Source organism: Phyllobates terribilis, unplaced genomic scaffold (assembly GCF_046119375.1).
Source record: "Phyllobates terribilis strain yellow unplaced genomic scaffold, ASM4611937v1 Scaffold_12__6_contigs__length_324123572, whole genome shotgun sequence".
Taxonomy (NCBI): Eukaryota; Metazoa; Chordata; class Amphibia; order Anura; family Dendrobatidae; genus Phyllobates; species Phyllobates terribilis.
Window position 1 is genome coordinate 79,231,142 of NW_027362772.1, and position 72,089 is coordinate 79,303,230.

At 47.0% G+C, this 72,089-nt stretch overlaps 2 protein-coding genes across 2 annotated transcripts; both read left to right on the plus strand.

The window, feature by feature from the left end:
• Positions 1–17,781: 17,781 nt before the first annotated feature.
• LOC141172147 (ferritin heavy chain B-like) lies at positions 17,782–19,871 on the plus strand. Its single transcript, XM_073656017.1, has 4 exons — positions 17,782–18,052; positions 18,663–18,809; positions 18,986–19,111; positions 19,539–19,871. Exons 1-4 carry the CDS (start codon positions 17,951–17,953, stop codon positions 19,692–19,694), a joined length of 531 nt encoding a protein of 176 aa, XP_073512118.1. The 5' UTR covers positions 17,782–17,950; the 3' UTR covers positions 19,695–19,871.
• A 14,061-nt stretch (positions 19,872–33,932) lies between these two features.
• On the plus strand, positions 33,933–35,871 carry LOC141172148 (ferritin heavy chain B). The gene is made up of 4 exons (XM_073656018.1): positions 33,933–34,215; positions 34,788–34,934; positions 35,317–35,442; positions 35,530–35,871. The coding sequence occupies exons 1-4, from the start codon at positions 34,114–34,116 to the stop codon at positions 35,683–35,685; spliced, it is 531 nt and encodes a 176-aa protein (XP_073512119.1). The 5' UTR covers positions 33,933–34,113; the 3' UTR covers positions 35,686–35,871.
• The last annotated feature ends 36,218 nt before the right edge of the window (positions 35,872–72,089 follow it).

Genomic DNA, 72,089 nt, shown 5'->3' on the forward strand with positions numbered 1-72,089 from the left:
TGGTTTCTGCTTCAATTGTTTTGCATGAGGACAGAATACCCTCCCAGAGCTGTTGCTTAGATGTGAACTGCCTCCCGCCATCATAGACACTCCTTTTAATGATGCTCCAAAGGTTCTGAATGGGGTAGAGGTCAGGGGAGCATGGGGGTCACACCATAAGTTTGTCCCCTTTTATGTGACGCGCCCCCTGGGCCAGTGCTGTAGTGCGGCGCGTGCGCGCGAGGGATACCCGGAGCCGGATCCGATGGGGGTAGTAGTCTTCGTGTGGCGGTGACCCGGTCCGTGCCCAGGGTGGTCAAACTAAGTGGCAGTTATTAGTATGATGGTATTTAGTGTCCGACTACGCCACCCGTTGAATGCGGCTATTAAGCCGCCGCTGCAAAACAGTCCGCTGAGGCCGATGGTATATATGTGCAGCTATGGTGGTATAACCCCCAACGGGAGAGGTATAGCCTCAGGGCAGCTGGTGCGGGTGAAGGGAGTGATAGTAAGAGCGTCCCGGTACCTATGGTGCTGGTGGTGCGATGGAACACAGAGACTGATTGCAGTTTTCAATGCTTTACTCACAGTTGTTATTAACGTCAGTCCTGCAGGTGATGACGACCCGAGCCATGCTGCGTCCACCAGGTACGGGGCTCGACCAACCCCCAGGCAATTCCAGAGTGTGACCTTGAACTCCTTTCCCCGTTCCTTTCTCTGGCCGTCCCCACTAGGGACCCACCCATGTCCAGCTTCCTCGGGCCTTCTGGTGGCGAAACATTTCTCCGGTCTCCCTGACCCTATGTGGCATGCCTTCGTGGTGAGTGTAGTGAGTGGTCGCGCCAAGACGTGGCCACGTCCTCCGGTTCCTGGCTGAGGATAAGTGGCCTCCACCAGTTTGGGATCCGGTACCCTGATCTGCCAACCCTTCACCCGCTGACTCCTAGCGTGTTCGGGTTCCTTCTTGCTTCATGTCTCTGGGCCATTTCTTATGTTTCATTCTTTCCTTGCTTCTTGTTCCTTTCTTCTTCACTCGTGCTCCCTCCAGGGGCAGCACCCAGACAGGGCTGCTGCTCCCTGTCACTCCTCTTCTCACTCTTCTTCTGTCTGACTGAACTGAACTCACTCCTAAGATGGTGCCCACCTTTTATACTCCCTCTGACACCCGAGCCCAGGTGATTAGCAACCAATGGGCTCCTTCCTATGCCCAGAAACCCGCCCCTATCTGCTCCTACACCACTGGGTTTTCCTCCCCCTCCCCACTCCAGCCAGGAACAGAAGCTGTCGTACCTGCACATCTTTCTAGTGGGAGTACCGTCGGTCTGTTCCTCGGAAATGGGGCGTGTGTGGTGCATGCAGTTAACTGAGTTCTAGTCCACACTCCATCCTTACCCGGGAGTGGAATACCACACCTCTGGATCGAGGTGCAATACCCCTGTAGCAGCCGAGCCCTCGGGGTGCTACATTCCCCCCTGGTAAATCACAGCACGTCCTCGGGCTGAAACAGAGCAAAACAATTACAAACTTACAAAAAATTTTAAAGTGTACACTCATAAATAAGACATTAACTTTCATATAAAACATTTTCAACATTCTTGACTCCTTGGGATCTGGCCGCTGTCAGTCCTCAGCCAGGTAGAGGGAAAGGATGACCGCTCTCAGTCCTCGGTCAGGTTAGGGATTAGGGCAAAACAGGTAACAGTTCTCTTTCTGTCCCAACGGGGACCACACTCTTTGTGGAAACAGTCTCACAACAGTCCTTATACCCGATCGGGTAACTATTTACATCTCCTCTTTTACTGTTTACGATTTACGGTGTCCTCCACACGCTCCTTCCTCTTCCTCAGGTTCAGACCCGTCCGGGCCCTCTTTCTTCTCCTCCTGGTACGATAACTCCTCCTCCTCCTTGACCCGGTGGACATGAAGGGCGTACCACCTCTTCACTCCCTTATGCCTGGTATAGGTGACGGTATCTCCAGGCACCAGGTCCCGTCCACTGTGCCCCTCCGGTAGGTGGGACTCTACGTCGCTCCTGTTTACAAACACCTGGCTCATGGTCTTCGGGTCTTAGATGATGCCCCAGCCACATGCCATGTGAAACTTAACAAGAGTCCCGGTGACTCGGGGACCGTGAGCTGTACGGGGGGGTCCTGGCGGGCCCTTGTCTTCTGCTCCACGTTTTTAATGTGGAGCCACTCCTCCTTCACTTTCCTCTCTCTCCGCTCCCGCTCAGCCGTTGCCCGTTGTTGGCGGCAGGTCCCATAGCGCCGGGCGGCGCCCGCCCGGGTCTCCTGAGTGAACCCCATCAGGTCTTCTCCAGTGGGGTCCCCCTCGAATTGAGCGTCTTCCAGCGGGGGTGAAGAGAGGTCCACGGGCCCCAGCTGGGGTGCAGCGCCCGCGGGCACTCGGCCTTTCAACCAGGCCGGTGACTTTCTGATCGTGCCCGATGTTGGGGAGCACGGTCCTGGGCGAGGCTCCGCTGCAGAGCTTGCTGCTGGAGGGCTAACTGCTGGTGATGGAGGCACGGCGGGCGGTACGGCACCCAGAGCTTCGGGTTCCGCGGCGGGAGGTAGGGGCAGGTCCGCGGCCTCAGGGCCCGGAGTAACGGCGTTCCCCTTACTTGTCGTTGCGGCCTCCCCCGCGGCGTCGTCCTCGGCCTCCGATCCGCTTCTGCTGCCTCTCGGGATGGATGCGGTGCTGGATGGTGGCTGCGGTAGTGAAGCTCTCCTCCGTATCCGACATCCTCCTCCCCCCTAGTGGACCGCGGCCTACCTCGCGATGATCCTCTTCCGTAGGCCGCGGCTCCGCAGTGGATCGTCAGGGTTGAGGACCTTCCGTCGCGCTCCTGTGACGTCGGCGTCTGCTGGGCTCCTTCCAGGACCTTACGCAACGTCCGGACGTGAGGCGGGGCTTCAGTTCTCGCGGGCTTTCGGAGTCCACGCCCCTCTTCTTCCCGCGCGGCGTCCTCAAGATGGCGTCCAATGGCGGGAAAACTCCACGGATGGCGGGAAGAAGGCAGAAGATGGCGTCGGATGGCGGGAATCGGCTCCAGATGGCGGGAAACGACTCCGGACGGCGGAAAACTTCACCACAGGTAAGTATAAAAGTCTTTTTTTTTCAGGCACGCAGTACCCGGTGGTTGCGGGCACGTAATCCTGCCGACTACGCCAAAGTTGACGCGCCCCCTGGGCCAGTGCTGTAGTGCGGCGCGCGTGCGCGCGAGGGATACCCGGAGCCGGATCCGATGGGGGTAGTAGTCTTCGTGTGGCGGTGACCCGGTCCGTGCCCAGGGTGGTCAAACTAAGTGGCAGTTATTAGTATGATGGTATTTAGTGTCCGACTACGCCACCCGTTGAATGCGGCTATTAAGCCGCCGCTGCAAAACAGTCCGCTGAGGCCGATGGTATATATGTGCAGATATGGTGGTATAACCCCCAACGGGAGAGGTATAGCTTCAGGGCAGCTGGTGCGGGTGAAGGGAGTGACAGTAAGAGCGTCCCGGTACCTATGGTGCTGGTGGTGCGATGGAACACAGAGACTGATTGCAGTTTTCAATGCTTTACTCACAGTTGTTATTAACGTCAGTCCTGCAGGTGATGACGACCCGAGCCATGCTGCGTCCACCAGGTACGGGGCTCGACCAACCCCCAGGCAATTCCAGAGTGTGACCTTGAACTCCTTTCCCCGTTCCTTTCTCTGGCCGTCCCCACTAGGGACCCACCCATGTCCAGCTTCCTCGGGCCTTCTGGTGGCGAAACCTTTCTCCGGTCTCCCTGACCCTATGTGGCATGCCTTCGTGGTGAGTGTAGTGAGTGGTCGCGCCAAGACATGGCCACGTCCTCCGGTTCCTGGCTGAGGATAAGTGGCCTCCACCAGTTTGGGATCCGGTACCCTGATCTGCCAACCCTTCACCCGCTGACTCCTAGCGTGTTCGGGTTCCTTCTTGCTTCATGTCTCTGGGCCTTTTCTTATGTTTCATTCTTTCCTTGCTTCTTGTTCCTTTCTTCTTCACTCTTGCTCCCTCCAGGGGCAGCACCCAGACAGGGCTGCTGCTCCCTGTCACTCCTCTTCTCACTCTTCTTCTGTCTGACTGAACTGAACTCACTCCTAAGATGGTGCCCACCTTTTATACTCCCTCTGACACCCGAGCCCAGGTGATTAGCAACCAATGGGCTCCTTCCTATGCCCAGAAACCCGCCCCTATCTGCTCCTACACCACTGGGTTTTCCTCCCCCTCCCCACTCCAGCCAGGAACAGAAGCTGTCGTACCTGCACATCTTTCTAGTGGGAGTACCGTCGGTCTGTTCCTCGGAAATGGGGCGTGTGTGGTGCATGCAGCTAACTGAGTTCTAGTCCACACTCCATCCTTACCCGGGAGTGGAATACCACACCTCTGGATCGAGGTGCAATACCCCTGTAGCAGCCGAGCCCTCGGGGTGCTACATATGCCCATATCAGCCAGAGATGCAGATGTTTTATGTGCAGCATGAGATGGTGCATTATCATGCAAAAAAATGATCTTGCTGTGAAATACACGGTTCTTCTTCTTGAACCATGGCAGGAAGTGCTGTTTGAGAAAATCCACATACATTATGGAGTTCATCTTTAGCGCCTTCAGGGATCCTAAAGGGGCCGACAATCTCTCTCCCCATGATTCCAGCCCAAAACATTACTCCACCTCCTCCTTGTTGGCGCTGTAGCCGTGTTTGCGTGGGGTGTCCATCAACCAGCCATCCTCCACTCCATCCATCTGGACCATCGAGCGCTGCACGGCACTCATCCGTGAACAAAACAGTTTTGAAATCAGTCTTCATGTAATGTTTGGCCCACTGGAGCCGTTTCTGCTTGTGTGAAGTGGATAGAGGAGGTCGACAGGATGGCGTATGCACAGCTGCAAACCTCTGAAGGACCCTGCATCTTGTTGTTCGGGGGGACGATGGAGGCACCAGCAGCTTCAAAAACTTGTCTGCTGCTATGACAAGGCTTTTTTGCCGCTGCTCTTTCAACCTGACGTAATTGCCTGTAGGAAAGAGTCCTCAATTTGCCCTTATCAGCACGCACACGTGTGTACTGTGAATCAGCTACATACTTCTTGATTGCCAAGACACTTCATCCTGATCATCGCACAATGTTGATTGTAGTCATGCCTTGACCTAAACACTCCACAATTTGTTGCTTCTCAGCAGCCGACACATCCTTTTTCTTTCCTATTTTGGCAGAAAATGTAGGCTGCTTAATAATGTGAGACAGTCTTCTTAAGTAGTCTTGCCTTTCATTGGACACATCTGCCAAACTAATTAGCACAGGTGTCTGCAATTGCTTACAGTGATATAAAGAGCCCTGACACACATCACCATCAATGAGTTTAACTGACAAACAAACAAATTCTTCCCTTATCACTCCTAAACACTTTTTGCATAATAATTTGGAACACAGTGTACATGTGCTTTTCCACAAAACACCAGTGGTTCACGTAGTGAATCTTACAGTTCTAACTTGCCAACCGTGGTCTGTATGGAGTTGTTCAATAAAGGGCCCAAAATTAAGATAACATAGATGGGAGAGGTCTCTATGAATAGGAATTCCTAAGTATTTGATACCCTGTGAGGGCCAGGCAAAGGGAAAGTTGGACTGGATGGAATCCTATATGGATTTGGGGAGGGAGACATCGAGGGCCTCAGACTTCGCTGCATTGATTTTAAAATTTGACCATGTAACAAAGTGATCTATTTCAGCCATAACAGCATGGATGGATATATGTGATTGAGTGATATATACTAGGACATCATCAGCAAATAGAGAGCACTTGTACTCGGTGCCTCCCACCTCAATCCACCTAATATTGGGGTTATGGCGAATTGATGAGAGCAGGTGCTCCGTCACTAGGATGTATAAGAGAGGGGACAGAGAACATCCCTGCCTTGTCCCATTGGTGATTGTGAAAGGTGATGAAAATGTTCTGATGCGCCCCCTGGGCCTTGGGACACCCGGAGCCGGACCCTTTTTGGTGGATGCTGGTGGTTGTAGTCTCCGTGGCGGCGACCCGGTTCCGTGGCTCAGGGCGGTCAAACCAGTGGCGGAACTATTTATGTGGTTTTGATGTTTAAATGTCCGACTACGCCACCCGTGGATTGCGGTCAGAGTGAACCGCCGCTCCAGGGCAGACCGCTGAGGCTGGTGTTGTGGGTGCAGCAGAGCGTAGCATAACTCCCCACGGGAGGAGTATAGCCTCAGGGCAGTGTATGCGGAGGATGGGGGTGATGGTGCAGGGCAGCAGCAGTAACGACACGGAGTCAGTGATGCAGTCCAGGGCCTTTACTCACAGTTCTTATTATCCAGACCACGTCTGCAGGTAACGGCTGCCCACGTCGTACTGTGCTCACCAGGTGAGGGGCTCAGACAACTCCCAGATAACTTTGGAGCGCTTCACAGGACCCCCTTTGTGTGTCCTTTGTCTGGCCTTTCTTACCAACCCTTCTGTCCGGCTGCCTCGGGCCTCCTCTTGGTAAACTTGGCGCCAGTTTCCCTGACCCTATGTGGTGCCTTCCTAGCGGGTGTAGCGAGGGGCTGCGCCACATAAAATGTCACAGCCTCCTGTTTCTAGCTGAGGGTCGTTTCCTGCCTCCACTAGTTTTGGGGACCGGTCTCCCCCTTTGGCCTGACCCCTCCACGCAGGTGGATTCGGGCGTGCGGTGGCGACTCGCCCGTCCGCACCCCTGGGATCCCTTCGTTCCTCGTTCCTGGAGCCTTCTCCGCTCCTCTTCCTTCCTTCTCCCTCTTCCAGGCCTGGGCCTCTGTTACTAGGCCCGCCTCCGGAGCAGAGCTCATGCAGAGCCCCTGCTCCCTGCCACTTCTGCTCAGACTTCTCTGCACTGAACTAAGATGGTGCCCACCTTTTATACTCCCTTCTCAATGCACCCAGGAACTGCTTCCTCCCTGCTCCTGCACTACAGGGTTCCCCTTCCTCAGTGTTCCCTCCCCCCACTCCAGCCAGGGACAGGGACTGTCGTGCCCATCTCAGGGGCATATTGGTCGCCCTGCCCCACGGCAATGTGGTGTAATGCATGCAGGTGTCGGGTCCTGATCCACACTACATCCTTACCTGAGAGTGAGATATCACACCTCTGGGTGAGGTGCAATACCTCTGTAGCAACCGAGCCCTCAGGGTGCTACAGTTCCATTTATCTTCAGCCTAGGTGACGTATTGCGATACAGGGCCGTGATTTTGGCTATAAAAGGGTCCCCTAGACCCCTACCCCAAGCTTTTTAAGAGAATCATATATGGCGTGCCAGGAGACTCTATGGAATGCTTTCTCAGCATCCAACGAGAGTATCTAATTACAAATTTTTAACTGCATCTAGCCCAGGAAATACTTTGTGCCTAGTAGCAGTGTCTGCTAGTCAGCGGATTATCCCGGCTGTTAAGCAAGCTACACCACCTGTAGTTTGGACACTTAATTTTTTCAAAGGAAATGCTTCGGGACCACGGGATACTCAGTGAAGAGCATCAGGAGGCACCCCAAGGCATAGGGGCTGGGACTGGCAGTAGGATGCCTTGCGGTGGACAGCCGAGCTCGATCCTTATAAAAGCTTTTTAACTGCAGCAGCTTTAGTGGACGCTACTGGAGCTGGAATTACGCGGCTGCTGGCATGAGACTTGCCCTCCAATAGATCCTTGTAAATGGATTTAAAGTGTATTCATTCAAATTAGAGAGACAATTTAAATTAAAAAGCTTAGAGCTGCCTCCACCACAGGGGGGCTCGCTCGACCCACCAGCGGACAGGCACCAGTATTGGGAGAGGGGGGCTGGCCGTCAGGGTTCACCGCGGCTCTGGCACAAACCCGGCGACGCGGAGGTGGCACAGGCAGGAGCGGACTGAACGTGTCGGCTTCTCACTTTTTGGATTTTAGAAGGGCATGACATGCCTATATCTGTGTCTCCCCCTCCTTTTACTCCTCCACCTCTTTTCTTTTCGCATGACTATATGTACTTGTCACTTTTCCATGTGTTAGTTGTGTCTTCTGAGCAGTTTGTCAGCTTTTGGACACCTTTGAAGGTGTTTTCTATGTGTTTCTATGTGTTTTTGTTTGCCTGCCATTGGTTTTAACGGTGTTCGAAGGTGTTCGACGAACAGTTCGGCGAACACACGGGTGTTCGACGAACCGAACCGAACTCGAACACTACGGGGGTGGCTCAACACTAATCACTAGTCCCATTATTTACTTGCACTAGTCTGGTTCTTATAGAGTAGCAGTCTTTTTTTTTTTTTTTATTTCAAACATCAATAATACTCATTTAAATAAGCAAATGTGTAATATATGTTATCAGAGAAATCTGCTTCTTTCTCCTCCTGGACTGATCAGTCATTCTCAATTCAGGGATAAGAGATGTAAAATCTGTATTCAGTGAAGACAAATTTTCCCATTACTGATATAGGAGATGAAGGTGGTTTTAAAATTCTATAGAGGAGATATTATGCTGCAAGTTCTACTGAAACAACACTTACAGTTTTCCATAGAACTTTATGAGCACCAACTGTCACCTCCTATCTCAGTAATGGGAAAATCCGTATCCACTGAAGATACATTTTACCCAACAACTGACAATTTTGAGAATGAAAGATCGGTCCAGGAGGAGAAAGAAGCAGATTACTACAGTAAGATATATTACAAAGTTTCTTATTTTGATGTGTACTATTGATTTATGGGGAAAAATTATTAAAACAACAGTTCCCCTTTAAATCAGGCAAGATTCGATTTTTTCTGTACACGGACTTGAGGTGCATGTGGATAATAGCCCATGTGCACTAGCACGTTGGTCCATGTGCTGTCTACGTCCAGTCTTTTGCATTGAGGCAGTGAGAGGGCTCATATGCGAGGGACGATATGTGTCTCCTAGGATGTGCATAGAGGCATATTTAACCCGCTGGAGTGCATTGCTATCACAGGCACAGCTGTGATTGCGGGGAAGAATAAAAGTAAAGTTTGAACTTGGTCAAGCTATTTGGCTCAGTTGGATTTAAGAAAACCTGGCATGGGCTTTTATTCTTGGAGTGGACTACAGGATGGCAGTGGGGCGGTTCACTCCCTCCAGCCTGGGTCTTACAAGTGGCTCATGGCCACAGATTCCTTCTAAAAACCTGCAGCAAAGGTTTGGGAGTGTCAGTGTTGGAATTGCTAGCAGCAAAGCAGGAAAGCTCTGCAAGCTTGTGTGAGGCTGAACACAGGCCGGTGAAGGCAACGTATCTGATGCACCCTAAGTAACACGGCGCGGCCGTCTCCCAGGGCAGCAGGTTTACACAAACTGTGTGTATATCCCGGCTGCAATCCAGTGAACAACTTTATGTGCATTTGAGTTGTGCGTTTTTGGCAAATAAAACCTTTTAAGTTGGACTTCCCTTGGGTCACTGCCTCATTACCGCACAGTGTGAACACCGCCGCACTACAGCATATACACAGCAAAAATATACTGGTGTGAACTTAGCCTTAAGGTTTTTCAGTTTTCTGCAAAACCCATTTTTGTAACAAAATTCTTCAAAACTTGTCATCAATGTGCCCTAATGAAGAAATATAAAATATTCAAGATAAACACCTTGAAAAAATATGCAAAAAAAGAGAGAACATTCAGAAAAAGTCTTGATCTTGTGAAATTCCACACGATATTTCGCCAACTCAACAATGAAAACTTTGGCGCTATTTACAGAGGCTCCATATGGTGGCATACGGCGTTTTATTAGGTAGTTGGGTATAGGGGTTATTATCAGGGGCGGATTAAGAGTAGCTAGGGCCCCGGGCAGTCTCCCCCACTTCCCTCCCCGGTACTCGATGTATCACGTCACGTGACATGTCACATGATCCCCTTTGATAGATCATATGATAGGTCATAAGAGTAACACGCAGGTGCTCTGGTGCACATCTGTAGATGCATAGGGGCCACATGCAAGACCGTGACTGTTTAGGAGGCCAAACCAATAGGTTGAAATTAATATTGAGAAGAATTAAGTATGCTGACATCCCCCTATATACAATATGACCCACCACATAGCCCCCTACATACAATATGAGCCCCCACATAGTCTCCTACATACAATATGAGCCCCCACATAGTCCCCTACATACAATATGAGCCCCCACATAGCTCCCTCAATCAACAACCAAAGCGATCAACCAATGGGTCCCTTATACATGTAAACCATAACAAAAGAAATCCTTATCAAATTCTCTATTTATTTAGTTTAAAAGCCAAATACATAAAGACATAACTGCACACACATTTGCACAGAAAAACAGTGATTTAAAAAATAACAGCAGGGAGTTGGGGACTAGTTTCGACCTTCACAATTCCCTTCCTGACAGCAGAGGTCGGCACCCTAAGTTGAAACGGTATGGCGCCCCTGCTCCTCGTCGACTGCCCCTTTATAGCCAGACCACTACTCTAACTGACCAGGCATCCTCTATAGGTGTTACGGGTGTGTCAGATGTGACACACAGTCGCCCTGCAGTTGGTTGCAGAAGATCTCGTCGTTTGGCATTACAGACACCTTCTTAGCTGTTTCACTCTAGGACCCAGCGGCTACCTCCCTTCTGCTCTTATTGATACCCTTGCCTGGGTGTTTAAATAGTTTCACTTTGCTGCAGGGTGATGCCGGTGATAGTCACATGTTTCCTTGTGAAAGCTTGGAGCGAGTGCAGTATGTTTACTTCCTCTCTGGTGCTAAGAGGACATGTGTGTTATCTTTCTAAAGTCGGCTCAAGCTAAGATATCTTTCTCCCATGTCTCTCTACCTTGTCTTTAGTTGTTACTGGGGATCGACTAGTGCTCACCCCCCCTTCCCTATCCAGGGCCAAGTGCTAGGGAAATACAGGAGTAGGTTCCTGTGCGGAGATTGGTGAAGAGCCAATATAGGGATGGTAGGGGAGACAGGGTGATATCAGATCAGCCTAGGAGGTCTCCACTGCCCCCTTTCCCTAAAGTCTGGGTACCTCCCCCTCTTCCCTTTGTGTTGTCTTTCCACACCTTGCGTGACAATAGGTGATCAGATAATATGTAATGATCATATATAATTATATACAATATAGATACTAGTAGGCTGAGGGGTACATATATACTGTATAGCATCAATATTGTTCAACAATGTGACCAGAAAAAAAAACCTAACAAAGTCCAAAAGTCCAAGAAGAAACATATATGATGTCCTTGTCAAACAAAGAAAATCCCTTCAGATCATAAATGGCCGGCCAAGTGGCAGTGCAAATAACACTACAACACATCCATATACCTCATAGTCATGTTTCTATGGACATGGACTATCCTATATATACAGTGCGGAAAATAAGTATTTGATCCACTGCCGATTTTGCAAGTTTTCTCACCTACAAAGAATGGAGAGATCTATAATTTTTATAGTAGGTACACTTCACCTGTGAGAGACAGAATCTATCAATAAAATCCAGAAAATCACATGGTATGATTTTTACATACCCTAATTAAATTGCATTTTATTGCATGAAATAAGTATTTTATCACCTACCAACCAGGAAGAATTCTGCCTCTCACAGGCCTGTTAGTTTTTCTTTAATAAGCCCTCCTACTCTGCACTCATTACCTGTATTAATTGCACCTGTTTGAACTCGTTATCTGTATAAAAGATACCTGTCCACACAATCAATTAATCACACTCCAACCTCTCCACCATGGCCAAGACCAAAGAGCGGTCTAAGCACACCAGGGACAAAATTGTAGACCTGCACACGGCTGGGATAGGATACAGGACAAGCAAGCAGCTTGGTGAGGAGGCAACAACTGTTGGCACAATTATTAGAAAATGGAAGAAGCATAAGATGACTGTCAATCTTTCTTGGTCTGAGGCTCCATGCAAGATCTCGCCTCGTGGGGTAAGGATGATTATGAGAAAGGTCAGGAATCAGCCCAGAACTACATGGGAGGACCTGGTCAATGACCTGAAGAGAGCTGGGACCACAGTCTCAAACATTACCGTTAGTAACACACTATGCCGTCATGGATTAAAATCCTGCAGGGCACGCAAGATCCCCTTGCTCACGCCAGCACATGTCCAGGCCCGTTTGAAGTGTGCCAATGACTATCTTAATGATCCAGAGGAGGCACGGGAGAAGGTCATGTGGTCAGATAAGACCAAAATATAACTTTTTGTACAAACTCCACTTGATGTGTTTGGAGGAAGAAGAAGGATGAGTACAACCCCAAGAACACCGTCCCAACCGTGAAGCATGGTGGGGTAAACATCATACTTTGGGGTGTTTTTCTGCAAAGGGGAGAGGACGACAGCATCTCAGTAAGAGCATTAAAGATCGGTCGTGGCTGGGTCTTCCAGCATGACAATGACCTGAAACACACAGCCAGGGCAACGATGATTTTTATGGTGGCAAAAATAAACCGATCATTAAAGAGTATTTTTTCTTAATGCCCTTTCATCTATACAATTAGACCTGTTGCATATTTTGTATATAAAAAAATGCTACAATTCTTGTTTGGGTAAAACTTATGACAGGTCTAGAGAATCTGTTGCATAATCTATAGTTTCCTCCTCAATCACCAGGCCATCCAGCGCACGTCACTGTCCCTCCCCACTTCCCCTATTGTGTTCTCCATTTCTGCCTAGTCATCCTGGCAGAGCGCCCCGCACACCACTGTTCTCCTCCTGTGCACTCCCTGCTGAGTCATGTTTACCTGATACCTCCAAGAGTGAAGAACGTCTCATAATTGTACCACAAGTTTAGCTTTCTGTGCGAAGAATCCAATTTTTTAATGCCAAGAGTGTGCAAAGCAGTCATCAAAGCAAAAGGTGGCTACTTTGAAGAACCTAGAATATAAGACATATTTTCAGTTGTTTCACACTTTTTTGTTAAGTATATAGTTCCACATGTGTTAATTCATAGTTTTGATGCATTCAGTGTGAATGTACAATTTTCATAGTCAAGAAAATACAAAAAAAATCTTTAAATGAGAAGGTGTGTCCAAACTTTTGGTCTGTACTGTATACACTGCTCAAAAAACTAAAGGGAACACTTAAACAACAGAATATAACTCCAAGAAAACCAAACTTCTGTGAAATCAAACTGTCCACTTAGGAAGCAACACTGATTGACAATCAATTTCACATGCTGTTGTGCAAATGGAATAGACAATAGATGGAAATTATTGGCAATTATCAAGACACCCTCAATAAAGGAGTGGTTCTGCAGGTGGGGACCACAGACCACATCTCAGTACCAATGCTTTCTGGCTGATGTTTTGGTCACTTTTGAATTTTGGTTGTGCTTTCACACTCGTGGTAGCATGGGACGGACTCTACAACCCACAGAAGTTGCTCAGGTAGTGCAGATCATCCAGGATGGCACATCAATGCGAGCTGTGGCAAGAAGGTTTGATGTGTCTGTCAGCGTAGTGTCCAGAGGCTGGAGGCGCTACCAGGAGACAGGCCAGTACACCAGGAGACGTGGAGGGGGCCTTAGAAGGACAACAACCCAGCAGCAGGACCGCTACCTCCGCCTTTGTGCAAGGAGGAACAGGAGGAGCACTACCAGGGCCCTGCAAAATGACTTCCAGCAGGCCACAAATGTGGGTGGTATGAGGGACCGACGTCCACAGATGGGGGTTGTGCTAACAGCCCAACAATGTGCAGGACGCTTGGCATTTGCCACAGAACACCAGGATTGGCAAAGTCGCCACTGGCACCCTGTGCTCTTCACAGATGAAAGCAGGTTCACACTGAGCACATGTGACATACGTGACAGAGTCTGGAGACTCCGTGGAGAGCGATCTGCTGCCTGCAACATCCTTCAGCATGACCGGTTTGGCAGTGGGTCAGTAATGGTGTGGGGTGGCATTTCTTTGGAGGGGCACACAGCCCTCCATGTGCTCGCCAGAGGTAGCCTGACTGCCATTAGGTACCAAGATGAGATACTCAGACCCCTTGTGAGACCATATGCTGGTGCGGTTGGCCCTGGGTTCCTCCTAATGCAGGACAATGCCAGACCTCATGTGGCTGGAGTGTGTCAGCAGTTCCTGCAAGATGAAGGCATTGAAGCTATGGACTGACCCGCCCGTTCCCCAGACCTGAATCCGATTGAGCACATCTGGGACATCATGTCTCGCTCCATCCACCAACGTTTCACCACAGACTGTCCAGGAGTTGGCGGATGCTTTAGTCCAGATCTGGGAGGAGATCCCACAGGAGACCATCCGCAACCTCATCAGGAGCATGCCCAGGGGTTGTAGGGAGGTCATACAGGCACGTGGAGGCCACACACAATACTGAGCCTCATTTTGACTTGCTTTAAGGACATTACATCAAAGTTGAATCAGCCTGTAGTGTGTTTTTCCACTTTAATTTTGGGGGTGATTCCAAATCCAGGCCTCCATTGGTTAATAAATTTGATTTCCATTGATGATTTTTGTGTGATTTTGTTGTCAGCACATTCAACTTTGTACAGAACAAAGTATTCAATGAGAATATTTCATTCATTCAGATCTAGGATGTGTTATTTGAGTGTTCCCTTTATTTTTTTGAGCAGTGTATATATATATATATATATATATATATATATATATATATATATATATATACATATTATTCTATATAAAAGGATAGAGATACGTTGATTCCTGCTTACATGTCAAATATAATAAACTCATTGCGTAGGTGGCTAAAAGTAACCATAATGATTTTGCTAAGTGGTGACTTTGGCCGCAACACAAGTCATGAAGGGAAAAGTCATTACGTGCCACTGCTACACGGCAGTGTAATGCAAATGAATGGGGTCACATTGCAATCCACAAGATGCCACGACAGCGATAAGCAAGTTGCAAAAAATCGCAATCAGTTGGATTCTTTGTAACTTGCTTACTGCGGCTGTGATAACTTGCTGGCGGCAATGCAACCCCCATTGATATGCATTATGTTGTGATGTAGCAGCGGCATACAGCAATGTTTGGCAGCACGACCTGCACCACAGCCAAAATCGCTGTGTAGCCCCAGTCTCAGGAGGGAAAGTGGCCTAAAAGAAGAAGGGCAGAAGTAGTTTTGGCTGTTGGCTATAGGATTGGGCAGAGTAAGATGATAATAGTAGAAATGCTGGGGTGCACATTGATGATGCACTCATAAAGAAAGGATGGTATTAGGTCCCCCAAACTGTTAAAGAAAACATTACATACTTTTAGACTGGGCACATTGCCTCCTGTGCAGAATGGGGGGTCAACTAAGAGTCGCCCATGGGTATTAACAGTCATCAACCAGGATACATATAGTAAATATGAATCGGGTTATTAAAAATCTTTTTTTTCAGTATGCTGGATCCGATTTTTTTGGTGGGGTGTCTGTGTGTCAGTTTTTATAATCTGTACGTCATAACTAGGATGACACACGGATGGCTTCTGATTGCTATACATTTTTTTTCAAGGACCCATAGTTTGATCCGCAAATAGGATAAAAGACAAACATTACTATTTTTTTTTTTTTTGCAGACAATTGGACAACATGAATGTCTTCTATCTAGCCTAGCCTTCCTGCATATGATTTATCCATGTCCAGGACGCCGTGTTTTGGTATCTGTCACTAATGGGCAGGACACAGACAGTTTGGACCCCCTGTGTGGCTGATCATATTGAAACTATTGATATCCTTTTACTGTATGGTTATTTGTCCGGTACTGTTTTAGGTCATGATATCCTCCCTAAAAGCAATGCAATACCTGTAAGGTTTCATGCAGACGTCCGTACAAATCGGTTTGAGCATGGGCCACTAAGGGCTCTTTCACACATCCGGATATTTCCGGTACTGGAAAAAACACTACCGGAGATATCCGTATCCATGTGTATGATACGTGTGGCATACGTTTGGCAATCGTGTACCGCCCGTGTGCCGCATCAGTATCACACATTTCGGCGCCTGGGAATCAACAGGACAGTTACCGCTGTTCCCAAGCGCCGGGTGTTGAATGCTGCCCTCATCATTGTCCCCTGCTGTCAGCGATCACTGTCTCCTAGTGTAAAAACAAGAATACAATAAAAAAAAACTTATACTCACCTGTCTGAAGATTAAATAAGTGTCCCGCGCTGTAATCCATCTGACCACACATGCTGAAGAGCAGAGGAGAATGACTCGCTCCAGCGAGCGGGCCCCTGACCTGTGCTGAGCTCACCGAGCGGTGTACCGCCACTCAGTGAGCTCAGCGCAGGTCAGGGGCCTGCTCGCAGCGAGTCATTCTCCTCTGTTCCTCAGCGAGTGCGGTCGCCTCAAGCCACCGCAGACACTGATGCAGAATTGTCAGTCAGACGGATTACAGGGTGGGTGAGTATGTCGGACAGGTGAGTATTATGGTTGGTTATTATTTTATTTTTATTTCAGGGGACAATGGCTTCAGGGAATTAGGTGTAAAGGTGAGTATAATGTTTTTTATTTTATTCTTATTTTACACTTACTGGACACAGCAGGGGCAGAATGCAACTCTCAACATTGTCCCCTTCTCACGCTGATCTCAGCACCAGCAGGGTGACAGATGCCTGCAGCACCCAGCACTTGGGAACAGCGCGAACTGTACCACTGATTCCCAGGTGCCAGTACGTGTCACACGATGACGCACGGATTTTATCCGTATGTCATCAGTGTGCGGGACGTTTTGCGGCCCATACTGCGGGTAAAAAATCGGTCCATGAAAACACACTGACATGTGCACAGACTCATTAATTTGAATGGTTCTTCGTGTGTCAGTGTGGTCAGTACTTGTGGAAACGGACACCACACTTACTTGAAACACGGACGTGTGAAAGACCCCTAATGTACGGGCTGGCTGGGGCTCTCTAACCTGACCATGAAAGCCTCATAGTAATATATGAAGCTGTCACGCTCGGGTCGGGAGAGCAGCTGCTGGTCCGTGCTCGGACCGATTTCCACAGACATCTGCCCTATACTAAATCCGGTAGACCATGCCATGATTTGTTTCTGTTGGATTCATGTGAAATAGCAATGTAAAGTCAAAAAATCTATGAAAACAGAGACACACAGATGTCCAGTATAGTCCATTAAAAGTGCAAGGATTCCATATTATGACTTCCGAATTGGCTTTTGTTGCTCTTTTTTTATAAATCCGTAAAATGTCAATTTCTGTTGCAAAAACGCAGGGGGGGGGGGTTCGCGGCAAATTTTTCCACTTTAATTTAAATGGGGAACTAGGTAAAACCTTTGTTTTGTTGAGTCTCCATGACAAAAAAAAACAAAAAACTGATTAAATGTGGCACATAAGTGGATTTTAGATGCAGAAATGCTTCAGATTTCAGCTTGGAAGATTAATATTTATTATTATAGCGCCATTTATTCCATGGCGCTTTACATGTGAAAGGGATATACATAGCAAAAACAATTACAGAACGTATAATACTTGAAATTTCTCCTCCTCCAAATATGAATGTTTAGCAATGAAAAAAAAAAAGTTTTGTCAACTGATCTGAAATCCCAGCAATTGCTCACAAATATTATAAGGACTAATAATAGGAATGCAATAAAGAGAATAATAATTATAGATTAGGGGATTGCTATTCATGCAATTTCCAGTAATTTTATAAAGTGGAAAAAAAACCTTGAATTTCAGTAATGTGACACTAGAAATGTTCCACTGGATGGCTGGGTGTGACATCAGCTGGCAGTGGAGGGAGTGTGCACGCCGCCTGCAGAAGCTCCGCCCGATCTCTGGCTGTGACGGCTGCAGCAGGTCCAGGCAGGATTGGCTGCAGACAGATGACGTCAGCTCCACTCCCCAGACTCCTGCCTATAAATCCCGAGCTCCATTGTGCAGAGATCAGACGATCCTGACTCTGAGCAGAGTTCTTGCTTCAACAGTGCTTGAACGGAACCGTCTCCGAGTCCCCGGCTCCTTCCTCCTCAATACCTGAAGACTTCTTTTTTGCGCCACTCAAACCACCAAAAAGCCGCAATGGAATCCCAGGTGCGCCAGAACTACAACCGCGACTGCGAGGCTGCCATCAACCGCATGGTGAACCTGGAGCTCTATGCCTCCTACACCTACCTCTCCATGGTGAGTGCTCTACATTGTCTCCTATGTGTCCATAGCATATAAGTGGCCATTACTTGCCTTGAGCTGAGCTTCTCCTTCCTCGAGGCTCTTGTGATCTCCACTTCTTCCTCTGTACTTGTCTTGCAGCCATTGCTAGCAAGGCTCCATTGTGCTTCTAGTCCTCTCCCCCCTCCCAGAGTGATCAGCTCACTGCAGAGATCTCTGTACACTCCCTGGTGGTCTGCACAGCTGCCCATGAACCCTGGGATAGGACACTTCTCTACACAATGACTTCATGGACTCTCATCACTCACACCTTTATGTACAGGTCACACAGGAAAGGAAGTAACTGTTTTGTAAACACTGTTACTTCATTAGTTGTCTTTGGTGCTTGTACTACTTCTACTATTGTGGGGTCTGTTGGGTTTTGATGTAAAGTAAGACCAGCACCCCACTAGTCAATTGCACACTATAATCCTTACAATAAATTGATACAATATTTCCTTCTATACACCTGCTAGATAACTCACATGAACTTGTCCTCTTCTCACAGTGAGAATGATGCAATTGATACATTTCCTTTACAGAGAGAATGTTGCTTCACACTAAGTCTTCTCTCCTTATTTTTCAGTCCTTCTACTTTGACCGTGATGATGTAGCCCTTCACCACGTGGCTAAATTCTTCAAGGAGCAGAGCCATGAAGAGAGGGAGCATGCCGAGAAGTTTCTGAAGTACCAGAACAAGCGCGGGGGTCGTGTTGTCCTGCAGGATGTTAAGGTATTAATTTAAGTGTTCACCTATCCTCCTGCAGAAAGTAGACTTGCCTACACTAATAGGTATTAATGTTTTTTTTTTCATGAATCGAACCTCAGTCTTGGGTTCTCGAGATACAAGGGAGCTTAAGTGATTGTGAGGACCACTTTAAAGATTCATTTTGTCTTTTTCTTTCTTAGAAACCTGAACGTGATGAGTGGGCCAACACCCTGGAGGCCATGCAGGCTGCTCTGGAGCTGGAGAAGACTGTGAACCAGGCTCTTCTGGATCTTCACAAATTGGCCACTGACAAGGTTGACCCTCATGTAAGTGCCCCTGACAATCTCGCTCTTTTATGGAACTTTACCTGCCCTTTCCTAACCTCTAACATATTTTGTGGGCTTTTTCCATTGTGTAACTCTTGGGGTATGCCGTACATACGCTGACATGTCTATTCAGCACATTAATACTTGCTATTACATGCTTATGGCTGAAGCTTCCTATTTCTATACTTGCTTCATCTTGTAGTAAAACCTCCTTGTATGTCTTAAAGGGGTAGTACAGCACTTGACAAGCATAGCTGGTTAATTCCTAATTTGGTGTTGCACTAATTTAATATTGTAGCCAAGACAAGGTCATCTGTGGACAGATTTGGCTTTTCTTCTTGACAGCAGACAGCCATGTTGAGTTTAACTTTTCCCATAATTTGGTTAGTAATTCTTGCATAGCAATAACCGCCCTCTTCTCCTCCAGCTCTGTGACTTCTTGGAATCTGAATACCTGGAGGAACAGGTGAAGGCTATGAAGCAGCTTGGAGACTACATCACCAACCTGAAGCGCCTTGGGGTACCCCAGAACGGCATGGGCGAGTACCTGTTTGACAAGCACACCCTGGGAGAGAGCAGCTAAGAGGTCTCGTTCCTGGATACCACCAGTCTCGTCTGCATTCCTTGTCCATCTGGAATAATTGTAATGCCCCCTGAGATGTGTTGGGCTTCTCTAAACCTTGTGTGATCTTTCTGTTACCTGATCAGACGTGACTGTGCTTGTCAACAAGATTTCCAATAAAGTCTTTCTATATTTCAATATGTGTCTAATCTAAAGATTATGGGTTTCTGCAGATGTAGCCTTCAAATGTGTGATATTAAACCTTGGAGGAAGGGGGTAGGAAGCAATAATTGATCAGTGGTATGACTGAAGCCTAAAGTCCATTCACAATCACCGATAGGTTGGTACAGGTCAGGTTTTCATGATACACTTCATTGTCAAACTAAGCAAGGTGCAGATTTAGGGCTGCGGATACCACCACTGAATTGCCTGTACCACAAATTCCTAATGAAATCTGGGCCCATTACACACCTTCATACTGTATAATGGGACCCTCTAGTTCAAATATCCAACATCTCTTGTATACAAAAGCAAAATGTGCAGATTCTGCACTACAATCCAAAGTAGGGGTATGTGCACACGGCATCTCTCATGTGTATCCTGCTACAGTAAAGCACTAAATGCTTAAATAGAGAGGGAGTTAGATATTGTATCATACATTTTATTTCCTGCTTTCTAGTGTCTTTTTAACCACTTCAGGTTTCCAAAGATACCAAATTGGTCAGATCACTCCTTTTAACATTCTTCAGGTGTGTTCCGCTCCGGAAGACTTTTTATAACGTACAATGGGAAGGCCCCTAAAAACACTCCAAAGGGGGGTGGGGTTGTCTCTAAACAAAACACCCTGCTGATTGTAAGAGAACAGATGTAATGTTAATGACAACATGTATGGGTCGTGTGTGTAAATTATATATAGTTAGCAATGAAAATCTGGCCTTTTTCATACACTTGTCTGGATTTTGGCTTTACGATCAATTTTTAGCTATGTAGTTTATAGCCATAAAAAAACTCTCTGCGCATACCCCGAGGCTAATTTCACATGAGTGTATTTAAAAAAAAAAATAAAATAAAATTTTTTTTTTTTTTTAATACATCAGCAGTTCTCAATTTTACAAGACCTGATGCAGTTTCATATATTATAGAATTGTAATGGTAAAAAAAATGGATGCTATACAGCTGATTTGTGTGGGATCAGATTTTTTTTATTTTTTTTGCACGCCCATAGACTTGAATGGGTGAGACTTATCTGACAAAAGGAAGGAGCTAGTGCATGCTGCAGTTTATTTTTTTTCAATGCAGATTCGGTCCATGAAAAAAAACAAAACGCTCATTTGGACAGCCCTATAGAATAACCTTTATTTTACTCATTTATATAGCGCTATTAATTCCACAGCACTTTACAGACATAATCACTGTCCCCCATTGGGGCTCACAATCTAAATTCCCTATCAGTATGTCTTTGGAGTGTGGGAGGAAACCGGAGAACCCGGAGGAAACCCACGCAAACATTGGGAGAACATACAAACTCCTTGCAGATGTTGTCCTTGGTGGGATTTGAACCCAGGACCCCAGCACTGCAAGGCGCATTAGTCCTAGTACGGGTCTGTCTGAGGTCAGTTTTTTTTGCATGGACAGCACTCAGACTGAAAATACGGTAGTGTGAACTTGGCCTTAATGTCACCGAACGTTACAAGTTCAATTCCAAAATTGATTTTTGCTTTGCACAGTGGCTGCAGGCTTATTATTCCCAAGCTCACATTTTAACCCCCCATACATATTAGACTATCACCAGTCATCGATGGGTTTGGGTGACAGTCTAATGTGTACGGGACCCTGGACAGATGATTCAGAGGAGTAAAGGATCTGGCATGTCTGATTTCGGATTGCCAAAACTTTTATTTTCCTGAAGATAGCCTGATGTCTGAACGCAACTCTTATAGAATACACAGGAGCACTCAGCAGAGCAAACACTCCTGTATTTGGAAGAGCTAGGTGAGATAGCTACTGACTGCCATCTATGGGGGGCTAGCCTCTCTCAGACCAGCAGACACAAAGCACACTGCTCTCTGGTAGCTTGCTTTTTATCAATATTTTCAGCCACGACCTGAAGCTTCTGAGCAGGAAGATAGTGTTGGAATGAAGTATAAGGATGACCTACCCACCAAGGCTCTCCAGTCATTCCAAAAATCCACACCCAAATGCCAGTTAAGTAAAGTAAAGCCTGCCATACCCATTAGATGTCTGTCGGCACACCAATGCTTTTCTGTGTTCTATATGAGAAAGCTGCCCACTGGCACTTTGGCAGGTGACTTATCTCATGTGCAATCGACATCTCTCCCGACCATCAGTCGGTTGGCCGAACCTGTCGAAATTGGCCTAAAGTGTATGGACATAGCATCCCTGTTGATAGTATTCTTCAAGGACTTACATCACCGAGACAAGAAGTCTCAGTGATACGTATCTGTCATCCACCACTTTACCGTATACATACATCATGATCTCATGGCACACGGAGGCTGTACTGTAGTCTTTGTAATTTGCTATAATGCCTCACTGAACGTGGCTTGACATTGTGCACGAGAGCCATGCCAACACTCTGATTTGCTCAGGAGATGACACCATGTTCTGATATCAGATATCTACAATATGACTTTTGGAAAGGTATACACAGGCTGGAAAGTTGGATTACCGCAAGAAAGAACTTTCCTAAACCACAGTTCCCTAAATTTCTGAAGAGTACAGAACTAGTAATGAGCGAGCACTAAAATGCTCGAGTACTCGTTGCTCGGGTTGAGCAAATTGGAATACTCAGGTGCTCGACCCGAGCAACGAGCCCAATGTAATTACGTCTATGGGAAACTCGAGCATTTTTCAGGCCGCTCCCCCCGGCGGTCTGCAGAGGGCCTAAAAATTGCCCAAATCGATGGGAACTGTGCTCAAATAACATGGGAACAGCATGGCGAAGACCCCTGGAAGCATCTCTGACTCCCAGATCACTGCTGTCATCAACGTTGTCAGAGGTATTACGCCACTTTTACGGACTCACAATAAAACATACAAAAACGAAACCAAAATGGATTTTCCTGGGAAATATATTAAGGAAACAACCTTTCCATGGTAATGACTTGTATATAAGGCAAAATAAATAACCAAAACCAAAAATACTCCTCCACACCTTGGGCTATGTTCACACATAGCGTTTTTGATGCGTTTTTGCACTGCTTTCAACCAAGACAAATGCATTCACCAGAAAATGTAATTTTAATATTTTACAACCTTATCTGGCCATGTGGCGTGTGACACATCATCAGACACATGCATACAGTGCTGAAAAGACATGAGAACAGCATGGGGAAGACCTCTGGAAGCATCTCTGACTCCCAGGTCACTGCCTAAAAGTGTGTTCATCATAAGTGATTCTTGGCGCATGCGAAAATGCCTCTCGCCATGAACCTGTCGTTGCAGACTTGCGACAATCACTGTCCACGTCCTTGTCCCAGTGCAGCGTTCAGTTGTCCCTACCCCATTCCTTGGAATGCAAGCGCAAGTATGCAGGCAGCCACCCACCCACAGGCTGCAATACTATACTGCCAAATTTTTGACAGCTGCTTGCACTTGAAATGTGGCCTTTTAGGCTCGTGGAGGCGGAAGCTTTTCATAACCTCATGCCGGCGGTGGCCGAGTGTCCATACTCGGTCCCCAGCCGTCACTATTTCTCCCGGTATCGCCTCCGCCTTCCACAAGCATGGGTCCCACAACATTACCCGTGCCCTCCCCAGTGCACTTACTGGGAAGGACCACCTAACCACAAACACGTGGACAGGTGAATGTGGCCAGGGACGGTATGGAGCCAGTCCACAACTTTTTTTGCTAAGAGTTGTATTTAGCTCAGTGAAAAGACTGGCATAGAGGGAAACCCTATCTACCCTGAGTGTCATTTCTCCCAGGAAGTCCTCTAAAGCTGCTTGCACTTGAAATATGGCCTGAACATTACTGCTGGTACTTTTCTGTGGGAATTTGCTTGCCTCCTACCAGCCTGGAATATTTCCTGGAAACTATGGTACGACGCCATGGCATTAGCACTGCCCCCAGTACCAGTAGCGAAGCCATCCCCAATTTCCTTCTCAGGAATTTTATTTGGTAGACTGAGTGGCTGCCCAAATACATTTTCTCACAAAGGAGCTGAAGATAGAGTGGCGGTAGGTGCAAGTTTCTCCAGCCTGTTAGATATTAGAGGGTGAACAGCAGCACATTGGATCAGTGGTTAGCACTGAAGCCTTGCAGCGCTGAGATCCTGGGTTCAAATCCCAGCAAGGACAACATCTGCAAGGACTTTGTATGTTCTCCCTGTGTTTGCGTGTGTTTCCTCCTCAGTAAAAAAGCAGCCATAGAGTGTCCGGGAACCTTCCCACACAGTTTTCTTAGCCAGGACTGCTTCTCAGCAGGGTTGGATGGTCCCACCAGAGAATCCTCTGGTGTGCCTTGGCTTCTACCTCAGGAGAGTTCATGATAGCGCTAAGTTTGCAGCTGCTATGGGGCTCTTGAGCAGGGGAGAAAGGTGAGCCCTCAGAATCAAATCCTCTGGTTCCCATTAGAAAGGAGTGGGCCTCCTATACTTGTAATGCCCATGCGCTAAGTGCATGGGCTGACAAACATTTACCCCTGGGGGGTATACATGAACATACTGTATAAAAAATTTTTACGGGCATCATAAACACCCTTTAAAAAAATTATGTGGGTGTTGCATCACGGACCACGGTCACCCTGGTGATATGGTGGTGGAGGATGAGGAGAAGGAGGAGGACAAGAGCAAATAGACAAAATCAGGAAGTGTATACCCATGTGTGGGTGTGAAAAGGTGCATGGGAATACACCTCCCAAGAAAAGACACTGGATTTGAGTTTATGTTACGCTGCTATCATTCGGTGGTGTTGAGAAGTCTGGCCCAATCCAGCCCTTGTTCATTTTTATAAGAGTCAGCCTGTCAGCATTTTCAGTTGACAGGCGGATGCGTTTATCAGTTATAATTCCACCAGCGGCACTAAAAACCCGCTCTGATAAAACGCTGGTCGCAGGGCAGGCCAGGACCTCCAAGGCATAGAGAGCCAGTTCATTCCACATATCCAGCTTGAATACCCAATAATTATAAGGCACAGCGGAATCACGGAGGACGTTAGTACGGCTGGCAAGGTACTCCCTCAGCATCTTCTCAAACTTTGCACTCCTTGTGAGAGTACCCCGCGCCTCAGGGCCTGTGCGATGGGAGGGTCCACCTCTTGTGACACTTTCCCACCGTCGCCTTTGTGTGACCGTGGCTGCTCAAATGTTTGGGCATTGCTACATGCGATCTCCTCTTGCTCCTCTTCAAGTGGACCAGGCGAGATGCCCGAATCTATAAATGGAAAAGTGAACAGCTCTTCAGAGTGTCCAAGTGTGGGATCAGTTGTCTCTGGGTACTCGGCATGGTGGGAGGAAGGAGGATCAGGGTGAGGAATATGCGGTCCAGACTCACGGCTACTGAGACTTGACCGTGTGGAAGACAGGGTGGTGGTGGTGGTGGCTAAGTGACTGGAAGCATTATCCGTTATCCAACCAACAACCTTTTGACACTGCTCTGGGTTCAGTAGTGGTGTGCTGCAGTCCCCTAGGAATTGGGACAGGAAGGTCAGGCGATAAGATGTGGGTGTTTCTTGTGGCACAATTTCGGCTTGCCCACGGCCTTGTCCTCGGCCTCTGCATGCACCATTACCATCACGTCCAGTTCCCCATCCCTTGCCACGTGCCTTGCCCATTTTAAATGGAGGAAAGTATCTTCCACGCTCACTACAAATGACCGAGTTTGGAGCGAACTTATATGTGATCCGTGTGATGGAGAAAACAGAGTTTTAAATACCTGGCCTGTAGGTAAGTAGTTTGAACAGCAAACTGCTGTGAATTGCTTCAATGACACACTAAAGGAAATTTTTAATGCAGGCCAGAAATGGCAGTATTTTCAGACAACGTATATGTGATCCGTTTGACGGAGAAAACACAGTTTTAAATAGCTGAATTTCTAGCGCTGTAATATGGAAAGGACCTGGCTGTATTCTGCAGTGCCAACAAGCAAATGGCGCAGAAAAACGGTGTTCTCTGGATTGCTTTTTAAGCAAATAATGAGGATTAAGATCCTAAGAAAAGTATTCCTGGCCCCTGAGACCTGGGCCTTTGTATAGAAATATCTAACAGCAGCAGAAGGCAGAATTGGAATGGAGCCTCTTGTGCTATATGCACTGCAGTCTACTATATACACTGCCTGCCTATATACACTGCCTGCCTGATATCTCTGCAGATGGATTAGTCCTCAGAAGGACTGTTTGTTAAGATGGATATGTGTAATGTACGGGTTTTCTCCCTACACTACCTAATACATGATCAAATCTCTTCCTGACACGGCAGCAGCTCTCCCTACACTGTCTGATCCAGAGTGACTGTGACGAGCACAGCGGCGGCAGGTCTGATATAGACCTGATGACGCTGTGCGGCCAGCCAAATCACTGTAATGCCCACAACCAACATGGCTACGGCATTACAGTGCATGGCAGGCAATCCCTGCATGTTCATTGGCTATCTAAAGAGTGCCAAACATGCAGGGAGGAGACCCGAGTTCCCGCCCGAGCAACCCGGAAATACTCGGCAAGCGCCGAGCATCTCGAGCAGTAGCGAGCATGCTCGCTCATCACTATACAGAACCTATTTTCTCTACCTCCTCAGTTGATGGTTGGTGCAGCAGGAACCCTGAATCATTAGTAGTTGATCTTTGGTAAAAATGGTTTTAAACCTGTCACATTGTGGCAGTTAACATAAAAGGTGACTCAAAAACAAAGAGAAATTTCTTATCTACAGGTCTGATCGCTACTGGGACCTTTAGAACAGGAATCACAAAGTCCTTACATATAAGACCATCACTGTTCCATTCACTGTCTTTAAAAGTGTCAGGGAAAATATATATCTTTGTACCATGTTAGCCATTGGATAGAAAAATACACTGCTCAAAAAAATAAAGGGAACACTCAAATAACACATCCTAGATCTGAATGAATGAAATATTCTCATTGAATACTTTGTTCTGTACAAAGTTGAATGTGCTGACAACAAAATCACACAAAAATCATCAATGGAAATCAAATTTATTAACCAATGGAGGCCTGGATTTGGAGTCACTCCCAAAATTAAAGTGGAAAACACACTACAGGCTGATCCAACTTTGATATAATGTCCTTAAAACAAGTCAAAATGAGGCTCAGTATTGTGTGTGGCCTCCACGTGCCTGTATGACCTCCCTACAACGCCTGGGCATGCTCCTGATGAGGTTGCGGATGGTCTCCTGTGGGATCTCCTCCCAGACCTGGACTAAAGCATCCGCCAACTCCTGGACAGTCTGTGGTGCAACGTCACGATGGTGGATGCAACGAGACATGATGTCCCAGATGTGCTCAGGTCTGGGGAACGGGCGGGCCAGTCCATAGCTTCAATGCCTTCATCTTGCAGGAACTGCTGACACACTCCAGCCACATGAGGTCTGGCATTGTCCTGCATTAGGAGGAACCCAGGGCCAACCGCACAAGCATATGGTCTCCCAAAGGGTCTGAGGATCTCATCTCGGTACCTAATAGCAGTCAGGCTACCTCTGGCGAGCACATGGAGGGCTGTGCGGCCCTCCAAAGAAATACCACCCCACACCATTACTGACCCACTGCCAAACCGGTCATGCTGAAGGATGTTTCAGGCAGCAGATCGCTCTCCATGGCGTCTCTAGACTCTGTCACGTCTGTCACATGTGCTCAGTGTGAACCTGCTTTTATCTGTGAAGAAGAGACCTGAGTAGTCTCGAAAGCTTACAATTTGTTACAATCTTTTCAGTTAGCCATTAAAAGGTATCAACCACTGAGGCCTCTCAAATCTAAATATTTTAAGTGTCATTCACACGGAATTTTGGAACCTCGGTACCCCTAGCAATCGTACATTTATTATCTAACCTGTGAATAATTGATGAATGGTTTATGGAACAAGCCCTTGAAATCCTGACGGTGTTAGTTAGGGATTTAAGTTTTCCATGTCCCCAAGGTCAATGGTAAAATGTCACCATTTTCCCACTATTATCGGTGACCTAAAAACATCAATTTATACTCGAGGTGTTGGTGGCCGGAAAGCTGATATTGGTGATTGGTTACCTAATTCCATCCTGACTCTTGTTATTTGGACATGACAATTACAATTATGGAAATGACATACTGAGCTGTGGGGTAACATTTCCTCTTGACACCTCCCAACCAGGATGGTGTGTTGTCATGATAAGGGTAGAGTATAAGTTACACTTGGTTAAATATTCAGTCCATTATTGTGTTACCCTGATTACTTGAATTTGCAGATTTGCCTGCCTTCCTTCCTTAGAATAATGCTGATACAAATATCCCGTGACTTCATGCCATTACCACTGGTCATATGACATCCCCACAACTTTAGCTGATATATTACACAATTTAAAGAGGCTCTACCACCGTTTTTTTTGCTACCTCATCTGACACAGCAATGTGTCACTAAGCTTCTGTTCACATGTCCAGTTTTCAATGGATTCAGTATTTATGGATCCGTCACACACTTATCCATTTTTAGTAGAGGTGTCTCTGCTCTTTTTGGGCATGCACAGCGCTAAAAACCGGATCTGATACTTTTAGATGACCATCCATTATGATCAGTTTCCCAATGTCTAACGGAAACGGATGAAATGGTCATGCACTACACGTTAAATGCTTCATCCATTTATGCTTTCAGCTGCCATCTTTGTATCAGGAGAGGAAGATCCACCAATAAATCTGGAGCATTTACCATTCCTCTTTTTCATTTTTTTCTTACTAGTCCAGTGCCAGAAAACTTGTTGCGTCAATCAATACTGCAAAAAAGGTAATGGTGTGAAATTGCAACCTGTGACAAAACATTGCAAATATTTCCAAATGTGTTGGATTTTCTGTTGCAAGTTGCACTTGACTCACTCGCCATCAACTTCAACACAAGGGCTCATTCAGACGACCGATTTTCACGTACGAGTGCTATCTATGATTTTCACGGATAGCACTCGTACCTGTGATAATCTATGGAGACATTCACAAGTCCGTGATTTTTCATGGACAAAGAGGTCAGCAGAAAATCGCGGAGACATGTCCGATTTTGATCCGAGGGTCAGATCAAAATTGGCAATGCAAGTCTATGGGTTCATGAAAAAATTGGACCGTGCTCGTATGACAACTCTGTATGGTCCGATTTTCACGGACAGAATGGAGAAGGTGGAGACATTTTTTTTTTATTATTTCTCAACACACGAGAAAAACTGATGACACTCGGACCACACGCTGATCAAACTCTTCTCTTATGTGGAAACATCGGACATGTGAATAAGCCTTAAGGCTAAGTGCCCACGATGCAGAAATGCTCCGGATTTTTCCTGAGGGTTTCTGCATCTCCCTGGCAGAAAAAACGCATGTGGATTGTACATGTGGATTGTACATGCGGATTGTACATGCGGATTGTACATGCGTTTTCCTGCCAGGGACAAGCGGAAGTGAAGCGTTTTGCACATGCGATTTCGCATGCGGGTTGTCAAGCGCTTTCCAAGCGATTTTACCATCACTTGGAAAGTGCTTGACAACTTGGTCACACGATATAAATCCATGCAACCGGCATGGATTTATATAGTGTGACCGTAAAAGAATGGTAAAAAATAAAAAATAAATATTATACTTACCTTCTGATGGCCCCCCTTCTCCTTCTCCGGTGCGTCCGGTCTTCACGATGTCTCACGGTCGTGTAAAAGGACCTTCTATGACGTAATTTAGTCATGTGACGGGTCACGTGACCGCCGATGTCAGCGGTCATGTGACCCATCACATGACTAAATGACGTCATGGCAGGTCCTTTAGACCATCGCGAGCTGCCGGGAAGCCAGGACGCATCACTATGGAGACCGTGGGTCATCAGAAGGTGAGTACAATGTATATTTTTTATTTTAATTCTTTTTTTTACAGGTACTATGGTACCCGGGTCTGGATGAGAGTCTCCTGTCCTCCAGACCCGGGTACTATCCGCACATTGAATCGCTTAATATCCGCATGTGCACATGTAGCCATGCGGATATTAAGAGATTCAATGCAAGTCAATGGCGGCGAAAACACAGCAATTCCACAAAATAATTGGTAGTGCTGCGGACTTTTTCGCAATGATAATCCGCAGCGGAAATTTCTTCAGCATGTGCACAGAACATGCGGAGTATCATTGGGGAACATGGCAGGCCTTCTACCATGCGTTTTTTAAGCGTTTCTGCAGCGGAATTGCCGCTGCGGAAACGCATAAAAAAACGCATCGTGGGCTCACAGTCTAAGAGAGAGATTTTGACTTGTGACTTTTCCCGGGTAAAAAATTGGTTTGAAAGAAGCAGGGCCGGGGCCCTGGACAAACGGGGGACCCACTGCCATCAGGGACACCGGCACTTGATGTGTGGGTCCTTTGAGTCGGAGGGGGGGCAAAATATGGGGCCCATTATACTGTTTGGAGCACTATGTGGTGGCCTTGATACTGTATGAAGGGCTATGTGGGGCCTATTATACTGTATGGATGATTATGTGGGGTCCATTATACTGTATGGAGGACTATGTGGAGCCCATTATTCTGTATGGAGGACTATGTGGGGCTCATTATTCTGTATGGAGGACTATGTGAGGCCATTATTCTGTATGAAGGACTATGTGGGGCCCATTATACTGTATGGAGGACTATGTGGGGCCCATTATACTGTATGGAGGACTATGTGGTGCCCATAATACTGTATGGAGGACTATGTGGGACTCATTATTCTGTATGGAGGACTATGTGGGGCCCATTATACTGTATAGAGGACTATGTGGGGCCCATTATACTGTATGGCGGACTATGTGGGGCCCATTATACTGCATGGAGAACTATGTGGTGCCCATAATACTGTATGGAGGACTATGTGGTGCCCTTAATACTGTATGAAGGACTATGTGCTGCCCATAATTCAGGAAGACAACTAACATGGCCGCCATTTCATTTTTCACCGAAACTATATTTTCTCCTAAACCCTGAAAACATATATGCCAGGTGTCCCAAATTTGCTGGGATTGTCTAAGAGGTGTCCCAAACATAGTTGCCATGTTGGCAACTATGTAAAAAGAAAACTTTCTTAGTTTTATAGACAGTGGCGTAACTTGAAGCTCGTGCAAAATCTCCCATAGGACACCAACTATCACTGGACTTTAATAGCATTGGTCTTCTTTTATTGGCCAAAGGGGCCTTTTGGACCCCCCTAGGCTCCAGGGCCCTGCACCCACTTTAGTTACGCATGTAGGAACACCAGTTTGCTGTTTAGGACACTGGGTGACAAGCAGTGTGGGAGCTGTCATGGAGGACAGAACTTGACAGAAGATGGTGACTCATGGACTTTAATTTACAGAATTTTTTATTTCTAAATTCCCATTATCTTGTACTTGTTGTATTTTTGGTGAATAGAAAAATGCTGCAATTCACGTTTGGTAAAACTCATGACAGGCCCGGAGCAGCTGCTAGGCCTCAGCTGCACAGTTTCCTCCTCAGTCACCATGACAACCAGCTCCCGTCACTGTCCCTCCACACTTCCCTTATTATGTTCTCCGGTTTTGCGTAGTCATACTGGCAGAGCGCTCCGCACACCACACACTGCTCTCAGCTGAGCTCTGCGCTGCGTCTGTTGAGTCATGTTTACATTGATTGTTATGGAGTCCACTTGTCACTAATCAGACCCCCTTATAATCAGTGCAGACCCCTCATAATCAGTGATTCCCCTCTGCCTCCATTTATAGCGGGTCATTCTGTTTGTCTGCAACTAAAACGGAACAGACAAAACGGCATGACCAAACTGACATGTGAACAGGACCTAACAGAAAGCATGACATATTTTAAGGTCCTGCGCAGGATGGAGGCTTTACTAAGAGTGGTCTCAGACCCTCCATTTCAAAAGTAATCAACCAATATATTATTAAAGGCGTATTCCCAACTCCAAGATCCTATCCCAATATATAGTGGGTGTAATAATAATAATATTAGAAATGTAGTATAGTTCTTCAGATTCGCTATGTTACTTACCCCATGTGCAGGGCATTGCAGTAGCTTAGGTATCCATGATTATGACCACTCATATAGTGACAGTTAGTTAGGTAGACAACTCTTAGTGGTCGTAACCAAGGATACCTAAGCTACTGCAATGTCCTGAACATATGGTAAGCGGCACAGTGAATCAGAAGAACTATACTACATTTGTAATTGGAGGTATTTGCTAATATTATTATTATTACATCTTCAATATATTGGGATAGGATATGGGAATACCCCTTTAAAACACAATTGGAGTCATTAAGATGAATTTGAGTTTGCTATCACTTTTAGGTTTCATGCATGTGGCAGATCCATGTGCAGGGGGCCACATGGAGTTCCCTGACAGTACAGAGGTATGGAGCCCCTGCCCCTGTATGGTGCTCTGCCCGAGCCTGTATCCGGTTATCCTCACCTAAAAGCTACGCAATAGCTCTGCAATACTATGTCCCGTACAACAAGTTACGCTTTACTTTTCTTGGGCTCGTATAGTGGCGTAGTGTGGGGTTGGGGGGAACCACACTGGCAGCAGTCCCAATATCAAATTCTATGGGGGAGCAAAAGTTTGCCCACACCCACTGCCGATTCTTCTTGGCACAGTGAGTGCCTGGCGGCGACCTTGATGAGTAAAACAGAGTATGGCAGTCATGATGAGTTTATCATTGGCTGCTGCACTCTGCATAGGGAGCGAATGAGACCACAAAGCTCTCATTATCATAAAGTGAGCTTTGTCATCTCCGTCCATGCCTATGCAGAGCGTGACAGCCTATGTCAAACTCACCTTGACTGATGCACTCTGCATAGGCAGCGAACGAGATGATGAAGTGAGCCTTGCCATTCCGCTTCCTGATAATGCGGGGCACAACCATCGTTGACCAACACATTTCATACTGCTGCGCTCTGCATAGGTAGCAACTGAGATGACAAAGGCTGTATCTTACTCTCCCACAGCTCCTCGCCTCTCTTCTCACTAGTAATTTTGTGGGAAGAGAGACAGAGACCTGTTAGGAGAGCTGTCCCAAATTCTAACAGTAAGGCCACGTCCCCACTATCAGTATTTGGGCAGTATTTTTTCTCAGGAGTGGGAGTCAAAACCAGGAGTGGGTGATAAATGCAGAATTGATGACTTGTTTGCATTACTCCTTTTCTCTGATTGTTCCTCACCTGGTTTTGGCTTCCACTCCTGAGAAAAAATACTGACCGAATACTGACCAAATACTGATAGTGGGGCCGTGGCCTTAGGCTTTGAGTCTGCAGTCACTCTGCATGCTGTGAGGATTCTCCAGTAGTGGTGCTGGGAGTGGTGGGCGTGCTACTGCAAATATGTCATTTTCATACATGTGGTCACATGCTGACTAGCAGGTGCACTGAGGGAGGCTGGACACCTCTAGTCGGAATGTTGCCAGAAGTATGCAAATTGTGGTCACATGACCAGATTCTGGCAAAAGGGAATCTTCACATTGGGTAGAGTGACTGCAGACTTGTAGCCTAAGGCCGGATTACCCCTGTAACTACTCTGCTAATCAATTATCTAAGGCCAGACAACCCCTTTAAGGGTCCAGAAAGTCTGATTTCAGACTGCTGATCCTTGTGTTCTCTCTGGAGATAAACAGCCGTCAGAGATCTCTGGCAAGATAGCAGCCTGTTGAACCATGGTTTGTCTACTATCTAATGTGTATTGTCGGCTTTACTCTGTACCTGCTGTATTTCTGCAACATAGCTCTGTACAATTTGCTGCAAAAATATATGGAAAATGCCAGAATAATGCAACATTTATTAATATACACTTCTCTCAATTGCTCCCATGGCACATAGGCAACCTGTGCAATAACAATAGATTAGGGGATTGCTATTCATACATCATTTTATAATTTTATAATGTGTTTGGGAAAAAAAATCTTGAATTTCAGTAATGTGACACTAGAAATGTTCCACTGGATGGCTGGGTGTGACATCAGCTGGCAGTGGAGGGAGTGTGCACGCCGCCTGCAGAAGCTCCGCCCGATCTCTGGCTGTGACGGCTGCAGCAGGTCCAGGCAGGATTGGCTGCAGACAGATGACGTCAGCTCCACTCCCCAGACTCCTGCCTATAAATCCCGAGCTCCATTGTGCAGAGATCAGACGATCCTGACTCTGAGCAGAGTTCTTGCTTCAACAGTGCTTGAACGGAACCCTCTCCGAGTCCCCGGCTCCTTCCTCCTCAATACCTGAAGACTTCTTTTTTGCAACCTTTTTGCGCCACTCAAACCACCAAAAAGCCGCAATGGAATCCCAGGTGCGCCAGAACTACAACCGCGACTGCGAGGCTGCCATCAACCGCATGGTGAACCTGGAGCTCTATGCCTCCTACACCTACCTCTCCATGGTGAGTGCTCTACATTGTCTTATTCAGTTGTAGAACTATAGGTCCCATCCTGCCCAAATGTCTCAATGCATGTTCATTGTTCTACCATGTCTTTGCATTCCCAGATGCAACAAAGTGACTTATAGCAGCTATATGGCCATAAGATGGTCTTTCCTTGAGGCTGTGCTGGCCTCCATTGTGGCTGCAGCCCTGCCCTTTCCAGGAGCTATCAGCTCCTTGCAGAGCTCTCTAGCACCACACCCTGATGTGGCCAGCACAGCTTATCTCTGGACCCTGGGGTACAAATGTGTTTTGTACATAATGATTGCACATGTACATTTTTGTTTATCTTTCACACTTGAAAGAATGTAACTGTTTAATAAACAATGTTGCAGAATGTTCTAGTGCAGGGTTTCTCAGTTCCTGGCCTATTGCATAAATGGTAGTAAAGTCTCCACCCAAAAAAAAAGTGTAAAAATATATAATTGAAAAAGTTGTTCTCTTCCCACAGTGATAACGATGCAATTATGTTACACTTCCTTATCTTTACAAGCAAGTTTACTTGCCTCAAACTTTTCTCTTTATTTTTTCAGTCCTTCTACTTTGACCGTGATGATGTAGCCCTTCACCACGTGGCTAAATTCTTCAAGGAGCAGAGCCATGAAGAGAGGGAGCATGCCGAGAAGTTTCTGAAGTACCAGAACAAGCGCGGGGGTCGTGTTGTCCTGCAGGATGTTAAGGTGAGATTTTAGTTTATGGCCAGGTTTGGATGCACGCTGACTGATCAGTAATTGTTCAATGACCTAAAATGTCATCTACTCTTGCAGTATGTAGATGTTAACATTTGCCATAGATTGAACTTCAATCTTGAGGTTTCTTAGGGTATTTGGCACAGAAATTTGGTGCAGATTTTTCCCTGCTCGTTGGTATGAGTAAAATCTGCAGCAAAAAACACAGAATTGATATGCTGCAGATTTAAGTCTGCAAGTTAAAAATAAGTAACGTGCATGAGACTTCAGAAAACCCTTCAGGTTTTGTGACAAATCTGCAATATGTGCACAAGCCCTTTAGACTCTCATATATTTTGCATGATTCTGAAGATCATTTTGTTTTTTTGCTTAGAAACCTGAACGTGATGAGTGGGCCAACACCCTGGAGGCCATGCAGGCTGCTCTACAGTTGGAGAAAACTGTGAACCAGGCCCTTCTGGATCTTCACAAATTGGCTTCTGACAAGGTTGACCCTCATGTAAGTATCCCTGGAAGCCTTGAATTTAATTTTCTGTAATGAGGCTAGTAATTCTTGCATAGCAATAACCGCCCTCTTCTCCTCCAGCTCTGTGACTTCTTGGAATCTGAATACCTGGAGGAACAGGTGAAGGCTATGAAGCAGCTTGGAGACTACATCACCAACCTGAAGCGCCTTGGGGTACCCCAGAATGGCATGGGCGAGTACCTGTTTGACAAGCACACCCTGGGAGAGAGCAGCTAAGAGGTCTCGTTCCTGGATACCACCAGTCTCGTCTGCATTCCTTGTCCATCTGGAATAATTGTAATGCCCCCTGAGATGTGTTGGGCTTCTCTAAACCTTGTGTGATCTTTCTGTTACCTGATCAGATGTGACTGTGCTTGTCAACAAGATTTCCAATAAAGTCTCTGTATTTCAACGTGCACTTAATTTGTTTTTGAATCTCAAGTTTCTTTTTACAGAAGTAAGCTACAAAGGGGGAGGCCTGTCACAAAACAACTGTTCAAACAAAGCACAGACACTAGGTTCACCAATGGCCTGGCCAAATAATTCAGTGCAACTTTCCTCCTACTTGTCTTCCTTTTCTGCTCTCCTCTTCCTTGCTTCACAGCTCCAGCAATTAACAGGAACCAGAGGAGAATGTATCAAGTAGGTGGGAAGGTGCATTGAACTGCTCAACTGTGCTTGGCTTGAACAGTCATGTTGTGTAGGTAACCAGTTTTAAACATTAAAGGACAAGCGGCAAAAAAAAAAAAAAAGAAAAAAAAAAAGTGCAGCACTTTGAGTTTTTATTTTGTGAAATGACTACAAAACTAGGTTGGTACAAGTCACACCTTCATGAGGCACATTGCTATTGACCTAATCTTGGTGTTACAGATCAGAATAAACTTGGTCACGGTCCCTGTCTGAGAATTTATAGCATCATAAATTGTTGCAGTTTTTAGCGCTCAAACACTATGAAGGGGGTGGACATACAGCAACTGTCCTCATTGCAGGAAGGAGAAACGGAAGCAGAGAAGTTGCACTAACTATAAAAATGCAACAACACTGTCATCTATCAAGATGGTTCTTTCACATCACAATCCTACTGTAACCTCCGACTTCTTGAGGTTCTAAGTCTGTGGTCAGACTGGGAGTCGCTGCTGTAATACAGCTTTAAAGGCATCTGTCAGTACAGAATGACTGCTCAAATCAGTAGTTTGGTCCATCGTGACGTGGCCAAATATTTAAGTGCTCCTTTCCCACCTACTTGTTTTCAGGCTATCTCCACCCTTCCCTGCTTCTATGAAGCCAGAGCTGTCAATCAAAGAGGGGAGGATGTACATTGGGAGAGGAGGTGAAATCAGGTTGGAAGGTGTATTTAAAGGTTTGGTCACACCATGAAGCAGAGTGCCTGTGCTTGGTTTGAACAGTCATTCTGTACTGAAACTTTCTACTTCATCTGCTTGTTTTCTCTTTACACCCCCTTCCCCCACCCTTTTAACTTTGACAGCTGACGTTTTATAGAGCCAAAGATTTAAAAAAAAAAAAAAAAAAAAAAAAAAAGTGAGAAGGTCCACCCCCACCCCCCCTCAAATTACTGGGAGTCTCAGTGGCAGGGGTCCAGTAATGGTAATTTTATGGAGTAGACTAGCCTTCAGCCACTACAGAAGAGATGGTGCCAGGCTCTCTTTGGCAATACCTGGCTCATCTAAAACTTTTAAAAAAAGGGCGGGGTGTGTGTAATTAAAATATATATATATTTTTTTTTTTTATTCCACAAGGTTTCCCCCTAGACCACATTTCGTCAAATTCCTGAAGGGTACAGTTGTCTTTAGCGTATTCTCTTTATGTTTAGAATGTTTAGCGCAGCAGGAACCTTGAACCACCAGTAGTGACAATGGTTTTCAACTTTACTCCATGGCAGTAAAGATAAGTTGTACCAACAAATCACCTACCTTAGGTCTGATCTGTAAGGGGAGCGCTGCTGGGACCCCTACCAATCACAAGAATAGTGGTCACAAAGTCTTGCATAAATCAGATTAATTGACCTTTAAGGTCACATGATAGTAAGTAGTCAAAATTAAGACCATAAACTCTGTTCAACGTCTCAAGTGACAGTTCATATAGACAAAGATGACGTAAACGAACATATTCTATTCAAAAAGCTGTTAGATTTATTAGTACATATTAGTAAAAAGACAAGATATTCATTAAGAAAGTAGCACAAATACATAAATAATGAGCCATAACAAGGATGCCAGCGCTGACACAACTACACAATAAATATATAAAGCAGATATATATATATTTATGTCACAAACCCCAACCCACCCATACAATACAATCGCAAAGCTAGAGCTATAGATGTAAAAGTGCACATCCAAATAGAGAATATAATGAGAGTAGGTGTAGGTGTAAATATATAACTCACATGTCCCCATCCCAACTACGAGTGTATATATATACCAAGGCATCAAACTTTCCAACTACCAGTAGAAAAACAAAAGGCTTTAAACTAAGCCCTAAGATACATGAAGACCGCTCAAAGAGGTCAGGTTTGCTAGACACCTAAAGTCCTACGTAATGGCTAAGTGGGGATAGAGCATTACTCACTCATTGTAGTGTTATGTCAGCGCAGGCGTCCTCAACACTACGCGCGTTTCGGCACAGAAGGCACAGCGCCGAAACGCGCGTAGTGTTGAGGACGCCTGCGCTGACATAACACTACAATGAGTGAGTAATGCTCTATCCCCACTTAGCTATTACGTAGGACCTTAGGTGTCTCGCAAACCTGACCTCTTTGAGCGGTCTTCATGTATCTTAGGGCTTAGTTTAAAGCCTTTTGTTTTTCTACTGGTAGTTGGAAAGTTTGATGCCTTGGTATATATATACACTCGTAGTTGGGATGGGGACATGTGAGTTATATATTTACACCTACACCTACTCTCATTATATTCTCTGTTTGGATGTGCACTTTTACATCTATAGCTCTAGCTTTGCGATTGTATTGTATGGGTGGGTTGGGGTTTGTGACATATATATATATCTGCTTTATATATTTATTTATTGTGTAGTTGTGTCAGCGCTGGCATCCTTGTTATGGCTCATTATTTATGTATTTGTGCTACTTTCTTAATGAATATCTTGTGTTTTTACTAATATGTACTAATAAATCTAACAGCTTTTTGAATAGAATATGTTCGTTTACGTCAACAAAGTCTTACATGTCTGATCACCTCTCCAATGTCTTTAGGAGAGGTGGACACAGCTCCGTACACCCAGTAATCGTACATTTATAGATATTGTTTATGGGACAAGCCCTTGAAACCATTAGTCCATCTTTTGCACAGCTTGGTACCGGATTGTAGTTAGGGCATAGAAAACAATCTAAACCCCTAAGGTTGGCCATAAAATATTCCCAGGAATATTGGTAAGCAAAAATAGTATCACTTTATATTCAAGCTGTTGGTGTCGGGAAAGTTGGTTACCCGATTCTGTCCTGACTTACAATCATGGTAATGACATAATGAGCTGCGGGGTAACATTTCCTCTTCACACCTCCCAACCAGGACGGCACGTTGTCACAATTAGGAGGGAGGATGAATTACACTTGGTTAAATATTCAATACATTCGTCCTTATTGTGTTGCCCTGAATCAGAGGCGTAGCTAGAGGTTCAGCCCAGGGGGGGACGAAACATCTCAGTGAACCCCTAACCGATAACCCTGATTACAACTACAGTGGCACGTCCTAATTTGTGGGTATAGGGGAACCTGAGCAGATGACCATGTAGTTACTGAAAAATCTGTATACAAAGACCAAGACTGATATTACTACCATATAGTGTTAGATACCAGTCCTGCAGAACATATAAGTGATCACAGTACAGTTATTGATGGTAACTTACAGATGTTCTTTCTTATGGAGTCATTTATTTTCCCATCTTTTCCATCTGGCCCAGACCGACATGATGACTTCTCCAGCCAGGACTCGTCTGCAGAGATTACAGCAAAGACATATGACTTCTCACATTACCAGCCCCGTCCCCATCTATTCCCAACCTGCACAAACGCCTCATCCTGCTGATACCCCAATACTGAGCCGCTGCTGCTGTATGTGTCCCTATTACTGAACCTGCTGTTTGGCACAATAACAGGGTCCTCTTACTGCCCCACATAATAATGCCCACTTCTGTGCTTCTTACATGATAATAATGCCTCCTTTGTGCCCTCTAGATGGTAAAATTGCCCCCTAGAAAATATTAAAGCCATGTGCAGATGCCCAAAATAGTGTCCACATTTTGCCTCAAGAAAGTAATTACCTTTTGACAGTTATAATACTCTGAGTGCCCCTATAACAATAATGTCTCTTAAGTGCCCACTTAACATTTAATAATGTTCCATGAGTCCTCTCATGTACAGCTTCCCTATACACAGTACCATGGGCCCACAGCTCCCCTATACACAGTTTCATGGGTCCACAGTTCTCCTATACACAGTACCATGGGCCCACAGCTCCCCTATATGCAGTACCATGGGCCCACAGTTTCCCTATACACAGTATAATGAACCCCACAGTAATCCCACACTGTATGAGGTCATCTTACAGTAGCCCTCAAACTGAATTGAGGTCCCCCACAGTAGCCCCCACACTGTATAATGCCCCCCCCAGTAGCCACCACACTGTATAAGGTTTCCCCACAGTAGCCCCACTCTGTATGAGATCACCTCATAGTAGCCCTCAAACTGAATTGAGGGCCCCCACACTGTATAAGGTCCCCCCACACTAGCCCCCACACTGTATGAGATCACCCTACAATAGCCCTCAAACTGAATTGAAGTCCCCCACACTGTATAAAGTCCTCCCACAGTAGCCCCCACTCTGTATGAGGTCCCCCCACACTGTGGGGCACCATAGACAGAAACATTAGGTAAGATGTACTGAAACATGTACAAGAAAGCCATACAGGAAAGAATGGATGTCTAAATAACATAATAAGGATAAGTCTTATGTACTGCATCAAGTGGCGATCCAAAGAAGATGTGGAACAAGTATGGCCCTTTCCCTTGATAAAGCGACAAAACCACCACGCGAAACGCGCGTTGGGGACTCATTCCTTTGCCTGCTTGGGCTTCAGCCAGCACCTGGGTACGATTGGCCATACTTGTTTGTCCATTTGTCCTGCTCTAAATTGTTTTAATTACATGCTTTGTTCAGTGTATATATTTAATAAAATTACCTCTGATTATTTATACCAATATTCTCCAATTCTCCTCTTTTCAAAGTAGTCCTTACAATGTATAAAGGGCTGTCATGCTTTATGATGCCCTCACATTGCCCCCATATTTTATGATGCCTCTACGCTTTATGATGCCCCCATACGTTATGATGCCACCACACGTTTTAATTAAGATAATAAACATTACATGCACACCTAATCCAGGATCCTGACGAGTCCTCCTGCAACGTGCCGGAGCGCACACTGGACATCGGAGTCCTGGCACAGCATGATTATTTATTTCTTAGGTGACTGCCTCCCTTTAATGGCAGTGCCCTCTGTCAGTAGGATAATGCCCTCGCCACACATTGTAAAACTGTTCAGTAATGGAGGACTATGAGAATGAGATCAGGGGTGATCTCCAAATTTCCCAGATCGAAATCTGATTTAGCTCCTGTGGGATCTGCTGGAAGCAAAGTCCGATCCATGGAGGTCGCAGCGAGCAATGCGTGCGCGGGATCTGCTGCGGGCGTGTCAGTGCAGACATCACAGGACAATTCAGAGATCCTATAGGGTCTGTGCCTTGATCTAGTGTGAGGGCCACCTACACAACATTAGGAAGCCCCGCCACGTTGGGAATAACGCATTACACAGTGCACCATGTAATGTGGGGTCTGTACTGTATGTCTAAAAGATGAGAGTCCTGATCATGAGACCCCCCTTATTAACACAGATTAGGGTCTTCTCTAACATTAGGGCTGTCAGGCAGCACAAACATCATCCAACACCGCAGATGCCTCCCCTCCCCGGTAGAGACGCTACTGCCCTGAACACTTGAATTTGCAGATCTGTCCTCCTTCCTCATAGTATTACTCATCGAAATATCTTGTGACTTCTTGTCACCATCGCTTGTCATAAGACGTTCCCACAACCTCAGCTGGTAGCTTAAAGGATTAAAGGGGCGCTCCAGGAAACCTTACACACAGGTATGAGGACTTGGTGCACATCTCACCAAGGAACAAAAAGTCATGCATAACGTTCATTTAAATGTTTATTATTACTTCATGTACCCAAGGAGCAGTCCTACATAAACCCTATTTATTTATGGATGGGGATAAAATTTGGGACTATGAGGCTTCGCTGCTACCTCCATCCATTTGCTCTTTTAAAAGTGTTTTCTAGGCTGAAAAAAAACATTGAGAAAAGTGCAGGAGAATCTACTGTAGTTGGCACATGACCACTAGTAAGAAAATTGTGGCCACATGACCGGCTTCTTATGCTGGGAATACAGGGGAATCTTGACAGTGTGTGCTCTTCGCACACTGTCATGATTCGGAAATTTGCAGACTTTTCTTTACAACCCAGAAAACTGCATTATAATAAAAGCTATGAAGCCCTTATACATTAGGTAAATTTCCTTCAATTTTGGCGAGCTTGGCTGACCATCTTGTGCGTATAGAGGACAGCAGACCCTCTCCTTATGTCTGTGATAAGAAGGATCGGACATGTTGGATGTCAACATGCCCAATAATTTGTTGAAATGGCATCAGGCAGCAGGTTCTCCCCATTTGCCCATTGTATCCTTCTTCAAGAGACTAGGTGGACTGTATCAATATTTTACATATATTGTATACCTTTAATGTTTTTTTTTCTGCTTGCCTTTGATGTGTTTGGGGTTCAAGTCTGCAGTCACTCTATGTGGTCCCCCCTTGAGGTACAAGTCTGCTGTCACTCTATGTGGTCCCCCCTTGGGGTACAAGTCTGCAGTCACTCTATGTGGTCCCCCCTTGGGGTACAAGTCTGCAGTCACTCTATGTGGTCCCCCCTTGGGGTACCAGTCTGCAGTCACTCTATGTGGTCCCCCTTTGGGGTACAATTCTGCAGTCACTCTATGTGGTCCCCCCTTGGGGTACAAGTCTGCAGTCACTCTATGTAGTCCCCCCTTGGGGTACAAGTCTGCAGTCACCCTATGTGGTCCGGCCTTGGGGTACAAGTCTGCAGTCACTCTATGTGGTCTGGCCTTGGGGTACAAGTCTGCAGTCACTCTATGTGGTCCGGCCTTGGGGTACAAGTCTGCAGTCACTCTATGTGGTCCGGGCTTGGGGTACAAGTCTGCAGTCACTCTATGAGGTCCCCCCTTGGGGTACGAGTCTGCAGTCACTCTATGTGGTCCAGCCTTGGGGAACAAATCTGCAGTCACTCTATGTGGTCCGGCCTTGGGGTACAAGTCTGCAGTCACTCTATGAGGTCCCCCCTTGGGGTACGAGTCTGCAGTCACTCTATGTGGTCCCCCCTTGAGGTAAAAGTCTGCAGTCACTCTATGTGGTCCGGCCTCAGGGTGCAAGTCTGCAATCACTCTATGTGATCCCCCCTTGAGGTACAAGTCTGCAGTCACTCTATGTGGTCTGGCCTCGGGGTACAAGTCTGCAATCACTCTATGTGGTCCCCCCTTGGTACAAGTCTGCAGTCACTCTATGTGATCCCCCCTTGAGGTACAAGTCTGCAGTCACTCTATGTGGTCCAGCCTTGGGGAACAAGTCTGCAGTCACTCTATGTGGTCCGGCCTTGGGGTACAAGTCTGCAGTCACTCTATGTGGTCCCCCCTTGAGGTACAAGTCTGCTGTCACTCTATGTGGTCCCCCTTTGGGGTACAATTCTGCAGTCACTCTATGTGGTCCCCCCTTGGGGTACAAGTCTGCAGTCACTCTATGTGGTCCCCCCTTGGGGTACAAGTCTGCAGTCACTCTATGTGGTCCGGCCTTGGGGTACAAGTCTGCAGTCACTCTATGTGGTCCGGCCTTGGGGTACAAGTCTGCAGTCACTCTATGTGGTCCGGCCTTGGGGTACAAGTCTGCAGTCACTCTATGTGGTCCGGCCTCAGGGTGCAAGTCTGCAATCACTCTATGTGATCCCCCCTTGAGGTACAAGTCTGCAGTCACTCTATGTGGTCTGGCCTCGGGGTACAAGTCTGCAATCACTCTATGTGGTCCCCACTTGAGGTACAAGTCTGCAGTCACTCTATGTGGGTCCGGCTTTGGGGTACGTAGGAGTCTGCAGTCACTCTGTGGTCCAGCCTTGGGGTACAAGTCTGCAGTCACTCTATGTGGTCCGGCCTTGGGGTACGAGTCTGCAGTCACTCTATATGGTCCCCCCTCGGGGTACAAGTCTGCAGTCACTCTATGTGGTCCGGCCTTGGGGAACAAGTCTGAAGTCTCTCTATGTGGTCCGGCCTTGGGGTACAAGTCTGCAGTCACTCTATGTGGTCCCCCCTTGGGGTACAAGTCTGCAGTCACTCTATGTGGTCCGGCCTTGGGGTACAAGTCTGCAGTCACTCTATGTGGTCCGGCCTTGGGGTACAAGTCTGCAGTCACTCTATGTGGTCCGGCCTTGGGGTACAAGTCTGCAGTCACTCTATGTGGTCCGGCCTTGGGGTACAAGTCGGCAGTCACTCTATGTGGTCCGGCCTTGGGGTACATGGGAGGCTGCAGTCACTCTGTGGTCCAGCCTTGGGGTACAAGTCTGCACTCACTCTATGTGGTCCCCCCTCGGGGTACAAGTCTGCAGTCACTCTATGTGGTCCGGCCTTGGGGTACAAGTCTGCAGTCTCTCTATGATGTCCGGCCATGGGGTTCAAGTCTGCAGTCACTCTATGTGGTCCGGCCTTGAGGTACAAGTCTGCAGTAACTCTATGTGGTCCCCCCTTGGGGTACAAGTCTGCAGTCACTCTATGTGGTCCAGCCTTGGGGTACGTACAAATCTGCAGTCACTCTGTGGTCCAGGCTTGGGGTACAAGTCTGCAGTCACTCTTTGTGGTCCGGCCTTGGGGTACAAGTCTGCAGTCACTCTATGTGGTCCGGCCTTGGGGTACAAGTCTGCAGTCACTCTATGTGGTCCGGCCTTGGGGTACAAGTCTGCAGTCACTCTATGTGGTCCGGCCTTGGGGTACAAGTCTGCAGTCACTCTATGTGGTCCGGCCTTGGGGTACAAGTCGGCAGTCACTCTATGTGGTCCGGCCTTGGGGTACATGGGAGGCTGCAGTCACTCTGTGGTCCAGCCTTGGGGTACAAGTCTGCACTCACTCTATGTGGTCCCCCCTCGGGGTACAAGTCTGCAGTCACTCTATGTGGTCCGGCCTTGGGGTACAAGTCTGCAGTCTCTCTATGATGTCCGGCCATGGGGTTCAAGTCTGCAGTCACTCTATGTGGTCCGGCCTTGAGGTACAAGTCTGCAGTAACTCTATGTGGTCCCCCCTTGGGGTACAAGTCTGCAGTCACTCTATGTGGTCCAGCCTTGGGGTACGTACAAATCTGCAGTCACTCTGTGGTCCAGGCTTGGGGTACAAGTCTGCAGTCACTCTTTGTGGTCCGGCCTTGGGGTACAAGTCTGCAGTCACTCTATGTGGTCCGGCCTTGGGGTACAAGTCTGCAGTCATTCTATGTGGTCCGGCCTTGGGGTACAAGTTGGCAGTCACTCTATGTGGTCCGGCCTTGGGGTACATGGGAGGCTGCAGTCACTCTGTGGTCCAGCCTTGGGGTACAAGTCTGCACTCACTCTATGTGATCCCCCCTCGGTGTACAAGTCTGCAGTCACTCTATGTGGTCCGGCCTTGGGGTACAAGTCTGCAGTCTCTCTATGATGTCCGGCCATGGGGTACAAGTCTGCAGTCACTCTATGTGGTCCGGCCTTGAGGTACAAGTCTGCAATCACTCTATGTGGTCGCCCCTTGGGGTACAAGTCTGCAGTCACTCTATGTGGTCCAGCCTTGGGGTACGTACAAATCTGCAGTCACTCTGTGGTCCGGGCTTGGGGTACAAGTCTGCAGTCACTCTTTGTGGTCCGGCCTTGGGGTACAAGTCTGCAGTCACTCTATGTGGTCTGGCCTTGGGGTACAAGTCTGCAGTCACTCTATGTGGTCCGACCTTGGGGTACAAGTCTGCAGTCACTCTATACGACTGCAGGCTTGTTAATGCCCATATCTCTCTTGTGCCGGCACGGGGAGTAGGCAGACATGTGACTGCAAATATGCTATTCGCTTACTTCTGGCCACATTCCAACTAGTTGTATCTGGCTTCGCTCAGTTTATTTGTATTAAGCAAGGTTGCCCACGTCTAGTCAGCACGTGACCGTGTGTATACAAATCACATACTCGTGCACTGGAGAATCCAGTGATTACAATTCCCCGTTCTGCTGATCGGTGCAGGGGCAAGCTCTTGTCCCCACCCCATTAATCAGTAAGGTATCACCAATCCTATGTATACGTGATAACTTATTTTAACTGGGCAACCCCTTGAGGGAGCGCGCCAACCCATGGCAAGGGGAAACGCAACGTTATCTCAGTGCCTTCTTTGAACTTGCATTCACTTTCATATCTTGCAATGTGGCCTGGCATTGTGATCATACGTTGTATGGCCACTAGTCACTGTGTAGCCCTAGCCCTACCGCTCAACCCCATCTAAGTAAATGAGGCTGGACGGCAATACTGCGCTTAAAGGGTGGGTGATGTTTTGTAACATTATATATAACATTACACTCTGATATTCTGCAGTAGGTAACACAACAATGTAACGCAGCAACGTGACAAGTGGTATCACATTGCTTGATAGTATTTCTGCTTCTGTGTTACCAGATGACTCAAGAATTTAGAAATCAATAATTCATGGAACAGAAACAAGATCATGAATAAATGAATTCATGAATGAAGATAACACAATGGCTGATGACTTCATGTGTGTTAAAATAAATTTGTTCCTGTATGTCCTGTTCATCTCCCACCTAGACTACTGCAACAATCTTCTCAGTGGCCTCTCATCTAACGCTGCCACAGTACAACACACCTTTATCTTTGCTTCCCGGTGAATCCACTTCTCTCCTCCTTTTCCCTCTGACGTTTTCCTCTGCCAATGACTTCACTGGCAACACTAGAGATGGAAAAATCGATTCTGGGGTCTCCAGTCCATCAGCCAGGTCAGTAATCTGTGACTGCTCAACGGGAAGCCTACAAGTCTCCTTATCTAATGCCATTCCCGGCTCTTCTTTTAATTAGCTGGGCTCGCTCAACGTCATGACGGTTAATCAAAAGAAGAGTCGGGAATGGCGGAAGGTAAGGAGACTTGCAGGCCTTCCATCCAGCAGTCACAGATTGCTGACCTGGCTGGGGAACCGGAATCCTGAGAATCGATTCTCCCATATCTACTGACTACCCATCGCAATTAGAAATATTACCAAAAACTAAAAAGTCCATCGACAACCTGTCCCCTCCATACATCCTTGACCTAATTTCCCAATACCTCCCTAAATGTAACCTCTGTTCCTCAAAAGATCTTCCACTTTGCTTTCCTCTTGCCTTGTCCTCTTACAACCATCTCCAAGATTTCTCCCCGTGCTTTCCCCATACTGTGGAACGTTTTACCCCAAGTTTTCAACCTTCTCGACCACCGTTGAACCATTCAAAAACAAATGCAAAACCCATCTTTTCAGGAAAGCTTACAGCCTGCAATAAAACTTCTACAACTACACATAAAGAAGACCTTTCATTGGATTTGTTAATTTAAATGGAATACCTCCTACAATTGATTCTGCTCCACCACTCAAACAGTTTTCCTTTTTTTCTGTTCCAATTATGCCACCGGAAATAAAAATGGAAATTTTGTCTTCAACTAACTGAGTTGAATACCACAGAAGTTTTCTGTCTGTGTGTTGGTGTTTTGATTGGTTAGTGTCTCAGGACAAAAAGTAAACGCCCACAGAGAAGGTCTGTAGTATATGCCCAGTTGGTTAAAGGGAACATTTTCATTTTTATTACTGGGGGGGTGAAAATTTGGAATGGAGGAGATTGATTTTATACATCTGCTAGAGGCCACCAGGGCCAGGAAAAGGTATTTTGGTGCTTTAGGCAGATGAACTTAATGGTGGTCCTCCTCCCCATCCAGGAATGGGTCAGAAAGTAAAGTAATTGGAACCCTATTGCAACCCCTCAAATGAGTTCTCAAATCCCCCACACTACCCCCTATCCATCCTGTGCCCCCTCTCCATATTATGCTCCCTCAAACGGTCCCCTTTCATTCTGTGCTGCCCTGCTCCATCTCCATAGTGTGCTTCCTTCTCACATTGCCCCCTCATGCTGGCCCCTCGTCATACTGTGCCCCCTCTCCATATTGTGATCCCTCACACTGTTCCCTTTCTATTCTGTGCTCCCCCCATGCTTTTCCCTCTCCATACTGTGCCCCCTCTCCATACTGTGCTCCCTCAAACTGTCTTTTCCCCATTTGTGCTCCCCCATGCTGCTTATTCTCCATAGTGTGCTTCCTCCGCACATTGCCCCCTCACGCTAGCTCCTCTTCATTCTGTGCCCTCTCTCCATATTGTGATCCTCACACTGTTCCCTCTCTGTTCTGTGCTCCCCCATGCTGTTCCCTCTCCACACTGTGCCCCCTCTCCATATTGTGCTCTCTCAAACTATCCCTTCTCCATTTGTGCTCCCCCATGCTGCTTATTCTCCATAGTGTGCTTCCTCCTCACATTTCCCCCTCACGCTGGCTCCTCTTCATACTGTGCTCCCCCCATAGTAAAAGTTCCTTGAATCTTCGGCTCCAGTATGGAGCACTTACCTTCTCTGCTGTCTTCACTGCCTCTGACATCAGCAGCATAATGAGATTCCTCATCATGCCTCTGCACGACAGGGAGCTGACTATCTCTCCTCTTCCCTTTAATGCCGGCACTCATATCTTCAATTGTATTCACATCTTAAATACACAAATACAATTGAATTCAGGGAATCGCTCACTGACACTGCTTACCGGTGTGCCTGCACTCCTGCCATCATGATGCTGAACACATATTAATTTTTGTTTTCCAGTTGTACCCCCCACCCCAGGGAGGTATGAGGTAGTGCCCAAAGAAGTCGCCTACTTCTGCCTACCCTACACTGCAGATTAGCTCCTATTCAAGTGAAGAGGAGAAGAGGTGCAGTTACCCCTGAGCGGCCACTATACAATGTATGTACCACCTTTTCTAATATTGGCATTGTCCTGGAGAACTCCTTTAAAATGTTATAATAAAAAAAAAATGAAGGGTACATTTACACTGGTCGATTATCCTTCCAGAACGAGCCATCCCAGGAATGTTGGTTTCCCGATAATCGACCAGAAACAGTCTGTTGATCATCCGATAAATGAGCGTTTCGCTTAAAAATCATGTTTCTCGGCAGCACTTAGTTTTGTGTTAACAGGACCGGAGCTGCCAAGAGCAATGATATTCGATCCACGCAGAACGATCTATTACTGATTGATCTGTGCCCACAGATCGACTTTTATGTAGACGTTCAGTGGATTCTTGGTCGACCCTAACTCATTTTGGAAATGAGGGGTTAATGCATGCTTCTTTTTAATATTTGTATTTAGTATCCAAAGACATCACTGTCATAACTTTTTTTATTTTAAGATAAACTTCGCTAAATGAGGTCTTGTTTTTTGCGAGACGAGTGCTAGTTTTTTTTCTGTGCCATATTACCATCCATATCCATATAAAAGTTACATTAATAAACTTTGTCCTTTATCACAAAGGAATATGAGCAGAACAGATTCCTTGATATTTAGATGGAGATCATCCACAGATATTATAATGACAAAATTACCTCTTTTACTGCATGCTTCCTTATATGAGGGTGTAGAAGCACCCTGGTTGCGAAAAAAAGTGAAAAAAAGACAGTGACCCATTAAAATAAATGATAGGTTGATAGTCTAGACAGAACCTGGGAAGAGGAGAGGCAGGTTTAGTACTTTCTTATTTCAAGGAGCGCATCAGAATCAGTTACTATAACTTCTAAGATCAGACTTTATCAGTCGCAATCGCTGTAGTTTAATGGTAATTTATTTAAATACGTAAATGAAATACGAGACAATATTTTATGTCAACGCGTTTCAGGGTATCACACATTTCCCTCCTCGTCGGAGATAATAAAACATAGAACATCAAATCTTTTCACATCTGTGAACAACTAAATATTTACGTCTAAGTTTATTCCCTAAGAAGAGTGGAAGTGTGTGACACCCCCAAAATGCGTTGAATACAAAACCTAGATAAGTATCTCCTTTTTAAAAATAATTCATTAAAATGAACTCTGCTGATGGCCAAATTCTAATCTTAGTCATTACATTAATCTTGTAGTGTAATCATGTCTATTAATATAGTTAAATAACACTAATATCATCAACCATGGACGAAGCTGTTCTTGTGAAATGCGCGTCGGGTGCGGCGGGACATCACCCTTTTACCATGGTACTATATTTTTGCAGCCATGTGGGTATGTAACAGATCTTTGTGTTATATAGTCTTACTTGGATCTCTTGATTATATGGGGGCTTTACTACAACTATTATATTTACTTACCTTACTCTTATATATACTTCATGTCTATATACCTGTTTATACTATATAGCAAACTAATTGCGTCAAATATACCCCTGTGGCCATATTTACTTTTCATCTACCAAGCTTTCCATTATGGTCTTATTATTTTTTCTATGGTGATATCCCCCAGTTGTTTCATTACCTTTGTATTCCATTCTTTATTTATTAAGTCTTGTATTTATGTGTTTGTTTTTATATACCAATAATAAAGATTATATTGATTTTATTGGCTTGCATTTTTTTTTCGATATTGGTGTTCTTTGTACTCCCAGGCATTAGAACCTTAACTATATGGACTTTGTATATAGATGTTCATTAATATAGTTAAAGTGTAATTATCGTTTCAGGAGAACTCTGCCTTTAGTGCCTCTCTCCATAGAACGTCACGAGCACCAGCTGCATTCTCCTGTTTGAATAATTGGAAAAATTGGAAAAATCTGTATAATCTGCATTCACTGAAGACAGATTTTTCCTGTGAATTAACAATATTGAGAGTGAAAGATCAGTCCAGGAGGAGAAAAAAAGTAGATTTCTCTGATACGATATATTGCAAAGTTTCTTATTATCCTTTGTACTATTGATTTATGAAATAAAAATAAAAAAGACAGATACACTTTAACTGTTGAAATGGATGAAGTGCAGCTGAGCATGTCATATAATTGTGTGCAAAGTTACAATTCAGTATTACTATCCGATCTGTAGCCTAAGAAATACTGAATGTAACACCTATAGTATTACATGACGTCAGGATATCCATGATCAATAATTCATGGACCACATATCAGGTCATGAATAACTGATTAGTGTATGGTTTACAGGGCGTCGCTCTGTATTTTATTAATAAGTACAACTCTAGGAAACTCTTTGCTATTCAGTTACGGACATCTAACACATAGAGACGCGCAGTCACAATGTCATCTACCAATATCCAGGACTGTTTGCTTAAATTTAATTGAAGCCCTGGAGATTGCGGAGCACTGCACTCGCCTGATCTGCTCCCCAATAAGAAAGAATGGAGCCGCAGGATGCATGGTCGACCTCTGCTCCATTCACCCAGGACTCTTCCCAGCCCTGGTTCTTGAGATCGCTGAGACCTCTAGTCTGCATGTGGTTGCATGCATGGAAATTGCATACTTGTGCTCCCGGCGCTGCCACCGGAGAATCCTGACAGCACGCACTGAGGATTCACAAGTCTGCAGTCACATAAGGTGACTACAGATTTGAACCCCATCAAACCCGCATCTGACACATTGCCTCTTGAGAAAGCCATAAATAACAAGGCGATACGCGCGTTGAGGCGTCCTCTTCATGGGTCACTGTATTTAGCACTGTTAGCTCTTTGTTCCATCCTCTGGTAAGGTTCTTTATATTTATATACTGACCATGGGCAATGTAATAATTGTGGACTTCAGTTCGAGGAATGCTGAGTGTGATTGACCCATGGTCACTGTGTAGTTACTGTTACTTACCTTGCCTGTAGCTTCCCCACCCCGCAATTTACATTTTATGGGATGGATGTGGGGGGGCTTATTTGAGCCACTTAGTGCTGCTATCCCCTGACCCTATGTATCCTCACTGTTCTATGCTGTTATCTGAGTATGTTTTTATTATATTCCTCCTCCAAACCCCACTTCTCCACAATTACAGAAGGTCAAGTCTCCTCTTTACTCTCCAAATCACACCTCACCACCTGCGAACTTGACCCAATCCCATCCCACCTCATCCCTAACCTTACCACAGTCTTCATCCCAACCCTAACCCACCTCTTCAACCTGTCACTAACAACTGGTGTCTTCCCCTCATGTTTCAAACATGCCGCAATCACACCCATCCTCAAAAAGCCCTCCCTTGACCCATCCTCTCTGACTAGCTACCGCCCCATATCACTTCTCCCCTTTGCCTCAAAACTACTAGAACAACATGTCCACCTTGAACTGTCCTCCCACCTCTCCTCCTGTTCCCTCTTCGACCGCCTGCAATCTGGCTTCCGACCGCATCACTCGACTGAAACTGCCCTGACCAAAGTCACCAACGACCTACTAACTGCCAAATCCAAGCGACACTACTCCATCCTCCTCCTTCTGGACCTGTCATCTGCCTTCGACACAGTGGACCATTCTCTCTTACTACAGATTCTCTCATCTCTTGGCATTGCGGACTTGGCCCTATCTTGGATCTCCTCATACTTAACAGACAGGACATTCAGCGTCTCCCACTCACGCACCACCTCCTCATCTCGCCCCCTATCTGTCGGTGTCCCCCAAGGTTCAGTTCTAGGACCTCTGCTCTTCTCCATCTACACCTTTGGCCTGGGACAGCTCATAGAGTCTCACGGCTTTGAGTATCACCTCTATGCTGATGACGCACAGATCTACCTCTCTGGACCCGATATCTCCTCCCTACTAACCAAAATCCCACAATGTCTGTCCGCCATCTCATCCTTCTTCTCTGCCAGATTTCTAAAACTCAACATGGATAAAACAGAGTTCATCATCTTTCCACCCTCTCATTCATATCCCCTATCTGACGTCAATGGCTGTTCACTCTCCCCAGTCCCACAAGCTCGCTGCCTTGGGGTAACCCTGGACTCTGATCTCTCCTTCAAACCACATATCCAAGCCCTTTCCACTTCCTGCCGACTCCAACTCAAAAATATCTCCCGGATCCGTGCATTCCTCAGCAAAGACTCTGCAAAAACACTAGTGCATGCCCTCATCATCTCCCGCCTCGACTACTGCAACCTCCTGCTCTGTGGCCTCCCTTCCAAAACTCTTGCGCCCCTCCAATCTATCCTAAACTCTGCTGCTCGACTAATCCACCTGTCCCCCCATTATTCCCCAGCCTCCCCCCTCTGTCAATCCCTTCACTGGCTCCCCATTGCCCAGAGAATCCAGTTCAAAACCCTAAGCACGGCATACAAAGCCATTCACAACCTGTCTCCTCCATACATCTGTGACCTAGTCTCCCGGTACTTACCTGCACGCAACCTCCGATCCTCACAAGATCTCCTTCTCTACTCCCCTCTTATCTCCTCTTTCCACAATCGCATACAAGATTTCTCCCGTGCATCGCCCCTACTCTGGAACTCTACCCCAACATATCAGACTCTCGCCTACCATGGAAGCCTTCAAAAGGAGCCTGAAGACCTACCTCTTCCGACAAGCCTAAAACCTGCAGTAACCACCGCTCCACCACATTACTGCATGACCTCCTCTAGCCTCACCTACTGTATCCTCACTCATCCCTTGTAGACTGTGAGCCCTCGCAGGCAGGGTCCTCGCTCCTCCTGTACCAGTCGCTGACTTGTTTTGTTAAGATTATGTAAATATTTTTGCTATGTATATCCCTATCACATGTAATAAATGGCGCTATAATAATAAATAATAATAATAATATTTATGTATTTAATAAAGATTGACTCCTATTAATTTACTCCATGATTTCTCCTATGTTTTGAATATGTTTTTGGAGTGGAGCTCACGCTGCTTCTGACTTTGCCAGTTGTTCAGCGATGTTTGCTCTGTTGCATGTATTTAAGGCTGCCTTTTGTATGCAGATTTGAACCCCAAGCCTGGACAACCCCTTTAAGAATTTGGACAGCTGTTAGAGATGCAGTTTTTTCTTGATTTCTCCAATATGAGATGTTTCTGGGAGCATCTGAGATGTGACCAGAGTATGTATACTGTACGCTCCGTGACTCAGCAGAAACCTTGTAAAAGTGACTCAGCAGAAAGTCCTATAATAAAAATAATCCTTTATCACAGAGGAGAAAGAACGAGCAGATTCCTTGTTGTTATCTCCATGACCATCATCCCTGTGTAGTATAATCACTAAATTACTTATTGTACTGCGTGCCTACGTATAAAGGTGTAAAAGCACCATGGCTATTTGAAAGAATTGAAAAAGGACCCATTATAGAAAATTATAGGGTAATAGTCTAGATGTTGGGACGGGGACAGGTAGGTTTATTATTCCACCATTTCAAGCAGCTCATAAGTATCACTATATTGTCTAATTTCATCCCGATCTCAGAGATTATCAGTCACAATCGCAGTAGATTAATGGTCATTTATTTAAAGACATAAATCAAATATTACACAATATTCTGTACTAACACGTTTCGGGGAATCATACAATTCCCTCACTGTCAATGTTAATGAATATAGAAGACATACAATGTTTTCACGTCAATGTACAACTAAGTACCGTATTTATGTTTTATGTAAGTTATTTCCGAGGAAGGGCGGAAATGTGTGATACTGCGAAATGCGTTGAGTACAAAACATAGAAAAGAATCTCTTTGAAAAAAAAAAATAGGGATCGACCTGGTTTCTGTGCTGTGCATTTTGTCTTTTTTTAGTACAAATGATAAAATGTCCTATGTGAACCTAGCCTAGAACATAAGGTTATAGGTTATTCCCTGCAGTATAGATCTTATGTTCCCATAACTGAAGAATTTGGACAGAGAACTAAGATCCAGTTTTCTCCTGATTTGTCTGACGAGAGATGGTGTCGGGAGCATCTGAGATGCGGACCAGTGTTCTCATCACCTTTGTATGCTGTACGCTTTGTTACTCAACAGAAAGTCCTCCAATAATCCTTTCTCGCAGAGACAACCACCATCATCTATTTGTATAATTATTAAGTTACCTAGGATGGACATGTGTATAGGGCTCACCTATCATAAATGAGTGGTGCACGAAAACCAAAAACGAAAAAATATTCATGGTTCTCTGTTGGGTGGTGTTTATGCTACATGTGTCTGTGTGTGAATCCATCACATTTGTATTTTGAAAAATAGGAGTCTGTAAAGGGACCGACTGTGGGGACATTATGGGATAGAGGTCTAAGCAATCCCGAGAACCGGCACTCCAAAGAGCCCCATGTCATTGGAGCGATAGTCGATCTTATGCACTGCCACTCCATTCATTCTTAATGGAACCACTGGAGATTGCGGAGCGCTGCATTTGGCTGATCTTCTGCTCTCCCATAAAAATGAATGGAGCCGCAGGGTGCATGATCGACCTCTCCTCCATTCACACATGACTTTTCAGAGCCCTGGTTCTTGAGATCGCTCAGACCCCTGGAAATCAGAAAGTCATCCTCTATTCCTGTAGCAAAAATGTTTGCGATACTTAAAGGGGCTATCCAGACATGGAGCTGAAGTCTGCAGTCACTCTACGTGACTGCAGACTTGTAAATCCGGAGTGCGCAATGTCAGGATTCTCCAGTGCCGGTGCCGGGATTGTAACCGCAATTTGCATACTTCCGGCCACATTCCGACTTGACGTATCCAGCCTAGCTCAATTCACTGGTATTGAGCCAAGCCATGCATGTCTAGTCTGCACGTGGCCGCATGCATGTCTGTGACGCCTCGGTCTCCCGCTCGCTGGCGCTACCCTGAGAGATGGGGTTACTCGGAACCGAGCCTCTTGGTGGAGGGTGGATGCAGTAGCGGCCTAGGCCCGGCCCGTGCCCAGGGTCATCACAGTAAAAATAAGGGGCTAGGAGAGACGGTGGTAATCAAGTGAATGTAATGACTACGCCACCTGTGGGCACCATCTTAGTTCTGGGTCAGTTCAAGCAGGAGGAGAAGAGAGAGAAGGAGTTCGGCCAGAGAGGGCTGACAGGGAGCTGTGGCTCAGTCTGGGCCCAGCTCCATGAGGCAGGCCTGAGGAGAGGGCCAGGAACAGAAAGGAACAGAAACAGAAAGGAACAGCAAATAAAGAGAGGAAGAAACAGAAGGGCTCAGGAACAAGAAGGAAGAAGGGACCCTAAGAACCCACGAGAATACAGGATGAAGGGTCAGGCAGATTAAGGGTGCCGGATCCCAAGTTGGTGGAGGAGAAACTACCCTCGGCCAAAGACCGGACGTCGTGATCATTTATTGGTGCGACACCTCATCAAACCTGCTAGGAAGGCACCATATAGGACAGCGGGGAACGGGGCCCACGTTTACCCGCACAAGTCCGCGGCAGCTGGACAAAAGTGGGTCAATGGTGAGGCAGGCCAGAGAAAGGAAAGAAGGGGGTCCTGTGCCATATTCCTGAGCTGCCTGGGAGTTGACCGAGCCCCTCACCTGGTGGACGCAGCACGGCTCGGGCAGTCATTGCCAGCTGAAGTGACTTGGATATTAACCGTGAGTAAAGACCCTGGACTGCAGTACATTGTCTGTGTGCTTTTTCGCTCCTCCGGCACTACCGGTCCTGGGACTCTCACCACCATCACTCCCACCATCCACTACACTGCCCTGGGGCCGTACTCTTCCCGTGGGGAGTCATACCATCCCAGCTGCACACATCATCGGCCCCAGCGGTCTGCCCTGCAGCGGCGGTTCCTAATAACCGCAATCCACGGGTGGCGTAGTCGGACATTATTTCAAACATCTAAAAGACTGCCATGGGTCTGACCACCCTGAGCCACGGGACCGGGTCGCCACTACTACCCTCATCGTCTCCCTATTGCCCGGTTCCGAGTACCCCACGGCCCAGGGGGCGAGTCAGTACTACTCCCCACAGGCGGAGCAGGTCCTCAGGGCAGAGAAGACGGAATCAGGGGAGTAGTAGTGGGTGGTGTGGTGAGGTGTGGTGCCGCGCTGAAATAAGGAACCGGAGGCAATGGATGCAGTCTTCCAAACTTTACTCACGTTGTTAGGTGTCAGCTGCAAGGCTTCTCCTTGCTCCTCACGGCGCGCTGCAGCCACCAGGAAGGGGTTCTGCACACTCCGGGTAGTTCAGGTGCATCAATCAGGACCCCCACACCAGAGTGTTCCTAGAATTTCCCACTAGGTCCTCTCCTGTCCGTATGTGGTGCGTGTTACTGACGCGCCCCCTGGGCCGTGTGTGGGGGAATACCCGGAGCCGGGTATCTGTGTAATGCTGGGGGTTTGTTTTCTCCGTGGCGGCGACCCGGTCCCGTGGCTCAGGGTGGTCAAACCAGTGGCGGATCTGTTTACTTGGTTTTTAATGTTGGAACGTCCGACTACACCACCCGTGGATTGCGATCACTGAGAACCGCCTCTGCGGGGCAGACCGCTGAGGCTGATGTTGGGTGCGCAGCAGAGGGTAATATAACTCCCCACGGGAGGAGTATAGCCTCAGGGCAGCGTGTGTAGATGGTGAGGGTTGTGGTGCATGGGCGCAGCAGAAATGACTCAGAGTTCGTGCAGTGCAGTTCAGGGTCTTTACTGTTGGTAATGAAGAAGGCCCTGCCGGGAGTACTGGCTAACATTAGAGGCCTGGTCAGTCTGTGAGCGAACAAGAGTCCCCATGGCCTGGTGGAGGTGTAGGCCTTTCCGTCTGACTGCACTCTTCCTGGCTACCCTGCTGTAGTCGTGTAGTAGCCCACGTCCCTGAGTGTACCGTGTGGTGCTCACCCGTATGGCAGGTGACTTGGGGCCTTTGGTACCTTCCGCTCCTCGATGGCAGTGCCGGTCCCTTGCGTGTGACTGAGCCTCCAGGCTTTCTATGGCCAGAGGACCTGAAATCCCCTGCCAGGTGGTTTCTGCTGCTGGATGTGAATATCCTCACAGCCTCAGACTCCGGTGTCCGGTTCTCTGCGTCTTCTGCCAGGACGAGCTCTCTGCTCCAGTCCCTGGCCTTCAGCTCCTGGCTCCTACAGAGCTCCTTGCTGCTGCTCTGTCCCTTCCTCTGGAACTAGACTGTCTAACCCCGCCCCAGATCCAGTTTATAAAGGGCAGGTTCCTCCCCTCCCTGGACTGGGTCAGAAGGCGTTGCATGCAAATGTGCTCCTGACCAGGAAAACTCATGCTCGCTCTCAGACATGGTATTTCTACCACTGTGGCAACCAGACCCCTGGGGTGCCACATTCCCCCCTGGTAAATTTTAGTACTCCGGGACTAAACACATTTTATGAAAACCATATATAACAGGGTATAAGCAATAACACATCAACATATGCACAAAGAGTTCAGTCTTTATAGGTCACGGCGCTTCCATAACCAGGTGTCCATGTCACCCAAGATGCATTTTGAGGGACCCGTCCCAAACCCTCAACGTAGGCCCTGGGGTGGCTACAGGGCATAGATGATCTGGCGTTGGACCACGTCTTCAGCCACCTCCACGGGTTTTTGTTCTGTGGTCTGGCACAAAAGGAGCACTTAACAGGTGCAACTATTTACAAGGTACAGTTCCGATTATTCATTGTCCATAACCTGTCAGTCCATAAACCCTGTCGGGGAACTTGAGAAACATAATTAGTATTAGTATGCAACAAACATAAAACATTTTAACATTTTCTATATACAGGTACATATCACATTTAAATTCTCCAGCGGGCTGGTATTTGACCCCTAGTGCTCCTGGTGGACCTACGTAACACACTATCTGGTGGTGTTCTTTCTGGGTCCCCTGTTTCCACCCCTTGTATAGTGGGCTCGCTAGTATCTGCACTACAGGAGTTTGGAGATGTTACGGGTAGGTCGGGCAGCTTACTGCGTACTCTTTGGCTTACTACGGGCACGGCAGACTCACTACTAGCAGAGGGTTGATTCTCCTGGGCTGCTGGTATGGAATCTTCTGCCTCCGGGGCCGGTTGCTCTTCCAACACTACTTGCTCTTCTGTAGGCCCTTGAGGGGCTGGCTGGAGAAAGGTAAGGACGGGTACCACAATAGCGTTGTTAATTTGTGTCCAGGACCTGGGAAATTCTCCGAGTACTGTACTGACCATTTCTTCCCTTTCCTCTGCGGGTTGAGGGCTATCTTGGTCTTCAGCAGTGCTTTGCAGCTGCTCGGGACACTTCTTCAGGTGGTCTCCGGAGACAGTGGCTGTGGTCTCTCCTCCATCCTTACTGATAATGCATACTTTCGGATTTTCATGACTTGAGGGCAGTACTGTGTACGGGTCTTTCTCCCACTGGTCATCCAACTTATGGAGCTGCCTCTTCCTCTTCAAGACCTGCTCTCCAGGTGCCAGGGGAACAGCGGGAGCATGCTGGTTGTAAATCCTCTCTTGCCTTTCTCTTGCTTGAGACAGACTTCTCTCAACACTCTCCTGCACTTTCCGGTACTGCTGCTGCCGTTCTGTATCCCAGTCTGCCTCTGGTGAGGTGTCCTCGGGTGTCAGGACTCCCATATCCAGGTCAATAGGCAGCTTACCAGGTCTTGCTCTCATTAGGTAAGCCGGGGTGCAGTTGGTGGAATTTACTGGGAAGAGGTTATACAAGTCCACCAGATCAGGCAGTTTTTCAGGCCACAGACTGCGTTCTTCCAGGGGCAACGTTTTCAGCAAGTCTATAACCACCTGGTTCATCTTCTCGCACAATCCATTGGTTTGGGGGTGATAGGGTGTTGTCCTTATCTTCTTGCAGCCTTACAGGTTGCAGAACTCCTGGAAGACCTCCGCTTCGAAGGCTGGACCTTGGTCAGTCAACACTTGCTCCGGATACCCGTGTGGACGGCAGAAGTGCTGCTGGATGGCCCTAGCTGCTGTCTGAGCTGTTAAGTCCTTGACAGGGACCACCACCAGGAACCGGGAGTAGTGGTCTACGATGGTGAGGGCGTAGACGTACCCGGACCTACTTGGAGCCAGCTTCACATGGTCCAGGGCTACCAGTTTTAGTGGCTGCTTGGTGATGATGGGCTGCAGGGGAGTCTTCTGGCTGGCACGGTCCTTTCTTCTCAGGTTGCACGGGCCGCAGTCTCTGCACCATCTCTCAATGGTCCCTCTCATGCCTACCCAGAAGAACCGTTCACGCAACAGGAACTCCAACTTCTTCCATCCAAAGTGCCCTGCTCTGTCGTGGTATGCCTCCAGGACCATAGCCGCGTCTCGTCTCGGGACCACTACCTGCCAGGTCAGCTCATGTGTCTGGGAGTTGACAATCCTCCGGCACAGCTTTCCCTTGTAGAGAAACAGTTTACTCTTTTCCTTCCATAGCTGTTTGGTCTCTTCCGGAGCGTCTGGGTCAAGGTGGGCATCAGCCTGCGTCAGCATCTCTTTTACCAGGTGGACGGCTGGGTCACTGTCTTGCGTCTCCGCCCAGCTGTAGTGGGGTAAGGGATTGAACGTGGCAGAGTGCTTGTCCCTTACACAGTGGGAATACTGGGTAATCCCATGACGGTGGAACGCAGGGAGTTCAATCTCTTCCAGTTCTTCTGGATCTTCCCCTCCGTCTGGCAAGTTCGGCATCCTGGACAGGGCGTCTGCGTTGGCATTTGTGCGTCCCGCCGGGTATTTGATGGTAAACTCATAGTTGGACAGCCTCCATCCATCTTTGCTCCAGGGCACCGAGTCTTGCAGTGTCCAGGTGTGTCAACGGGTTGTTGTCCGTGTACACAGTGAACTTGGCAAAGGCAAGGTAATGTTTGAAACGTTCCGTTACTGCCCACACCACTGCCAGGAACTCTAGCTTGAAGGAGCTATAATTCTCAGGGTTTCTCTCTGTGGGCCGTAGTTTTTGGCTGGCGTAAGCAATTACCCGCTCTCTGCCCTGCTGGATCTGGGATAGTACGGCTCCTAGCCCCACGTTACTGGCGTCTGTGTGGAGGATGAAAGGCTGGCCGTAATCAGGGTAAGCCAGGATCTCATCCCCCGTGAGGGCCATCTTCAGCTGGTGGAAGGATTCCTCTTCCAGGTTGTCCCACCTGAAGGGCGGCTTCTGATTCTTGGTCTTTGACTGACCCAACAGGAGGTTTTGCATAGGGGCTGCCATTTTGGTGAACCCGGGGATGAATCTTCGGTAGTAGCCTACCAACCCGAGGAACTGCCGCACTTCCTTTATGCTGGAGGGTCTTGGCCAGTCCTTAATCACGGTGATCTTATCAGGGTCTGGAGCTACTCTGTCAGCACTCACCACGTGTCCCAGGTACTGTACCTTTGGTTTCAATAGATAACACTTGGAGGGTTTCACCTTTAGGCCATAGCCTGCCAGGGCGTCAAACACCTCTGCCTGGTGTTTCAGATGGTCCTCATATGTTTTGGAATACACGATGACATCGTCCAGGTATAGCAGGACCGTCTCGAAATTCCTGTGCCCCAGGCAGCACTCCATCAACCGCTGGAAGGTTCCTGGTGCATTGCAGAGCCCGAATGGCATACAGTTGAATTCACTGAGACCCATCGGGGTGGTGAACGCGGTCTTCTCCTTGTCTGCCTCTGCTACAGGAACCTGCCAGTACCTGCTAGTAAGATCCAAAGTGGAGAAGAAGTTAGCAGACTTTAATGCAGCTAAAGATTCCTCTATCCTAGGTAACGGGTACGCATCTTTGTGTGTTGATCTTTCTGTAATCTACACACATTCTCATGGTGCCATCTTTATTTTTCACAAGAACTAGTGGAGCAGCCCAGGGGCTACAGCTGTCCCTGATTACCCCAGCCTCCTTCATTTCTCGCAACATTCCCTTGGCATTCTGATAGTGTGCAGGGGGTACAGGTCGGTATCTTTCTTTTATGGGTGGATGGTCTCCCGTGGGGATGTGGTGTTCTACCCCCTTTACTTGCCCAAAGTCTAGCAGGTGCTTGCTAAAGACTCTTTCGTACTCCTGCACCACCTGGTAGACTCCCTGTTTTTGGTGTGAGGGAGTGGAGTCGGTGCCCACATGCAGCTTCTGACACCAGTCCTCCATTTGTTTCTTGGAGCCGTTACCCTCCTCTGATTGAGATGGAGGCAAGGGTTCCACGGCCTTTACAGAGTTTTGGTTAACGGTGAACAATTTGGCTAGAGTGGCATACCGGGGCGAGTATACTTCTCTTTCCCCAATGTTTAGGATGTGGACGGGTACCCTCCCATGGCGTACATCGACCACCCCCCGTGCTGTCAAAATGGTGGGCCTACTGTCTGAGTAGACGGGTTCTACCATGGCTTGGTATTCCCTTCCTCTTAACCCGACTGCAGTCCGGCACCAGATCATCATCTCACTTTTTGGGGCCATGGCGATAGGGAACGGGTCACTCATCCTAACACTACCAATCTCACAACCAGACAGTTCTACCTGTTGCCTTTTCATCAGGGCTCTGATCTCTTTTTGTAGGACACGCTGCTGGCTGGAGCTGGCGTTCACCGCAACCTGCTGTAATATGACAATTATCTCTGCAAGACAATTTTCAATAACATTAGTACCCAAGGTTATCTTAGGGTGCCTTTCACGACGGTCAATGTCCACAATAATCAGTCCTTGCGCTGGCAGTTCAACTTTACCAATTTTGATGGTCACCTTGAATCCCACCTGCGGTACGGGCTGACCATTGCTGGCGATGATGCTCAGATCGTCATCTGGGTAATGGGTAATATCTGAGTCATTCCAGTACCGCTTAAAGAGCACATAGGGGATGGTGGTTACCTGTGACCCGGTGTCCAGTAGTGCACTCATAGGATGCCATCCAGCACCACAGGCAAGACCGGTCGTCTCCCTACGTACTTATCACGCCAGCTCGATGGGCCTGATGATCTTATGCCTGGGGGTCAGCCCTCTGCCCCACGTTGGGCCCGTTTAAATAACAGTACCTTGCCATATGTCCTGGTTGGTTGCAGCGGCGGCAGATGGGTTGTCTGTCCTGGTCATAGCGGTCGCTGGGCCTTCCTCTGGACGATGGGATCCTCCTCCGTCGGCTCCAAGGGACGTCCTCCGGACTGGAAGCCAGCTGGGTCTTTCCTGGGGGGGACATCTGTAAAGACTGCACAGTTCTGGTTAGCGCGGCAACGCTTTTGGTCAGCACTTGGACCTGATGGTGCAGGTCTGCAGCCGGGGCTTTGTCCAAAGCCTGTGCATCAGCTCCCACAGGTTCTGCAGACAAGGGCGCCGCCTCCTGGTGATAGGTGATAGCAGGGCGCCTGTGGGTTACAGCGCCACCTGGTGCCGGTTCTCGGAGCACCCGGATGGCCCTGTCTTTAAAAATCACAAAGTCCAAATTAGGGTTCTGCAAGGCCATTACTCGCAACTGGGTTCGGTGGGCGCTGGACTGTAGACCCTCAATGAACTGTTCAGTCAACGGCTTATCCTCATTCCGCACGCTGTCAGGGTCTGCCTGCTTAATGGCTCTCAGGGCCTCCTGCAAATTCAAAGCATAGTCCCGTATACTTTCTTGTGCCCGCTGTTTGCATCCATAAAATTTTAGTTTGATCTCTGCTGAGGTGCGGGTATCAAAAGTGTCCTTTAGATGGGCCAGTATTTCCTTTACAGTCCACTTTTCCCTGGCTGACCAGGACTTCACTTCTCTTTGGGCCGCTCCGATTAACTGGCCTGTCAGGATGCTCACTTTTTGTTCCTCGGACAGGGGGTATACTTTGAATAGGCTATACAGTCTTTCTTTAAAGTCGCTCAGGGTATGCGACTCCCCTGAGTGCTGGGGTAACCATGCCGCTCCGGGGATATACGGCATCGTGAATGGCATCACTGCGGCAGCAGCCGCGCTGGCGGTGGGAGCTCCCTCCATTCCTGGTGTCTTCCTCCCCCCTAGTTAACCGTGCTACCTTCCGTTGCTTCTTCTCCGTAGCCCGCGGCTCCACAGGCGATCGTCGGGGTCGAGGACCTTGCGTCGCGTGCTGGTGACGTCGGCGTCCGCTGGGCTCCTTCCAGGACCTTGCGCAGCGTCCGTGCGTAAGGCGGGGCTTCAGCTCTCGCGCGCTTTTGGCGTCCACGCCCCTCTTCTTCCCGCGCAGCTTCCCAGAAATGGCGCCCAATGGCGGGAAAATGGCTGCGGATGGCGGGAAAACGGCTGCGGATCGGGGGCCGGTACCCCTCTTACAGCAGGAGTCCCTCTGGCCTGGCCAGAATGAGGGTAGCAGGTGGCGTACGCTGCTCCGTCCGCGTCCCCTGGGATCCTTTTATCTGTGGAGCTTTTCTCCTCCGCTTCCTTCCAGGCCTTCTTAGGTAGGGACCTTGACCGGGTAGAGACAGCGGTTAACTCTAACCCGCTCCTCGTCTCAAGGCCAGAGAATGAGGACCGTGTATCCTTAACAGGCTGCAGGTTCTTAGCAGAAAGCCACATTCAGCGATGAAGACCACAATCAAAAGACCTTGAACCTAAGATGACCGTTAGTTAAATATGAATTATTAAGTGTAACCTAAAGGTGTGTCCTCCACCCTCACCCACTACGTGGTTCCCCCTTTCTTTTGGTTCCCCCCATCTCCTCTATCCCGGCTGGGGCAGCACTATGGTGCCTTAAAGCCCCCCTCAGGACAGGAGTGATGTAGTGTTGAATGGATGGCTGAGTCCTGAGAGGTGCCCCATCCTTACCTCGGAGAGGAGATACCACACCTCGGTCTGAGGTGCAGCACCTCTGTGGCGACTGAACCCTCAGGGGCGCCACACATGCAAATCGCATACTTCTGCTCCCGGTGCTGGCACCGGAGAGTCCTGACAGCACTCACTGGGTGACTGCAGATTTGACCCCCAAGCCTGGACAACACCTTTAAGAATTTGGACAGAAGACAAAGATCCAGTTTTTTTCTTGATTTCTCCAATATGAGATGTTTCCGGGAGCATCTGAGATGTGACCAGAGTTCTCATGACCTACTGTATGTGTATTGTACGCTCTGTGACTCAGCAAAAACCTTGCAAAAGTGACTCAGCAGAAAGTGCTATAAAAAAAAACAATCCTTTATCACAGAGGAGAAAGAACAGAGCAGATTCCTTGTCATCTCCATGACCATCGTCCCTGTGTATTATAATCACTAAATTACTCCTTGTACTCCGTGCCTCCTTACATGAAGGTGTAAAAGTACCACTGTAGTGTGAAAGAATTGGAAAAAGACAATAACTCATTATAAGAAACTAGCTATTGAGCCTGTTCTATGCCCGGGTGGCGAGCATTTTTATTGGTATATGGTCCCCCATCCTGGTATTTGTGCTCCCCAATCCTGTTCCCCCATCCTGTTATGTGCTGCCCTCATCCCTATCCTGGTATGCATGGCACCCCTCACCCCCAATCCTGGTATGCATGGCACCCCTCACCACTAATCCTGGTATGCATGGCACCCCTCATACCTATCCTGGTATGCATGGCACCCCTCATCCTTATCCTGGTATGCATGGCACCCCTCATCCTTATCCTGGTATGCATGGCAGCCCTCATCCCCAATCCTAGTATGTATGGTACCCCATCCCTCATACCTATCCTGGTATACATGGTACCCCTCATCCCTATTCTGGTATGCATGGCACCCCATCCCTATCCTGTTATGCATGGCACCCCTCATCCCCAATCCTGGTATGCATGGCACCCCTCATCCCCCAATCCTGGTATGTGTGGCCCCATTATCCCCCAATCCTGGTATGTGTGGCCCCCTCATCCCCCAATCCTGGTATGTGTGGCCCCCTCATCCCCCAATCCTGGTATGTGTGGCCCCCTCACCCCCCAATCCTGGTATGCGTGGTCCCCTCACCCCCCAATCCCGGTATGCGTGGTACTCCTCATCCCCCAATCCTGGTATGCATGGTACCCCTCATCCCCCAATCCTGGTATGCATGATACCCCTCATCCCCCAATCCTGGTATGCATGGTACCCCTCACCCCTCAATCCTGGTATGCATGGTACCCCTCATCCCCCAATCCTTGTATGTATGGTACCCCTCATCCCCCAATCCTGGTATGTGTGGCCCCCTCATCTCCCAATCCTGGTATGCGTGGCACCCCTCATCCCCCAATCCTGGTATGTGTGGCTCCCTCACCCACCAATCCTGGTATCTGTGGCCCCCTCATCCCCCAATCCTGGTATGTGTGGCCCCCTCATCCCTATCACGCTGCACACACACAAAACCCCCCCACTTATACTCACCTTTCTTCGCTGTGCTCCAGCGCTGCTGTGTCCCGTTTTGCCGGAGGCCAGAGGAGGAGTGTGGCGCCGGAGTACGCGCGTACCCATACCGCGCTGTCCGGCGCCATTTTGCTGAAGACACACTGCTATGCGCATGGGCCATTTCCGACGGCGCATTCATCTCCCGACTACCGGCCCGAAGACACAGCGCAGTCTCCCGGATAGGTGAGTAGTTAGGGGTTCGGAGATCGCAGTATGCGTTCAGTGCTTACGCATACCGCAATCTCCGGGGCCACAATCCTCATCCTAAACTCCTCGTTTAGGATGTGGCTGCATTCCTCTGTGGGGTCCAGACTGTGCAGGCGCGTCGCAATTGCGCAGTCTATAGAGGCTTCAGACAGAGGGACGCTTGTACGATTATATTATAGATTGTAGGGTAAAAGTCTAGATGCTGGGATGGGGACAGGTAGGTTTATTATTCCCTCATTTCAAGAAGATCATAAGATTCACTAAAAGATCTAATTTCAACCTGATCTCGGAGATTATCAGTCACAATCGCAGTAGATTAATGGTCATTTACTTAAATGAAAAATTACACAATATTCTATTTCCAACACGTTTCGGGGACTCATACAATTCCCTCATCATCAATGTTAATAAATATAGAAGACATACAATCTGTTAACGTCCATATGCAACAAAATGTTTACGTCTTATGTAAGTTATTTCCGAGGAATGGTGGAAATGTGTGACACCACGAAATGCGTTGAGCACAAAACATAGGAAATAATCTATTTGAAAAAAAAAGATTAATATTTTTCTACAGCAATAATAATGTCTGATAGTGACCAAATTATGAATTTGTTGTAAAAATTACGGTTTCCTTTGGATGGGAGCGTTGAATTTAAGCTTTTGATTATTTTTTTTAAAAAAAAATGTTAAAAACCACAAGTGTTATGCACATGGTTGTGGAACCACTGTACCACGGTCCGGGGAGAGCCTGGAGTGGCATAATTTAGCGACCACCACTAGAGCCTCTGATGGTGGAGATAGACTTGAACCCAGGTGGACACCAGGTGCAGGATCACAGGTGCAGGTTCAGACTGGACAGGTGAGGATAGCGGTACAGGTGCGGAAAAGAGGGAACAGACTCAGGAACAGAATACAGCAGGACGGACAGGAACTAGTTAAGGCAGGGGAGGCAGGATTGGGTGCAGGCAGGTGTCACGCACAGTGTAGAAAAGACAAAGTGCAACACGAAGGGATGAGGGGAAGGGAGCCCAGACACTAGGGAAAGGGGGAGTGGAGACCTCCTAAGCTGATCTAATATCACCATGTCTCCCCTACCGTCCCTATATTGGTTCCTCACCAATCGCCGAACAGGAAACCTAAACCCTGTATCTCCCTAGAGCTAGGCCTTGGATAGGGAAGGGGGGTGAGCACTGGTCAGTCCTTACTAACAGCTAAAGACAACAGGGGAGAAAAACACAGGGGGAAGTAACTTAGCTTGAGCCGACTTCCAAGAGATAACACCAAATGTCCTCCCAGCACGAGAGATGAAATAAGCAGCAGACTGCAATAGCTCCAAGCCTTCACAAGGGAAAATGTGAATATCACCAGTGCCTCTCTGTAGCAAACTGAAAGTATTTAAACACCCAGGCAAGGGTGTCAATCAGAGCAGGAGGGAGGTAGGCGCTGGGTCCTAGAGTAAGACAGATTTAAGAAAGCGTCTGCGATGCCAAACGAATAGATCTTCTGCAGCCAGCTGCAGAGTGACTGTCTGTGACATCTGACACCTGTGACAGCAGGATGGACAGGCTCAGGTTTGTACAAGGCAGGCAGGATGGACAAGGTCAGGTGCGGACAGGATCAGGTTCAGGGAGCGCAGGTACAGAGACCTTATAACTAGGTAGCAGGATATCTACTGATAACTGAAGTTGCTAAGGCACCTCTGTATGATTCCTAAATCATGGGACATGATATAATGGCTGTTCATATGTTCAGGCTTTCAAAGACATCAAGTGTTTAAAAGAAGCAACATTCTTCAGGGGTTATCCAGAAGGAATCCATTCTTTACGATAGAAGTCTATGTGAAAGTTAAAAAGACACCTGGAAGATGCCAAGGCGTCTTTTTGAGTGTTTTGTTAGTGTTTTCTTCATTGTTCAATGGAATTAAAATGCTGATGCAAAAGACGCCCAAAAATTGTTAAAAGAAATATTCAAAAAAAGTGCTGAAAAAGATGCTTCAGGTTTACAAAACTAAAGGGAAAAAGAGCAATTCCTGAAGCATCTTCTACTTGAAAAATGGATGCTTTTGACCATCGGAAAAGACGCAATGTCAACATATTCTTAAACTTCCCTTACTCATCTTAGATAGCGGTTGACCAAACAAGACAATTATTGGAGTTTCCGCTCAATTTCTCTACAAAAGCTCAGCGAAAAGACTCGGTGTGCACATATCCTAATGGGATCGATCTGGTTTCTGTGCATTTTTTTTTTAAGTACGAATGATAAAATGTATTATGGGAACCTAGCCTAGGACATAAGATATAGGTTACTCCCTGAAGTATAGATCTTATGTTCCTATAACTCAAGAATTTGAACAGAGAACTAAGAGACAGTTTTCTCCTGATTTATCTGACGAGAGATGGTGTCGGGAGCATCTGAGATGCTGGCCAGTATTCTCATCACCTTTGTATGCTGTATGCTTTGTTAGTCCTACAATAACCCTTTCTTGCAGAGGAATAGGAGAACTACCTTCATCTATTTGTATAATTATTGAGTTACCTACAATGGACATGTATATAGGACTCACCTGTCATAAATGAGTGGTGCACGAAAACCCAAAACAAAAAAATATTCATGGTTCTCTGTTGGGTGCTGTTTATGCTACATGTGTCTGCGTGAGAATCCATCACATCACAGCCGCAGGCATTCAACACACCGGCGGCAGTGGCACAGACACAGAGATGAACCCTGACATTGCTGAATGCCTGCGGCCGGCCACCGCCTTCCTCTGGCCGCAGGCATTCAACACACCGACGGCAGTGGCGCAGACACAGAGATGAACCCTGACATTGCTGAATGCCTGCGGCCGCCCGCCGCCTTCCTCTGGCCGCAGGCATTCAGCACGCTGACGGCAGGGGCGCAGACACAGGGGGGCACAGACTCTGCCTGCGCGCTGGCCGCAGCTGCCTCACTGCACTCAATTGTATTCGCATCTGTCAGACGCAAATAAAATTGCTGTGAGCACAGTTCTGGATAGGAGCAGAGGAGTTGTAGTGTCAGCTCCCTGCTCTGCAAGGAACTCCAAAAAAATGCAGGACCCTTCCGGGCCTTCGCATTGAAGAAGATGGCGCATACAGGAGACAACGGATGGCACGAAACAGTGATGTCATTGCACCATCCAGCGCTCCCTGCTGTACCAGAAAGAAGAGGAGACAGTGTCCACAGTGTACAGGGAGAAGGGATTAGGTGAGTATAAGCTTTTTTTTCAATTTTTATTTTATTTTTACTTTATCAATAAATGGGGGCTATCACAGGGGCTGGATGTGAGGACATTATGAGAGGCTGGATGTGGGGACATTATGAGGGGCTGGATGTGGGGGCATTGTGAAGGGCTGGCTGTGTGGACATTATGAGTAACTGGCTGTGTGGACATTACAAGAGGGGCTGTCTGTAGGGACATTACAAGAGCGGCTGACTGTGGGGACATTACAAGAGGGACTGTGAGGAAATATCACAAGAGGGGCTGTAGGGGACATTATACTGTATATAGAGGACTGAGGTGGACATCATATTATATATGATGGGCTGTGGTGACCATACTATATAATGGGGGGCTGTGGTGGATATCATACTGCATAGGGGGCTGTGGTGGACATTGTAATGTATATTGGGGGACTGTTGTGGATATATTGAAAGGGTGGCTGTTAAGACCATCATACAGTGTAGTGGGACAATGTGAGGAGGGAGGTACAGTTTGGAGAGGACAACGTGGCGGGCAGTATGAGGTCATAGTGTGAAGATGGGGCAGGGGGATATGTTGGCACAATATGGAGAGAGGTTAGTTTGGTGGGGGTCAGTGTGGAGATATAGAGAGTATAAGGGAAAACAGTGGAGAGGTGACAGCCATGGTATAGGCCATGCTTCATAAGGGTGGACGGTGTGGCAGCTATAGCTGATAATCGCTAGTGTGGTGGTTATAGCTCATAAGAGCAGACATTGTGGAGGCCATATACCATAGGAGTCTTATTTAGGGCATAATATGGACAGATATCTTTATGCAGAGGGCATTTTAATAACACTTTTATTTTAAGGGCACCGTGTTGGCACCGTGTTGGGATGTGCTGCAGAAGACTGGAGAAGAGGCAAGTCTGTAGAGATGAGCTGTGGATGTGAAAAGTCATCATGGCATCTGGACAAGATGGAGATGAAAAGAAAGAAGCTACTCAACCAGAGAAGATGTCACCTATAAGGTTTCTGGATGTATATGTTTACTTGTTGATACTGACTAGTACTAAGTCTCATCAGTACTGTGGTTCCTGTATGGTCCGCAGTCTGAAAATGAATGATAATGACTCCCAGCATCCTTGTTAAAGACATGCTGGGGGTTGTAGGTTTATGAGGTACAAATGTATATGGGCCTGACTTGACATTACAACTGATTTCTGTACTTGCTGTACTAAGCTTGGTGATATAGTCATGTACATGGTTCTGGTGATGTGTTCATGTACTGATGGTAGTTCTGGTAACATATACATGCACTGATAATGTTACTGGCGTTGTATTTATTTAATGATGGTGGTTCTGGTGATGTATTTGTGTACTGATTATGGTTCTGGTGATGCATTAATGTACTAGTTTTAGTGACCTATTTATTTACTGATGATGCTTCTGGTGCTGTATTTAAGTATTGTTGATGGCTCTGGTGTTCTATTTATGTACTGATGATGATTTTGGTTTTGTATTTATGTAGTGATGAATACATCACTAGAACAACCATCACTGCATGAATACATCAAAAGAACCACCATCCGTACATGAATACATCACCAGAACCACTATCTGTACAGGAATATGGCACTAGAATGACCACCAGTTTTGTTGCAAACTGTATTTGTCGCATGACGGACGTGAAAACCATCAGACGTATCCCTTTATCTATAATGCCAGGAAAAGAAAGGGGAGAGTCAGCTCACCAGATCTAGTTGCACCTTGTTTTGGACAGGAAACATCGCATGCAGCTGCCCTAGTCCTTGTCGATATGGAAATGCAGGAAAAACAAGATTCTCCAGTGATGAAAAATGAGATACGTATAAAACTTCACATTTCTTTGCAAACTTTAAAACCCAGTATTTTTGGCAAACCACAGATCATCCAATAAACCATTGGATGATCTGTGGTTTGCCGAAAATACTGGATTTTAAAGTTTGTAAATAAATGTGAAGGTTTATCAATAATGGGGTCTGTTTAGTTTCCATTAGGAGATCGGAAAAATGCTAGCCGAGGGGGGCGATAGGGGACCTGTTACCTAAGTCTCTGACTTATTCCTTTACTAGGGGGCTGAGGGTTCATGGGGGGGGGGGGGTCACAATACAGTATTACTAGGAAATTTAACCAGAGAATATTGAATATTGCATAAAAGTGTTACCTAACATCAGAGGTGTAGCTATAGTAGATGCAGGGGGGCCCTGGAGTCGAAGGGGCAAAAAATCTCCATTTGGCCCACATGGGATGACCAATACTATTAAAAACCTTTTAATAGTTGGGGACCTTTTTTGGATATTTTCCAACAATGCCCAAGCGCTTTAAGGTTTGCCGCTGCCTAAAATCAGACCATTCACGCCTTCAGGGATCAATAATTCATGAAACAGATATAAGGTCATCAATAAATGATTAGCGTATGGTTTACAAGGGGTCACATTATTATACTCTAGGAAAACCTTTACTACTGTAGATACAAATATCTAACATATAGCGGCGCGCTGGAGACCAGGATTGTCATATGCCAATGACAAGGGTTATTCCCCATCAGCTTCCCTCTCTGCTTCATTCATTGTCTATGGGTTTGCTGGAGAAAGCCAAGTACAGCACTGCACTGTTTCCAACAATTCCATTGACAAGAGAGTTGAGATCCATTCAAGATGGTAGTGCAGAGCCCCAATCTCAGGATCACTGGTTGTCCAAATGGTTGGATGATCCGAATGGGATGTAATTTTTTTTGACACCCATAGACTTGCATGGGCGAGTCTCATCTAAAATACGGAAATGACTAGTGCCTGCTACGATTTATTTCACACATTCAGGGCCAGTTCAGACGAG

What these genes read in the sequence shown, in the direction of transcription:
- LOC141172147 (XM_073656017.1), top strand. Translation starts at nt 17,951, where the DNA reads ATGGAATCCCAGGTGCGCCAGAACTACAACCGCGACTGCGAGGCTGCC. An exon ending in CCTACACCTACCTCTCCATG is followed by an intron (nt 18,053 to 18,662) that starts GTGAGTGCTCTA and finishes CTTATTTTTCAG; the next exon opens with TCCTTCTACTTTGACCGTGA. An exon ending in CTGACAAGGTTGACCCTCAT is followed by an intron (nt 19,112 to 19,538) that starts GTAAGTGCCCCT and finishes CTTCTCCTCCAG; the next exon opens with CTCTGTGACTTCTTGGAATC.
- LOC141172148 (XM_073656018.1), top strand. Translation starts at nt 34,114, where the DNA reads ATGGAATCCCAGGTGCGCCAGAACTACAACCGCGACTGCGAGGCTGCC. An exon ending in CCTACACCTACCTCTCCATG is followed by an intron (nt 34,216 to 34,787) that starts GTGAGTGCTCTA and finishes TTATTTTTTCAG; the next exon opens with TCCTTCTACTTTGACCGTGA. An exon ending in CTGACAAGGTTGACCCTCAT is followed by an intron (nt 35,443 to 35,529) that starts GTAAGTATCCCT and finishes CTTCTCCTCCAG; the next exon opens with CTCTGTGACTTCTTGGAATC.